Genomic DNA, 72,089 nt, shown 5'->3' on the forward strand with positions numbered 1-72,089 from the left:
CCTTGCCAGACAGAGTGGAAAAGCTTTCTGCTAGGATGTAGACCACAAAAGACGCTAAAGACGAAGGGACGATGCTCTCCGGAGCTAAGCACCGCTCCCGGGCTTCTTTCGGCAGAAGCCGCGCTAAGAGAGCACTGTGAGCGGTACAATCGTCTTTGCGCGAAGAAGCCGCTTCTTCGGCTCCGGGAGCCGGAGAGAGCGGCAGCATCGGAAAGGTGAAGAAGGAAGCTGTACAACACTGAGATTGTGTGCGCAGCTTGCCAACTGATAGAAAACAGTACCTTACCACTTTCCTGACTTTTCCAATCACATGAACATTCGATAGGAAGTTATTTTGGACAACTTTTCATTTCTTTATGCAAACACTTGGCAGACCTCCGTGCAACGTCCAGAACACGATGGGAGATGTTTTCTGCGCTGGCGCATGTTTTCCTTGCCAGACAGAGTGGAAAAGCTTTCTGCTAGGATGTAGACCACAAAAGACGCTAAAGACGAAGGGACGATGCTCTCCGGAGTTAAGCGTTGCTCCCGGGCTTCTTTCGGCAGAAGCCGCGCTAACAGAGCACTGTGAGCGGTACAATCGTCTTTGCGCGAAGAAGCCGCTTCTTCGGCTCAGGGAGCCGGAGAGAGCGGCAGCATCGGAAAGGTGAAGAAGGAAGCTGTACAACACTGGGATTGTGTGCGCAACTTCCCAACTGATAGAAAACAGTACCTTACCACTTTCCTGACTTTTCCAATCACATGAACATTCGATTGGAAGCTGTTTTGGACAACTTTTCATTTCTTTATGGAAACACTTGGCAGACCTCCGTGCAACGTCCAGAACACGATGGGAGATGTTTTCTGTGCTGGCGCAGGTTTTCCTTGCCAGACAGAGTGGAAAAGCTTTCTGCTAGGATGTAGACCACAAAAGACGCTAAAGACGAAGGGACGATGCTCTCCGGAGTTAAGCACCGCTCCCGGGCTTCTTTCGGCAGAAGCGGCGCTAAGAGAGCACTGTGAGCGGTACAATCGTCTTTGCGCGAAGAAGCCGCTTCTTCGGCTCCGGGAGCCGGAGAGAGCGGCAGCATCGGAAAGGTGAAGAAGGAAGCTGTACAACACTGGGATTGTGTGCGCAGCTTGCCAACTGATAGAAAACAGTACCTTACACTTTCCTGACGTTTCCAATCTCATGAATATTCGATTTGAGCTGTTTTGGACAACTTTTCTTTGTTTCTTTCAAACACTTGGCAGACCTCCGTGCAACGTCCAGAACACGAAGGGAGATGTTTTCTGTGCTGGCGCATGTTTTCCTTGCCAGACAGAGTGGAAAAGCTTTCTGCTAGGATGTAGACCACAAAAGACGCTAAAGACGAAGGGACGATGCTCTCCGGAGCTAAGCGCCGCTCCCGGGCTTCTTTCGGCAGAAGCCGCGCTAAGAGAGCACTGTGAGCGGTACAATCGTCTTTGCGCGAAGAAGCCGCTTCTTCGGCTCCGGGAGCCGGAGAGAGCGGCAGCATCGGAAAGGTGAAGAAGGAAGCTGTACAACACTGGGATTGTGTGCGCAGCTTGCCAACTGATAGAAAACAGTACCTTACCACTTTCCTGACTTTTCCAATCACATGAACATTCGATAGGAAGTTATTTTGGACAACTTTTCATTTCTTTATGCAAACACTTGGCAGACCTCCGTGCAACGTCCAGAACACGATGGGAGATGTTTTTTGCCCTGGCGCATGTTTTCCTTGCCAGACAGAGTGGAAAAGCTTTCTGCTAGGATGTAGACCACAAAAGACGCTAAAGACGAAGGTACGAGGCTCTCCGGAGCTAAGCACCGCTCCCGGGCTTCTTTCGGCAGAAGCGGCGCTAAGAGAGCACTGTGAGCGGTACAATCGTCTTTGCGCGAAGAAGCCGCTTCTTCGGCTCCGGGAGCCGGAGAGAGCGGCAGCATCGGAAAGGTGAAGAAGGAAGCTGTACAACACTGGGATTGTGTGCGCAGCTTGCCAACTGATAGAAAACAGTACCTTACCACTTTCCTGACTTTTCCAATCACATGAATCTTCGATTGGAAGCTGTTTTGGACAGCTTTTCTTCTCTTCTTGTCAAACACTTGGCAGACCTCCGTACAACGTCCAGAACACGATGGGAGATGTTTTCTGCGCTGGCGCATGTTTTCCTTGCCAGACAGAGTGGAAAAGCTTTCTGCTAGGATGTAGACCACAAAAGACGCTAAAGACGAAGGGACGATGCTCTCCGGAGCTAAGCGCCGCTCCCGGGCTTCTTTCGGCAGAAGCCGCGCTAAGAGAGCACTGTGAGCGGTACAATCGTCTTTGCGCGAAGAAGCCGCTTCTTCGGCTCCGGGAGCCGGAGAGAGCGGCAGCATCGGAAAGGTGAAGAAGGAAGCTGTACAACACTGAGATTGTGTGCGCAGCTTGCCAACTGATAGAAAACAGTACCTTACCACTTTCCTGACTTTTCCAATCACATGAACATTCGATTGGAAGCTGTTTTGGACAACTTTTCATTTCTTTATGGAAACACTTGGCAGACCTCCGTGCAACGTCCAGAACACGATGGGAGATGTTTTCTGTGCTGGCGCAGGTTTTCCTTGCCAGACAGAGTGGAAAAGCTTTCTGCTAGGATGTAGACCACAAAAGACGCTAAAGACGAAGGGACGATGCTCTCCGGAGTTAAGCGCCGCTCCCGGGCTTCTTTCGGCAGAAGCGGCGCTAAGAGAGCACTGTGAGCGGTACAATCGTCTTTGCGCGAAGAAGCCGCTTCTTCGGCTCCGGGAGCCGGAGAGAGCGGCAGCATCGGAAAGGTGAAGAAGGAAGCTGTACAACACTGGGATTGTGTGCGCAGCTTGCCAACTGATAGAAAACAGTACCTTACCACTTTCCTGACTTTTCCAATCACATGAACATTCGATAGGAAGTTATTTTGGACAACTTTTCATTTCTTTATGCAAACACTTGGCAGACCTCCGTGCAACGTCCAGAACACGATGGGAGATGTTTTTTGCCCTGGCGCATGTTTTCCTTGCCAGACAGAGTGGAAAAGCTTTCTGCTAGGATGTAGACCACAAAAGACGCTAAAGACGAAGGTACGAGGCTCTCCGGAGCTAAGCACCGCTCCCGGGCTTCTTTCGGCAGAAGCGGCGCTAAGAGAGCACTGTGAGCGGTACAATCGTCTTTGCGCGAAGAAGCCGCTTCTTCGGCTCCGGGAGCCGGAGAGAGCGGCAGCATCGGAAAGGTGAAGAAGGAAGCTGTACAACACTGGGATTGTGTGCGCAGCTTGCCAACTGATAGAAAACAGTACCTTACCACTTTCCTGACTTTTCCAATCACATGAATCTTCGATTGGAAGCTGTTTTGGACAGCTTTTCTTCTCTTCTTGTCAAACACTTGGCAGACCTCCGTACAACGTCCAGAACACGATGGGAGATGTTTTCTGCGCTGGCGCATGTTTTCCTTGCCAGACAGAGTGGAAAAGCTTTCTGCTAGGATGTAGACCACAAAAGACGCTAAAGACGAAGGGACGATGCTCTCCGGAGCTAAGCGCCGCTCCCGGGCTTCTTTCGGCAGAAGCCGCGCTAAGAGAGCACTGTGAGCGGTACAATCGTCTTTGCGCGAAGAAGCCGCTTCTTCGGCTCCGGGAGCCGGAGAGAGCGGCAGCATCGGAAAGGTGAAGAAGGAAGCTGTACAACACTGAGATTGTGTGCGCAGCTTGCCAACTGATAGAAAACAGTACCTTACCACTTTCCTGACTTTTCCAATCACATGAACATTCGATTGGAAGCTGTTTTGGACAACTTTTCATTTCTTTATGGAAACACTTGGCAGACCTCCGTGCAACGTCCAGAACACGATGGGAGATGTTTTCTGTGCTGGCGCAGGTTTTCCTTGCCAGACAGAGTGGAAAAGCTTTCTGCTAGGATGTAGACCACAAAAGACGCTAAAGACGAAGGGACGATGCTCTCCGGAGTTAAGCGCCGCTCCCGGGCTTCTTTCGGCAGAAGCGGCGCTAAGAGAGCACTGTGAGCGGTACAATCGTCTTTGCGCGAAGAAGCCGCTTCTTCGGCTCCGGGAGCCGGAGAGAGCGGCAGCATCGGAAAGGTGAAGAAGGAAGCTGTACAACACTGGGATTGTGTGCGCAGCTTGCCAACTGATAGAAAACAGTACCTTACACTTTCCTGACGTTTCCAATCTCATGAATATTCGATTTGAGCTGTTTTGGACAACTTTTCTTTGTTTCTTTCAAACACTTGGCAGACCTCCGTGCAACGTCCAGAACACGAAGGGAGATGTTTTCTGTGCTGGCGCATGTTTTCCTTGCCAGACAGAGTGGAAAAGCTTTCTGCTAGGATGTAGACCACAAAAGACGCTAAAGACGAAGGGACGATGCTCTCCGGAGGTAAGCGCCGCTCCCGGGCTTCTTTCGGCAGAAGCCGCGCTAAGAGAGCACTGTGAGCGGTACAATCGTCTTTGCGCGAAGAAGCCGCTTCTTCGGCTCCGGGAGCCGGAGAGAGCGGCAGCATCGGAAAGGTGAAGAAGGAAGCTGTACAACACTGGGATTGTGTGCGCAGCTTGCCAACTGATAGAAAACAGTACCTTACCACTTTCCTGACTTTTCCAATCACATGAACATTCGATAGGAAGTTATTTTGGACAACTTTTCATTTCTTTATGCAAACACTTGGCAGACCTCCGTGCAACGTCCAGAACACGATGGGAGATGTTTTTTGCCCTGGCGCATGTTTTCCTTGCCAGACAGAGTGGAAAAGCTTTCTGCTAGGATGTAGACCACAAAAGACGCTAAAGACGAAGGTACGAGGCTCTCCGGAGCTAAGCACCGCTCCCGGGCTTCTTTCGGCAGAAGCGGCGCTAAGAGAGCACTGTGAGCGGTACAATCGTCTTTGCGCGAAGAAGCCGCTTCTTCGGCTCCGGGAGCCGGAGAGAGCGGCAGCATCGGAAAGGTGAAGAAGGAAGCTGTACAACACTGGGATTGTGTGCGCAGCTTGCCAACTGATAGAAAACAGTACCTTACACTTTCCTGACTTTTCCAATCACATGGACATTCGATAGGAAGTTATTTTGGACAACTTTTCTTTTCATTATGCAAACACTTGGCAGACCTCCGTGCAACGTCCAGAACACGAAGGGAGATGTTTTCTGCGCTGGCGCATGTTTTCCTTGCCAGACAGAGTGGAAAAGCTTTCTGCTAGGATGTAGACCACAAAAGACGCTAAAGACGAAGGTACGATGCTCTCCGGAGCTAAGCGCCGCTCCCGGGCGTCTTTCGGCAGAAGCCGCGCTAAGAGAGCACTGTGAGCGGTACAATCGTCTTTGCGCGAAGAAGCCGCTTCTTCGGCTCCGGGAGCCGGAGAGAGCGGCAGCATCGGAAAGGTGAAGAAGGAAGCTGTACAACACTGGGATTGTGTGCGCAGCTTGCCAACTGATAGAAAACAGTACCTTACCACTTTCCTGACTTTTCCAATCACATGAACATGTAGTGGGAAAGCTTTTTGCTAAGATGTAGACGACAAGAGAGGCTAAAGACTGGATGAGAGCAAATGACACCCATCTCTAAAAAAGGCAATTAGGAGGACTCGGAATAGTACAAACCAGGCAGCCTCCTTTTTATCCCCAGGAAGTTGATGAAGCAGCTCTTCCTGGAAAACCTTGCCCGGCACATGCAAGACGACAAAATCATGTAGTTAGCATGATTTTTCAGGGGAATTTCATGCTGGAACATCACTTTAAACTCCTCTGATGAATCAACTTGACTGGTAGATGAAGGGAATATTATCTGCCTGGGCTTCAGGGAGGTTTTTGACATATCTCTACATGGCAGCACGCATCCATATGGAAGCAATAGTGCAAAGGGGAGGGAACCAGTGTCTTTTCAGTGATGCTGAGTGAAAAAACAAGAGGCAGTGGGCACTCTCTGAAATACAGGAGATTGCCATTGACCATCAGCAAATGATTCTTTACTGTGAGGGTGACTGAACCACGGCACAGACTGCCCAGAAAGATTGTGGAGCCTGGATCTTTGAAGACATTCAAAGTACACCCAGATAGACTCCTGGGCAAGAGGCTCTAGGTATCCTGGTTTAGGCAGGGGGATTGGGCCTGGTTAGCCCCACCAAGCCCTTCCACTCTCATTCATTCTGTGCTAGTGAATTCTCTTCAAGATGCATTTCAAGCACTTGCATGACAAAGTTCTGTGAAGACAGAGATCCAAATGGACACGGCATCTAAGTTCCTTAAGCAGTGTTCAAGAAGAATGCAAAACTCTGGGACGAGTGTCTCTTCCCTAACTGAATCCCTTTCATGGGAAAATTCCCAGCTCTAGAAAGATCTTCTGATACGCATGCTTAAGACTGACACTGGCTGAGCAAATTTCTCCCTATGTGTATCCAAGACCAGTTAGGATCTTCACCCAAAGTGCTGTCAACATAGTCACAGAATGTCTATTGTTAAGAAGTGACAACTTCCATCAGCATGGCAACTATTGGTCCACCAAATGGATGAATGGATGGGAATTATCTACTTGGGTTAAAAACAAAAAGAAAGAGTTGGTCTTTATTTATCAATTTCATTGCAATATTATAAGGGAAGAAAAAGACCTAAGTCCTTTTCTTTCTTAACTCGAGGAAAGATTTTAAAAATTCCTTGTAAAAATGTATGCTCACAATCAGACTATTGAAACCATTTGAGTTGGGAAAAGAGTTCACAAATTGTCTAGAGAGTGGCAAAGAAGCCAAGAAAAATAGGAAAGAAGCAAAAAGAGAGCAGAAGCGTCAGCTTCATTGTACAAGCTCGTTCTAGAAGTGGTCTGCTGGGAAAAGGAAGCCCCAGTTGAATTTCCAATGTATTCCTGCGCTTGATTCAGTAACCGGTCAATGTAAAAACCAATCCTTTTGTACAACTTCTTCCAGCAACAAAAACTCCAACAGGTTGACACTACCATCATGCCTGTTCCAGACATATTTCCAAGAGAAATGATGATTTTCTTGAAAACCTACTTGCATAAAAGTTGCAAGATGGTGGAGGGATTCCCACATCCTCCTTCCTCCATCTGGCTTGAAAGTAGATTTGATAAAATATGCAACAAAGCACATGATTTATAAGGTAGAGTCAAATGGATGATTTGGGAATTGATCTCTTGTTGATAGTAAACTTCATATCCACTCTGTGTGACCTTTCTAAAACAAAATGTGGAGCTGAGGCATGAATCTGCCACAACAATTGTAAAGCAAACATACACACTCCCCTTCACATGCCCCCCCTTCCACACACACCTAGGCACACACAGAGATCAGCATAGCAGATCATGAGCACCTTGGAAAAGACGGAAATGCTCAATGCCTCTCTTGATGGGCAAAAGAGCTGGTGCAGTAATTCAAATGCCTGGTACAGAAATTCTGTTTCATATTTAGCTCCTATTTAAAACACAGCTTTTCATTTCATTCTATTTACAGAATATTTTCATGTCATTTGCTTCTTTAAAATTACTTAGTTCTCACCTGTTGTATGTCTAGGAATATTTTCTTCCAAAAATAGAAAAAAATAGATGATATCTTTTCAGCAGAAAACATTGGTTGATACAATTTTAAACCATCATGATATGGAAGAATTGTTCTGTCCCTCTCGAAGGTGGAAGAAGCATTTGGATCACAGATCATCTACAATGAAATACTTGACATGTTTAAGATGCTTTCAATCAATTTTGATCGTCAATTGCTTCTTCGTTGTAAACAGTAATTTTTCAGTGAAGGGAAAGTGTGTGTGGTATATCTACACGATGTGGTCAAACCCAGTTCCTACTAATGGCCAGGCTGAACTCCAGTAAATAATGTCCCGAATGATATTTTGCCGCCTTCTTTGGCACTTTGTGAAATCTTACCATGATGAAGTGCTGAAACACAGAGATTTTCTCTTAGAGAGTGTCTCATGTTGTAACCCGTCCCATGGATTTTATGCTGTAATTCTTATCTCTTTTAAAATTTGCTATCTTCTGTACAGTTTTCATGAACCTTTCTGTTACAGTAGTGAAAATCACAGATAAATGTCATTTTGTACAACTTTGAATTTAGCCCAAGAGCTGAGAGAAAACTTGCTCCTATACTTCAATCTCAGTTTCTTCTATAGTCCAACTTTGTTTCTCTACCATCAAGCTTCTCCTTTGTTGCTGCTCCAAGCCCCGTCCAATACTTTCAGGGATGGGACACCCACAACTTCTCTGGGCAACCTGTTCCAGTGTTCCAGCACTCCCACAGTAAAGAAGGCCTTCCTTTCATCTAATATGTGTAGGAAATCATAAATCTAGGCATAGAGACTTGGAGTGCAAATTTGAAATTCTTTTGATTTCAAGCACATTTTATATGAATACTGACTTACAGATGACTAAAAGAGGTTGATGGGCATTTGAGCTGACAAGTTGTGAAAAAGTGCACGGAAATTAAAATTGAAACCAGTAAAATTAAAAACTTCTTGCCGTTTTCTTTTTCCTCTCCTATTCAAAATTGCATATGTCAGATATCAGTGCTTCATGCAAACCTCTCAGATGCTCTCAGAGAAAAAGCTTTTCTTTCAGACTAAGTTGCGGTTGACGTAGAACACTAGCAGGAGTGAAAGTTTTTCTGGGCATCGGGGCAGCACCTTCTCCTTGGATTTGTGTGCAGAAAGCATTTTATCCAAACTGCAAAATAGACCCAACTCTGTTCTATTCATCATTCTTACTGCATCAGGCCTGAAGACGCTGTGAAAAGTAGCCTGTGGACCTTGAAGATAGCGCATGTGAAACAGATGAGAGGTGATGGAGAAGTTGAGAGAAGAAAGAGCATATGGCCCAGTACGGACGCCAGAAAGTATTTCTTCATGTGATCATGGCAGATTGCAGGAGCCACTTGCTACTATCAAACCAGCCCGACGTGGCACTGGTGCCACCTTGGGTCTGGGAACCATCCTGCGTATCGTGGATTTTCAGGAGCCAGCCGGCCACTCCCAGCCACAGGCCCTTAAACACAGACCTCGGCCCTCTTACCTGGCCAAAAAAACTCACCTGCCCCGCTTCTGCATGGCAGATTGCAGGAGCCACTTGGTAATATCAAACCAGCCCGACTTGGCACTGGTGCCACCTTGGGTCTGGGAACCATCCTGCGTATCATGGATTTTCAGGAGCCAGCAAGACACTCTTGGCCACAGGCCCCCAAACACAAACCTCGGCCCTTTTCCCTGGCAAAGAAAAGTCACCTGCCCTGCTTCTGCATGGCAGATTGCAGGAGCAACTTGGTACTATCAAACCAGCCCGGCTTGGCAATGTTGCTACCTTGGGTCTGAGAAACATCCTGCGTATCGTGGATTTTCAGGAGCCAGCCGGCCTCTCCCAGCCACAGGCCCCCAAACACAATCCACGGCCCTTTTCCCTGGCAAACAACACTCACCTGCCCCGCTTCTCGATGGCAGATTGCAGGAGTCCCTGGGTAATTTCAATCCAGCCCGACTTGGCATCGTTTCCACCTTGCGTCTGGGAATCATCCTGCATATCAAAGAATTTCAGGAGCCAGCCGGCACTCTCAGTCACAGGCCCCCAAACACAAACCATGGCCCTTTTCCCTTGCAAACAAAACTCACCTGCCCCGCTTCTGGATGGCAGATTGCAGCAGCCACTTAGTCCTATCAAACCAGCCCGAATTGGCACTGTGTTGAAAGCGAAGGGAAGCCAACCCACCTTGTCGTTTATCAGCATTGACTCCAATTTATTGATTAAATCAGCCACTTTATATAACAGTGTTAATTAACTTCATGCATATTGCAAAATCCAAGCTCACTATAGGTTAACAGAGAAAACTCTAAGCCCTCCTTTTGTTTTACCATACCCATGATTGTTTCTTGCAAACAGGACCAGCGTTCCCACTGTGATATGAAAGTCAAGTATTGGAGAGTGCTTTTGTTACTCTTTAGAAGGTTAGAATATGCCGAAAAGATGCTAGCTGGGGACTTGCAATTAATGAATTATTTGCTGTAAGTAGGTCAAATGACATGAGCTTTCAAAAAGGAAAAGTAGTCTTATTCCACCTGCCAATTCTAAAGTAGATTAATAAGCCTTAAGCAGAAGATGGATGTGAAGAGGGATATGACATGAAAGGTTAAGCAACACTGCTGACAGCAAAAGGCTTACCTGCTGCAGATACGGGAGACAAAATACTATTTGGACACAAACATTGCTATTCAGACGACAGTAAAATTCTGAGTGACAGCAAAATTTACTCAGTCATCATGACAGTAAAATTTGCTCCCATCAAAATGTGCTCATCAATTCTTAGTGTAAGCTAAGCACCTTAAGCAAAGGGTAGTTCAAGCCTAACTGGTATTTGATGGCAAAAAAGGCAACTTGGCCTGCGTTTCTCACTTCTACTCCATTCAAAAGCTTACTCTGTCTCAGATTCCTTTGGTGGGATACCAACGCAAGCCGCCAAACTGCACGAAAATGATGATTTAAAGAAAGACAGATGAGAAAAATGGAATAATGGTTCATGTTCTTTTCCTTCCAACTGCTTTGTTTGCCCTTTGAATTTTTTGAAGTCCTTTCTGGTGTCACCATGGTTGCACTGCAGCAAGTGTTGGGCTGTAAGCTGTCCATATTGCCAGCTTCTGGACTGCCTTCAGAAAACTTCCCACTGGTTTTGTCTAGAAATCACAAGCAGTAGAGACGACAAAGACTGCAGAAACCTTCTCATCTCCTTCTAGAGCAAGACCATGTCTTTCACCCACTCTTAACTAGACAACTTTCATCAGTCACGAGGGAGTCTCATGTTCAAGAGCTAAGCAGTGACAGCTGTAAATGACAAAAAGCAGACTGAAATTCTCTTGGGACTCCAGCAGAGAGCAATGAAGGAGGTTGAATTCACCTTCTTGGGAAGTTCTAAAATGCACGTTCACTTGAGCACAGGAGCTAAGCCATCGTAACCTTTGTTGAGTATGTCTGCGTAGACAGACATATTTAGACCATGTTATTTAAGCCACGTTATCATCTCTAGCTGCTAAGCTGCACTTCTTGCAAAGTATCTGCAACGTATTTTACAGGGTGGGCTTTGATGTGTAATCCCTGAGTAATATTGCAAAGAGAAGTACTTGGGCTGTGGGGTGGGGGGGAGCCGCAACTCTTAGGTTTTTCAAATCATGGTTCCATTTGAAAGTCAAAAAAGATGTCAAACCTTTCTTTCCTAGACCTATTACCAGTACAAACTGTACCAGAATTTATGACCTGTAACTGTACCGTGGACGCTCTTTCTCTGGACTATTCCTTAAGAAACAAAGTCCTCACTAGAAAGAAAACAAAATTAGCCAAGTATTGGCCTGGATTAGTTCCAAGGCTCTGTACTAAAGGCCAAACACGTGTAATAATAGTAACCAGTGGACTAAAAGTTAAATCAATAGAGCATTACTCAGTTCAAAGACATCTTGTGTCCTAATGTTCTCACAGAAGACTGTCAAAACCTGTCTATTTTTGTGGGTTTCTTTTATCCATTTAGCTGTACCTTCTACTTCTCTCCACTGTCTGAGAACATTGATGATAAGGTTGGATGACCTCATGTCAACTTGTAGAAGTAAAGAAAGAGAAGCCAGGAAAGAAAGGCAAATTTGTTAATTGCAGGTGGAAAGAGGGAGGCCAACAAAAGAAAACAAAAGAACAGTACTAATGAAATGCTCCCCTGTCTTCTGTGAAAAGTAAAGGCACAGACAAGAAAGAACAAGTGCAAAATTCTCACTAGAGAAACGCACTTGATCTGACTCAAGTATTTTGCGGTACATTTCTTGCTGTTTTCTCATGCCAAACATATTAACCATTGAAGGTGTCCCTTTCCTCTCTCTGGAATACAGCTAGGAAGATGGCTGTGTCATTGCTGACAAGCTGCTATTCTCAGAGGTGCCCACCTGAAAGTCCTAGATCAATTGATTTGCTCTGTCACTTTGATATGGCATGACTTACAGTTTCAGCACCTGAACTTGCCAGCCCTACAATTCTTTGCCCCTTGAATGCTTAGATAGGCTCCTTGGCAACTGGCATTTGTAAGGACTTGAAACTATGCAGAATTTGCACCGTGAGATGATGCCAAATGAGTCACAGCAGTAGATTAACTGGGGCATGCAAGGCAGAGAGAGGGAAATGAGAGCACAAGAAGAGAGTGCACAAGAAGAGAGTACAATCTCCTTTTTTCTGAAACACTGAAGAGATCAAAGTGAACACAAATCCTCCTAGGGGTAGTTCTTGCAAAAGACTAAGAGTTCTTTTTGTGTTCACAGGCCTGGAATATTTAGCTTTGGATGACGGCAAAATGCAGATGACAAAACGAGGCCTTGAAGTCACATCCAGTATGAAGCAGTAGGAAAGAGGAAAGCGGCTGAGAGCGTCAACCCTGCTAAGTAGTCTCAGTATTCTTCTTGACATGAGCAGAAATTTGAAATGAGTCTCTGAAAATGACAAAGGAGGCAGAAGAAAAGGGAGCGATGACTCCTCTGGCATAGTGCTTCCTAACAGGGATCTTCAAAATGTCAAGGTTGTATCATCCTTTCAACTGAAGGAAGGTATGAAAACAACAGGAAGGAAAAGGCATCCAATACTCTGGGCAGTGTACTTCTAGACAGAAAGGCCACTGATGGAAAACCAACTAAACTGGCACCAATGCAGCAGCATTGTACTAAAGCCAGAAACGTCCAGCGCTTCGTTCTCTGCCATTCCATTCAGATGCACACAGCAGCTCTGCAACATTCCTACTGATCGTCTCCTTGGCAAAGTGGCAGTGAGGGTCCGTGGTGATGCAGAGTCCCCAGGCAGATGCAAAGGAGAGCTGCTTTCTTGCAAAAACCAGGCTTTTGAAACACACAGGCCTTTCTCATTTCCATAGCTTTAAGCCATAACAAACACAATTCAACCAACCACCATGCACCACGCTGTGAACACACGACGCTTCTAGAACTTGTTGATCTACCTCGAAGTCAGCTGCCTCACCTTGCCACAGTCCTTTTCTACTTAGCCAAAGTAATGGGCCTCAGCCCAAGGCCTTCCTTTTGTAAGCTTCTAGCTCTATGCAGCAGCAAACCACTACTTTCTTCTGTGCCAAGACTTTAGGTAGACTATTTGCATCTGCCCTCCTTCCAGTGAAACCTAATGGCGAGAGAAAAGCCTCTCAGAGATGTTCAGTCATTCCATTTTCTAGACAGGCCAAATCCAAAGAGAAGCAAGCTATGGCATTGTGTACTTGCTCTTACAAAACACCTGCTGCCCTCTGACAATCAACTAGCAGAAAACCAGCCAAACTGAGACTTGAGGAAAACAACCCTTGGAAGGGAATAATGATGTGATCAATCAAGACAACACTTTTCCAGGCTACCGAGATACTGGAAATGTCAGCAAAGGCTTGAGAGCAAAGGCTGAACTAATGGGAAAAGGGTAAAAGAATCCCAAGAAAAACATGACCAAAGGTTAAAACAATTCCAAGAAGAACATAGGCAACTAACCTGTTGAAGCCTTCAGAAAAACAGTGGCCGCTGATTTACATAGGCCATTCAAGTTAATTGACCCGTGCACCTTCCACTCCTTTTTCAGCACCATATTGAGTGAATTGAGACCATGGAATCACAATTCCTTGGATTCTGTTCTTAACTTCAGGAGAGAAGTACAGCAGCTGAAGTACCTGTTAGTGATGTGATACCCAGGAACACCGAGTTGACACATTTCTTTCTTGGCCAATCACAACAAGCAAGCCTAAGAGGATAAGGCTGGCTTATTTCCATGACACTTTTCTTGTTTTACAGCCTGCTCTGATTCCGGTGAAACTTTTTCAATAGCTTCTCTCTAAAAGGAGAAAGTCCAGTTCAATGTCCCGCCCTACTGCTGCAAGTATACCATTTGGTTTGTGGAGCCGAAAAAATTGAATTGGAAGGTACGGAGACCACGGAGCTAAGAGGCGCTCGGGGCATCTTTCGGCAGAAGCCGCGCTAAGAGAACACTGTGACCGGTAGAATCGTCTTTGCGCGAAGAAGCCGCTTCTTCGGCTCCGGGAGCCGGAGAGAGCGGCAGCATCGGAAAGGTGAAGAAGGAAGCTGTACAACACTGGGATTGTGTGCGCAGCTTGCCAACTGATAGAAAACAGTACCTTACCACTTTCCTGACTTTTCCAATCACATGAATATTCGATTGGAAGCTGTTTTGGACAACTTCTCTTCTTGTCAAACACTTGGCAGACCTCTGTGCAACGTCCAGAACACGATGGGAGATGTTTTCTGTGTTCCGCATGTTTTCCTTGCCAGACAGAGTGGAAAAGCTTTCTGCTAGGATGTAGACCACAAAAGACGCTAAAGACGAAGGTACGATGCTCTCCGGAGCTAAGCGCCGCTCCCGGGCTTCTTTTGGCAGAAGCGGCGCTAAGAGAGCACTGTGAGCGGTACAATCGTCTTTGCGCGAAGAAGCCGCTTCTTCGGCTCCGGGAGCCGGAGAGAGCGGCAGCATCGGAAAGGTGAAGAAGGAAGCTGTACAACACTGGGATTGTGTGCGCAGCTTGCCAACTGATAGAAAACAGTACCTAACCATTCTCCTGACTTTTCCAATCACATGAATATTGGATTGGAAGCTGTTTTGGACAGCTTTCCTTTTCTTTATGCCAAACACTTGGCAGACCTCCGTGCAACGTCCATAATACTATGCGAGATGTTTCCTGTGCTCCCGCAGGTTTTCCTTGCCAGACAGAGTGGAAAAGCTTTCTGCTAGGATGTAGACCACAAAAGACGCTAAAGACGAAGGTACGATGCTCTCCGGAGTTAAGCACCGCTCCCGGGCTTCTTTCGGCAGAAGCGGCGCTAAGAGAGCACTGTGAGCGGTACAATCGTCTTTGCGCGAAGAAGCCGCTTCTTCGGCTCCGGGAGCCGGAGAGAGCGGCAGCATCGGAAAGGTGAAGAAGGAAGCTGTACAACACTGGGATTGTGTGCGCAGCTTGCCAACTGATAGAAAACAGTACCTAACCATTCTCCTGACTTTTCCAATCACATGAATATTGGATTGGAAGCTGTTTTGGACAGCTTTCCTTTTCTTTATGCCAAACACTTGGCAGACCTCCGTGCAACGTCCATAATACTATGCGAGATGTTTCCTGTGCTCCCGCAGGTTTTCCTTGCCAGACAGAGTGGAAAAGCTTTCTGCTAGGATGTAGACCACAAAAGACGCTAAAGACGAAGGTACGATGCTCTCCGGAGTTAAGCACCGCTCCCGGGCTTCTTTCGGCAGAAGCGGCGCTAAGAGAGCACTGTGAGCGGTACAATCGTCTTTGCGCGAAGAAGCCGCTTCTTCGGCTCCGGGAGCCGGAGAGAGCGGCAGCATCGGAAAGGTGAAGAAGGAAGCTGTACAACACTGGGATTGTGTGCGCAGCTTGCCAACTGATAGAAAACAGTACCTTACCACTTTCCTGACTTTTCCAATCACATGAATCTTCGATTGGAAGCTGTTTTGGACAACTTTTCTTTGTTTCTTTCAAACACTTGGCAGACCTCCGTGCAACGTCCAGAACACGATGGGAGATGTTTTCTGTGCTGGCGCAGGTTTTCCTTGCCAGACAGAGTGGAAAAGCTTTCTGCTAGGATGTAGACCACAAAAGACGCTAAAGACGAAGGTACGATGCTCTCCGGAGTTAAGCACCGCTCCCGGGCTTCTTTCGGCAGAAGCGGCGCTAAGAGAGCACTGTGAGCGGTACAATCGTCTTTGCGCGAAGAAGCCGCTTCTTCGGCTCCGGGAGCCGGAGAGAGCGGCAGCATCGGAAAGGTGAAGAAGGAAGCTGTACAACACTGGGATTGTGTGCGCAGCTTGCCAACTGATAGAAAACAGTACCTTACCACTTTCCTGACTTTTCCAATCACATGAATCTTCGATTGGAAGCTGTTTTGGACAACTTTTCTTTGTTTCTTTCAAACACTTGGCAGACCTCCGTGCAACGTCCAGAACACGATGGGAGATGTTTTCTGTGCTGGCGCAGGTTTTCCTTGCCAGACAGAGTGGAAAAGCTTTCTGCTAGGATGTAGACCACAAAAGACGCTAAAGACGAAGGGACGATGCTCTCCGGAGTTAAGCGCCGCTCCCGGGCTTCTTTCGGCAGAAGCCGCGCTAAGAGAGCACTGTGAGCGGTACAATCGTCTTTGCGCGAAGAAGCCGCTTCTTCGGCTCCGGGAGCCGGAGAGAGCGGCAGCATCGGAAAGGTGAAGAAGGAAGCTGTACAACACTGGGATTGTGTGCGCAGCTTGCCAACTGATAGAAAACAGTACCTTACCACTTTCCTGACTTTTCCAATCACATGAATATTCGATTGGAAGCTGTTTTGGACAGCTTTTCTTCTCTTCTTGTCAAACACTTGGCAGACCTCCGTACAAGGTCCAGAACACGATGGGAGATGTTTTCTGCGCTGGCGCATGTTTTCCTTGCCAGACAGAGTGGAAAAGCTTTCTGCTAGGATGTAGACCACAAAAGACGCTAAAGACGAAGGTACGATGCTCTCCGGAGCTAAGCGCCGCTCCCGGGCTTCTTTCGGCAGAAGCCGCGCTAAGAGAGCACTGTGACCGGTACAATCGTCTTTGCGCGAAGAAGCCGCTTCTTCGGCTCCGGGAGCCGGAGAGAGCGGCAGCATCGGAAAGGTGAAGAAGGAAGCTGTACAACACTGAGATTGTGTGCGCAGCTTGCCAACTGATAGAAAACAGTACCTTACCACTTTCCTGACTTTTCCAATCACATGAACATTCGATAGGAAGTTATTTTGGACAACTTTTCATTTCTTTATGCAAACACTTGGCAGACCTCCGTGCAACGTCCAGAACACGATGGGAGATGTTTTCTGTGCTGGCGCAGGTTTTCCTTGCCAGACAGAGTGGAAAAGCTTTCTGCTATGTTGTAGACCACAAAAGATGCTAAAGACGAAGGGACGATGCTCTCCGGAGTTAAGCGCCGCTCCCGGGCTTCTTTCGGCAGAAGCCGCGCTAAGAGAGCACTGTGAGCGGTACAATCGTCTTTGCGCGAAGAAGCGGCTTCTTCGGCTCCGGGAGCCGGAGAGAGCGGCAGCATCGGAAAGGTGAAGAAGGAAGCTGTACAACACTGGGATTGTGTGCGCAGCTTGCCAACTGATAGAAAACAGTACCTTACACTTTCCTGACGTTTCCAATCTCATGAATATTCGATTGGAAGCTGTTTTGGACAACTTTTCTTTGTTTCTTTCAAACACTTGGCAGACCTCCGTGCAACGTCCAGAACATGATGGGAGATGTTTTCTGTGCTGGCGCATGTTTTCCTTGCCAGACAGAGTGGAAAAGCTTTCTGCTAGGATGTAGACCACAAAAGACGCTAAAGACGAAGGGACGATGCTCTCCGGAGCTAAGCGCCGCTCCCGGGCTTCTTTCGGCAGAAGCGGCGCTAAGAGAGCACTGTGAGCGGTACAATCGTCTTTGCGCGAAGAAGCCGCTTCTTCGGCTCCGGGAGCCGGAGAGAGCGGCAGCATCGGAAAGGTGAAGAAGGAAGCTGTACAACACTGGGATTGTGTGCGCAGCTTGCCAACTGATAGAAAACAGTACCTTACCACTTTCCTGACTTTTCCAATCACATGGACATTCGATAGGAAGTTATTTTGGACAACTTTTCTTTTCATTATGCAAACACTTGGCAGACCTCCGTGCAACGTCCAGAACACGAAGGGAGATGTTTTCTGCGCTGGCGCATGTTTTCCTTGCCAGACAGAGTGGAAAAGCTTTCTGCTAGGATGTAGACCACAAAAGACGCTAAAGACGAAGGGACGAGGCTCTCCGGAGCTAAGCACCGCTCCCGGGCTTCTTTCGGCAGAAGCGGCGCTAAGAGAGCACTGTGAGCGGTACAATCGTCTTTGCGCGAAGAAGCCGCTTCTTCGGCTCCGGGAGCCGGAGAGAGCGGCAGCATCGGAAAGGTGAAGAAGGAAGCTGTACAACACTGGGATTGTGTGCGCAGCTTGCCAACTGATAGAAAACAGTACCTTACACTTTCCTGACATTTCCAATCACATGAATATTCGATTGGAAGCTGCTTTGGACAACTTTTTTTTTCTTCTTGTCAAACACTTGGCTGACCTCCGTACAACGTCCAGAACACGAAGGGAGATGTTTTCTGTGCTGGCGCAGGTTTTCCTTGCCAGACAGAGTGGAAAAGCTTTCTGCTAGGATGTAGACCACAAAAGACGCTAAAGACGAAGGTACGATGCTCTCCGGAGCTAAGCGCCGCTCCCGGGCTTCTTTCGGCAGAAGCCGCGCTAAGAGAGCACTGTGAGCGGTACAATCGTCTTTGCGCGAAGAAGCCGCTTCTTCGGCTCCGGGAGCCGGAGAGAGCGGCAGCATCGGAAAGGTGAAGAAGGAAGCTGTACAACACTGGGATTGTGTGCGCAGCTTGCCAACTGATAGAAAACAGTACCTTACCACTTTCCTGACTTTTCCAATCACATGAACATTCGATAGGAAGTTATTTTGGACAACTTTTCATTTCTTTATGCAAACACTTGGCAGACCTCCGTACAACGTCCAGAACACGAAGGGAGATGTTTTCTGTGCTGGCGCAGGTTTTCCTTGCCAGACAGAGTGGAAAAGCTTTCTGCTAGGATGTAGACCACAAAAGACGCTAAAGACGAAGGTACGATGCTCTCCGGAGCTAAGCGCCGCTCCCGGGCTTCTTTCGGCAGAAGCGGCGCTAAGAGAGCACTGTGAGCGGTACAATCGTCTTTGCGCGAAGAAGCCGCTTCTTCGGCTCCGGGAGCCGGAGAGAGCGGCAGCATCGGAAAGGTGAAGAAGGAAGCTGTACAACACTGGGATTGTGTGCGCAGCTTGCCAACTGATAGAAAACAGTACCTTACCACTTTCCTGACGTGTCCAATCACATGAATATTCGATTGGAAGCTGTTTTGGACAACTTTTCATTGTTTCTTTCAAACACTTGGCAGACCTCCGTACAACGTCCAGAACACGATGGGAGATGTTTTCTGTGCTGGCGCAGGTTTTCCTTGCCAGACAGAGTGGAAAAGCTTTCTGCTAGGATGTAGACCACAAAAGACGCTAAAGACGAAGGGACGATGCTCTCCGGAGTTAAGCGCCGCTCCCGGGCTTCTTTCGGCAGAAGCCGCGCTAAGAGAGCACTGTGAGCGGTACAATCGTCTTTGCGCGAAGAAGCCGCTTCTTCGGCTCCGGGAGCCGGAGAGAGCGGCAGCATCGGAAAGGTGAAGAAGGAAGCTGTACAACACTGGGATTGTGTGCGCAGCTTGCCAACTGATAGAAAACAGTACCTTACCACTTTCCTGACTTTTCCAATCACATGAATATTCGATTGGAAGCTGTTTTGGACAGCTTTTCTTCTCTTCTTGTCAAACACTTGGCAGACCTCCGTACAAGGTCCAGAACACGATGGGAGATGTTTTCTGCGCTGGCGCATGTTTTCCTTGCCAGACAGAGTGGAAAAGCTTTCTGCTAGGATGTAGACCACAAAAGACGCTAAAGACGAAGGTACGATGCTCTCCGGAGCTAAGCGCCGCTCCCGGGCTTCTTTCGGCAGAAGCCGCGCTAAGAGAGCACTGTGAGCGGTACAATCGTCTTTGCGCGAAGAAGCCGCTTCTTCGGCTCCGGGAGCCGGAGAGAGCGGCAGCATCGGAAAGGTGAAGAAGGAAGCTGTACAACACTGAGATTGTGTGCGCAGCTTGCCAACTGATAGAAAACAGTACCTTACCACTTTCCTGACTTTTCCAATCACATGAATATTCGATAGGAAGTTATTTTGGACAACTTTTCATTTCTTTATGCAAACACTTGGCAGACCTCCGTGCAACGTCCAGAACACGATGGGAGATGTTTTCTGTGCTGGCGCAGGTTTTCCTTGCCAGACAGAGTGGAAAAGCTTTCTGCTATGTTGTAGACCACAAAAGATGCTAAAGACGAAGGGACGATGCTCTCCGGAGTTAAGCGCCGCTCCCGGGCTTCTTTCGGCAGAAGCCGCGCTAAGAGAGCACTGTGAGCGGTACAATCGTCTTTGCGCGAAGAAGCCGCTTCTTCGGCTCCGGGAGCCGGAGAGAGCGGCAGCATCGGAAAGGTGAAGAAGGAAGCTGTACAACACTGGGATTGTGTGCGCAGCTTGCCAACTGATAGAAAACAGTACCTTACACTTTCCTGACGTTTCCAATCTCATGAATATTCGATTGGAAGCTGTTTTGGACAACTTTTCTTTGTTTCTTTCAAACACTTGGCAGACCTCCGTGCAACGTCCAGAACATGATGGGAGATGTTTTCTGTGCTGGCGCATGTTTTCCTTGCCAGACAGAGTGGAAAAGCTTTCTGCTAGGATGTAGACCACAAAAGACGCTAAAGACGAAGGGACGATGCTCTCCGGAGCTAAGCGCCGCTCCCGGGCTTCTTTCGGCAGAAGCGGCGCTAAGAGAGCACTGTGAGCGGTACAATCGTCTTTGCGCGAAGAAGCCGCTTCTTCGGCTCCGGGAGCCGGAGAGAGCGGCAGCATCGGAAAGGTGAAGAAGGAAGCTGTACAACACTGGGATTGTGTGCGCAGCTTGCCAACTGATAGAAAACAGTACCTTACACTTTCCTGACTTTTCCAATCACATGGACATTCGATAGGAAGTTATTTTGGACAACTTTTCTTTTCATTATGCAAACACTTGGCAGACCTCCGTGCAACGTCCAGAACACGAAGGGAGATGTTTTCTGCGCTGGCGCATGTTTTCCTTGCCAGACAGAGTGGAAAAGCTTTCTGCTAGGATGTAGACCACAAAAGACGCTAAAGACGAAGGGACGAGGCTCTCCGGAGCTAAGCACCGCTCCCGGGCTTCTTTCGGCAGAAGCGGCGCTAAGAGAGCACTGTGAGCGGTACAATCGTCTTTGCGCGAAGAAGCCGCTTCTTCGGCTCCGGGAGCCGGAGAGAGCGGCAGCATCGGAAAGGTGAAGAAGGAAGCTGTACAACACTGGGATTGTGTGCGCAGCTTGCCAACTGATAGAAAACAGTACCTTACACTTTCCTGACATTTCCAATCACATGAATATTCGATTGGAAGCTGCTTTGGACAACTTTTTTTTTCTTCTTGTCAAACACTTGGCTGACCTCCGTACAACGTCCAGAACACGAAGGGAGGTGTTTTCTGTGCTGGCGCAGGTTTTCCTTGCCAGACAGAGTGGAAAAGCTTTCTGCTAGGATGTAGACCACAAAAGACGCTGCAGACGAAGGTACGATGCTCTCCGGAGCTAAGCGCCGCTCCCGGGCTTCTTTCGGCAGAAGCCGCGCTAAGAGAGCACTGTGAGCGGTACAATCGTCTTTGCGCGAAGAAGCCGCTTCTTCGGCTCCGGGAGCCGGAGAGAGCGGCAGCATCGGAAAGGTGAAGAAGGAAGCTGTACAACACTGGGATTGTGTGCGCAGCTTGCCAACTGATAGAAAACAGTACCTTACCACTTTCCTGACTTTTCCAATCACATGAACATTCGATAGGAAGTTATTTTGGACAACTTTTCATTTCTTTATGCAAACACTTGGCAGACCTCCGTACAACGTCCAGAACACGAAGGGAGATGTTTTCTGTGCTGGCGCAGGTTTTCCTTGCCAGACAGAGTGGAAAAGCTTTCTGCTAGGATGTAGACCACAAAAGACGCTAAAGACGAAGGTACGATGCTCTCCGGAGCTAAGCGCCGCTCCCGGGCTTCTTTCGGCAGAAGCGGCGCTAAGAGAGCACTGTGAGCGGTACAATCGTCTTTGCGCGAAGAAGCCGCTTCTTCGGCTCCGGGAGCCGGAGAGAGCGGCAGCATCGGAAAGGTGAAGAAGGAAGCTGTACAACACTGGGATTGTGTGCGCAGCTTGCCAACTGATAGAAAACAGTACCTTACCACTTTCCTGACTTTTCCAATCACATGAACATTCGATAGGAAGTTATTTTGGACAACTTTTCATTTCTTTATGCAAACACTTGGCAGACCTCCGTGCAACGTCCAGAACACGATGGGAGATGTTTTCTGCGCTGGCGCATGTTTTCCTTGCCAGACAGAGTGGAAAAGCTTTCTGCTAGGATGTAGACCACAAAAGACGCTAAAGACGAAGGTACGATGCTCTCCGGAGCTAAGCGCCGCTCCCGGGCGTCTTTCGGCAGAAGCCGCGCTAAGAGAGCACTGTGAGCGGTACAATCGTCTTTGTGCGAAGAAGCCGCTTCTTCGGCTCCGGGAGCCGGAGAGAGCGGCAGCATCGGAAAGGTGAAGAAGGAAGCTGTACAACACTGGGATTGTGTGCGCAGCTTGCCAACTGATAGAAAACAGTACCTTACCACTTTCCTGACTTTTCCAATCACATGAACATGTAGTGGGAAAGCTTTTTGCTAAGATGTAGACGACAAGAGAGGCTAAAGACTGGATGAGAGCAAATGACACCCATCTCTAAAAAAGGCAATTAGGAGGACTCGGAATAGTACAAACCAGGCAGCCTCCTTTTTATCCCCAGGAAGTTGATGAAGCAGCTCTTCCTGGAAAACCTTGCCCGGCACATGCAAGACGACAAAATCATGTAGTTAGCATGATTTTTCAGGGGAATTTCATGCTGGAACATCACTTTAAACTCCTCTGATGAATCAACTTGACTGGTAGATGAAGGGAATATTATCTGCCTGGGCTTCAGGGAGGTTTTTGACATATCTCTACATGGCAGCACGCATCCATATGGAAGCAATAGTGCAAAGGGGAGGGAACCAGTGTCTTTTCAGTGATGCTGAGTGAAAAAACAAGAGGCAGTGGGCACTCTCTGAAATACAGGAGATTGCCATTGACCATCAGCAAATGATTCTTTACTGTGAGGGTGACTGAACCACGGCACAGACTGCCCAGAAAGATTGTGGAGCCTGGATCTTTGAAGACATTCAAAGTACACCCAGATAGACTCCTGGGCAAGAGGCTCTAGGTATCCTGGTTTAGGCAGGGGGATTGGGCCTGGTTAGCCCCACCAAGCCCTTCCACTCTCATTCATTCTGTGCTAGTGAATTCTCTTCAAGATGCATTTCAAGCACTTGCATGACAAAGTTCTGTGAAGACAGAGATCCAAATGGACACGGCATCTAAGTTCCTTAAGCAGTGTTCAAGAAGAATGCAAAACTCTGGGACGAGTGTCTCTTCCCTAACTGAATCCCTTTCATGGGAAAATTCCCAGCTCTAGAAAGATCTTCTGATACGCATGCTTAAGACTGACACTGGCTGAGCAAATTTCTCCCTATGTGTATCCAAGACCAGTTAGGATCTTCACCCAAAGTGCTGTCAACATAGTCACAGAATGTCTATTGTTAAGAAGTGACAACTTCCATCAGCATGGCAACTATTGGTCCACCAAATGGATGAATGGATGGGAATTATCTACTTGGGTTAAAAACAAAAAGAAAGAGTTGGTCTTTATTTATCAATTTCATTGCAATATTATAAGGGAAGAAAAAGACCTAAGTCCTTGACTTTCTTAACTCGAGGAAAGATTTTAAAAATTCCTTGTAAAAATGTGTGATCACAATCAGACTATTGAAACCATCTGAGTTGGGAAAAGAGTTCACAAATTGTCTAGAGAGTGGCAAAGAAGCCAAGAAAAATAGGAAAGAAACAAAAAGAGAGCAGAAGCGTCAGCTTCATTGTACAAGCTCGTTCTAGAAGTGGTCTGCTGGGAAAAGGAAGCCCCAGTTGAATTTCCAATGTATTCCTGCACTTGATTCAGTAACCGGTCAATGTAAAAACCAATCCTTTTGTACAACTTCTTCCAGCAACAAAAACTCCAACAGGTTGACACTACCATCATGCCTGTTCCAGACATATTTCCAAGAGAAATGATGATTTTCTTGAAAACCTACTTGCATAAAAGTTGCAAGATGGTGGAGGGATTCCCACATCCTCCTTCCTCCATCTGGCTTGAAAGTAGATTTGATAAAATATGCAACAAAGCACATGATTTATAAGGTAGAGTCAAATGGATGATTTGGGAATTGATCTCTTGTTGATAGTAAACTTCATATCCACTCTGTGTGACCTTTCTAAAACAAAATGTGGAGCTGAGGCATGAATCTGCCACAACAATTGTAAAGCAAACATACACACTCCCCTTCACATGCCCCCCCTTCCACACACACCTAGGCACACACAGAGATCAGCATAGCAGATCATGAGCACCTTGGAAAAGATGGAAATGCTCAATGCCTCTCTTGATGGGCAAAAGAGCTGGTGCAGTAATTCAAATGCCTGGTACAGAAATTCTGTTTCATATTTAGCTCCTATTTAAAACACAGCTTTTCATTTCATTCTATTTACAGAATATTTTCATGTCATTTGCTTCTTTAAAATTACTTAGTTCTCACCTGTTGTATGTCTAGGAATATTTTCTTCCAAAAATAGAAAAAAATAGATGATATCTTTTCAGCAGAAAACATTGGTTGATACAATTTTAAACCATCATGATATGGAAGAATTGTTCTGTCCCTCTCGAAGGTGGAAGAAGCATTTGGATCACAGATCATCTACAATGAAATACTTGACATGTTTAAGATGCTTTCAATCAATTTTGATCGTCAACTGCTTCTTCGTTGTAAACAGTAATTTTTCAGTGAAGGGAAAGTGTGTGTGGTATATCTACACGATGTGGTCAAACCCAGTTCCTACTAATGGCCAGGCTGAACTCCAGTAAATAAGGTCCCGAATGATATTTTGCCGCCTTCTTTGGCACTTCATGAAATCTTACCATGATGAAGTGCTGAAACACAGAGATTTTCTCTTAGAGAGTGTCTCCTGTTGTAACCCGTCCCATGGATTTTATGCTGTAATTCTTATCTCTTTTAAAATTTGCTATCTTCTGTACAGTTTTCATGAACCTTTCTGTTACAGTAGTGAAAATCACAGATAAATGTCATTTTGTACAACTTTGAATTTAGCCCAAGAGCTGAGAGAAAACTTGCTCCTATACTTCAATCTCAGTTTCTTCTATAGTCCAACTTTGTTTCTCTACCATCAAGCTTCTCCTTTGTTGCTGCTCCAAGCCCCGTCCAAGCTGACCTTGAATACTTTCAGGGATGGGACACCCACAACTTCTCTGGGCAACCCGTTCCAGTGTTCCAGCACTCCCACAGTAAAGAAGGCCTTCCTTTCATCTAATATGTGTAGGAAATCATAAATCTAGGCATAGAGACTTGGAGTGCAAATTTGAAATTCTTTTGATTTCAAGCACATTTTATATGAATACTGACTTACAGATGACTAAAAGATGTGGATGGGCATTTGAGCTGACAAGTTGTGAAAAAGTGCACGGAAATTAAAATTGAAACCAGTAAAATTAAAAACTTCTTGCCATTTTCTTTTTCCTCTCCTATTCAAAATTGCATATGTCAGATATCAGTGCTTCATGCAAACCTCTCAGATGCTCTCAGAGAGAAAGCTTTTCTTTCAGACTAAGTTGCGGTTGACGTAGAACACTAGCAGGAGTGAAAGTTTTTCTGGGCATCGGGGCAGCACCTTCTCCTTGGATTTGTGTGCAGAAAGCATTTTATCCAAACTGCAAAATAGACCCAACTCTGTTCTATTCATCATTCTTACTGCATCAGGCCTGAAGACGCTGTGAAAAGTAGCCTGTGGACCTTGAAGATAGCGCATGTGAAACAGATGAGAGGTGATGGAGAAGTTGAGAGAAGAAAGAGCATATGGCCCAGTACGGACGCCAGAAAGTATTTCTTCATGTGATCATGGCAGATTGCAGGAGCCACTTGCTACTATCAAACCAGCCCCACTTGGCACTGGTGCCACCTTGGGTCTGGGAACCATCCTGCGTATCATGGATTTTCAGGAGCCAGCAAGACACTCTTGGCCACAGGCCCCCAAACACAAACCTCGGCCCTTTTCCCTGGCAAAGAAAAGTCACCTGCCCCGCTTCTGCATGGCAGATTGCAGGAGCAACTTGGTACTATCAAACCAGCCCGACTTGGCAATGTTGCTACCTTGGGTCTGAGAAACATCCTGCGTATCGTGGATTTTCAGGAGCCAGCCGGCCTCTCCCAGCCACAGGCCCCCAAACACAATCCACGGCCATTTTCCCTGGCAAACAACACTCACCTGCCCCGCTTCTCGATGGCAGATTGCAGGAGTCCCTGGGTAATTTCAATCCAGCCCGACTTGGCAGCGTTTCCACCTTGCGTCTGGGAATCATCCTGCATACCAAAGAATTTCAGGAGCCAGCCGGCATTCTCAGTCACAGGCCCCCAAACACAAACCATGGCCCTTTTCCCTTGCAAACAAAACTCACCTGCCCCGCTTCTGGATGGCAGATTGCAGCAGCCACTTAGTCCTATCAAAGCAGCCCGAATTGGCACTGTGTTGAAAGCGAAGGGAAGCCAACCCACCTTGTCGTTTATCAGCATTGACTCCAATTTATTGATTAAATCAGCCACTTTATATAACAGTGTTAATTAACTTCATGCATATTGCAAAATCCAAGCTCACTATAGGTTAACAGAGAAAACTCTAAGCCCTCCTTTTGTTTTACCATACCCATGATTGTTTCTTGCAAACAGGACCAGCGTTCCCACTGTGATATGAAAGTCAAGTATTGGAGAGTGCTTTTGTTACTCTTTAGAAGGTTAGAATATGCCGAAAAGATGCTAGCTGGGGACTTGCAATTAATGAATTATTTGCTGTAAGTAGGTCAAATGACATGAGCTTTCAAAAAGGAAAAGTAGTCTTATTCCACCTGCCAATTCTAAAGTAGATTAATAAGCCTTAAGCAGAAGATGGATGTGAAGAGGGATATGACATGAAAGGTTAAGCAACACTGCTGACAGCAAAAGGCTTACCTGCTGCAGATACGGGAGACAAAATACTATTTGGACACAAACATTGCTATTCAGACGACAGTAAAATTCTGAGTGACAGCAAAATTTACTCAGTCATCATGACAGTAAAATTTGCTCCCATCAAAATGTGCTCATCAATTCTTAGTGTAAGCTAAGCACCTTAAGCAAAGGGTAGTTCAAGCCTAACTGGTATTTGATGGCAAAAAAGGCAACTTGGCCTGCGTTTCTCACTTCTACTCCATTCAAAAGCTTACTCTGTCTCAGATTCCTTTGGTGGGATACCAACGCAAGCCGCCAAACTGCACGAAAATGATGATTTAAAGAAAGATAGATGAGAAAAATGGAATAATGGTTCATGTTCTTTTCCTTCCAACTGCTTTGTTTGCCCTTTGAATTTTTTGAAGTCCTTTCTGGTGTCACCATGGTTGCACTGCAGCAAGTGTTGGGCTGTAAGCTGTCCATATTGCCAGCTTCTGGACTGCCTTCAGAAAACTTCCCACTGGTTTTGTCTAGAAATCACAAGCAGTAGAGACGACAAAGACTGCAGAAACCTTCTCATCTCCTTCTAGAGCAAGACCATGTCTTTCACCCACTCTTAACTAGACAACTTTCATCAGTCACGAGGGAGTCTCATGTTCAAGAGCTAAGCAGTGACAGCTGTAAATGACAAAAAGCAGACTGAAATTCTCTTGGGACTCCAGCAGAGAGCAATGAAGGAGGTTGAATTCACCTTCTTGGGAAGTTCTAAAATGCACGTTCACTTGAGCACAGGAGCTAAGCCATCGTAACCTTTGTTGAGTATGTCTGCGTAGACAGACATATTTAGACCATGTTATTTAAGCCACGTTATCATCTCTAGCTGCTAAGCTGCACTTCTTGCAAAGTATCTGCAACGTATTTTACAGGGTGGGCTTTGATGTGTAATCCCTGAGTAATATTGCAAAGAGAAGTACTTGGGCTGTGGGGTGGGGGGGAGCCGCAACTCTTAGGATTTTCAAATCATGGTTCCATTTGAAAGTCAAAAAAGATGTCAAACCTTTCTTTCCTAGACCTATTACCAGCACAAACTGTACCAGAATTTATGACCTGTAACTGTACCGTGGACGCTCTTTCTCTGGACTATTCCTTAAGAAACAAAGTCCTCACTAGAAAGAAAACAAAATTAGCCAAGTATTGGCCTGGATTAGTTCCAAGGCTCTGTACTAAAGGCCAAACACGTGTAATAATAGTAACCAGTGGACTAAAAGTTAAATCAATAGAGCATTACTCAGTTCAAAGACATCTTGTGTCCTAATGTTCTCACAGAAGACTGTCAAAACCTGTCTATTTTTGTGGGTTTCTTTTATCCATTTAGCTGTACCTTCTACTTCTCTCCACTGTCTGAGAACATTGATGATAAGGTTGGATGACCTCATGTCAACTTGTAGAAGTAAAGAAAGAGAAGCCAGGAAAGAAAGGCAAATTTGTTAATTGCAGGTGGAAAGAGGGAGGCCAACAAAAGAAAACAAAAGAACAGTACTAATGAAATGCTCCCCTGTCTTCTGTGAAAAGTAAAGGCACAGACAAGAAAGAACAAGTGCAAAATTCTCACTAGAGAAACGCACTTGATCTGACTCAAGTATTTTGCGGTACATTTCTTGCTGTTTTCTCATGCCAAACATATTAACCATTGAAGGTGTCCCTTTCCTCTCTCTGGAATACAGCTAGGAAGATGGCTGTGTCATTGCTGACAAGCTGCTATTCTCAGAGGTGCCCACCTGAAAGTCCTAGATCAATTGATTTGCTCTGTCACTTTGATATGGCATGACTTACAGTTTCAGCACCTGAACTTGCCAGCCCTACAATTCTTTGCCCCTTGAATGGTTAGATAGGCTCCTTGGCAACTGGCATTTGTAAGGACTTGAAACTATGCAGAATTTGCACCGTGAGATGATGCCAAATGAGTCACAGCAGTAGATTAACTGGGGCATGCAAGGCAGAGAGAGGGAAATGAGAGCACAAGAAGAGAGTGCACAAGAAGAGAGTACAATCTCCTTTTTTCTGAAACACTGAAGAGATCAAAGTGAACACAAATCCTCCTAGGGGTAGTTCTTGCAAAAGACTAAGAGTTCTTTTTGTGTTCACAGGCCTGGAATATTTAGCTTTGGATGACGGCAAAATGCAGATGACAAAACGAGGCCTTGAAGTCACATCCAGTATGAAGCAGTAGGAAAGAGGAAAGCGGCTGAGAGCGTCAACCCTGCTAAGTAGTCTCAGTATTCTTCTTGACATGAGCAGAAATTTGAAATGAGTCTCTGAAAATGACAAAGGAGGCAGAAGAAAAGGGAGCGATGACTCCTCTGGCATAGTGCTTCCTAACAGGGATCTTCAAAATGTCAAGGTTGTATCATCCTTTCAACTGAAGGAAGGTATGAAAACAACAGGAAGGAAAAGGCATCCAATACTCTGGGCAGTGTACTTCTAGACAGAAAGGCCACTGATGGAAAACCAACTAAACTGGCACCAATGCAGCAGCATTGTACTAAAGCCAGAAACGTCCAGCGCTTCGTTCTCTGCCATTCCATTCAGATGCACACAGCAGCTCTGCAACATTCCTACTGATCGTCTCCTTGGCAAAGTGGCAGTGAGGGTCCGTGGTGATGCAGAGTCCCCAGGCAGATGCAAAGGAGAGCTGCTTTCTTGCAAAAACCAGGCTTTTGAAACACTCAGGCCTTTCTCATTTCCATAGCTTTAAGCCATAACAAACACAATTCAACCAACCACCATGCACCACGCTGTGAACACACAACGCTTCTAGAACTTGTTGATCTACCTCGAAGTCAGCTGCCTCACCTTGCCACAGTCCTTTTCTACTTAGCCAAAGTAATGGGCCTCAGCCCAAGGCCTTCCTTTTGTAAGCTTCTAGCTCTATGCAGCAGCAAACCACTACTTTCTTCTGTGCCAAGACTTTAGGTAGACGATTTGCATCTGCCCTCCTTCCAGTGAAACCTAATGGCGAGAGAAAAGCCTCTCAGAGATGTTCAGTCATTCCATTTTCTAGACAGGCCAAATCCAAAGAGAAGCAAGCTATGGCATTGTGTACTTGCTCTTACAAAACACCTGCTGCCCTCTGACAATCAACTAGCAGAAAACCAGCCAAACTGAGACTTGAGGAAAACAACCCTTGGAAGGGAATAATGATGTGATCAATCAAGACAACACTTTTCCAGGCTACCGAGATACTGGAAATGTCAGCAAAGGCTTGAGAGCAAAGGCTGAACTAATGGGAAAAGGGTAAAAGAATCCCAAGAAAAACATGACCAAAGGTTAAAACAATTCCAAGAAGAACATAGGCAACTAACCTGTTGAAGCCTTCAGAAAAACAGTGGCCGCTGATTTACATAGGCCATTCAAGTTAATTGACCCGTGCACCTTCCACTCCTTTTTCGGCACCATATTGAGTGAATTGAGACCATGGAATCACAATTCCTTGGATTCTGTTCTTAACTTCAGGAGAGAAGTACAGCAGCTGAAGTACCTGTTAGTGATGTGATACCCAGGAACACCGAGTTGACACATTTCTTTCTTGGCCAATCACAACAAGCAAGGCTAAGAGGATAAGGCTGGCTTATTTCCATGACACTTTTCTTGTTTTACAGCCTGCTCTGATTCCGGTGAAACTTTTTCAATAGCTTCTCTCTAAAAGGAGAAAGTCCAGTTCAATGTCCTGCCCCACTGCTGCAAGTATACCATTTGGTTTGTGGAGCCGAAAAAATTGAATTGGAAGGTACGGAGACCACGGAGCTAAGAGGCGCTCGGGGCATCTTTCGGCAGAAGCCGCGCTAAGAGAACACTGTGACCGGTACAATCGTCTTTGCGCGAAGAAGCCGCTTCTTCGGCTCCGGGAGCCGGAGAGAGCGGCAGCATCGGAAAGGTGAAGAAGGAAGCTGTACAACACTGGGATTGTGTGCGCAGCTTGCCAACTGATAGAAAACAGTACCTTACCACTTTCCTGACTTTTCCAATCACATGAATATTCGATTGGAAGCTGTTTTGGACAACTTCTCTTCTTGTCAAACACTTGGCAGACCTCTGTGCAACGTCCAGAACACGATGGGAGATGTTTTCTGTGTTCCGCAGGTTTTCCTTGCCAGACTGAGTGGAAAAGCTTTCTGCTAGGATGTAGACCACAAAAGACGCTAAAGACGAAGGTACGATGCTCTCCGGAGCTAAGCGCCGCTCCCGGGCTTCTTTCGGCAGAAGCCGCGCTAAGAGAGCACTGTGAGCGGTACAATCGTCTTTGCGCGAAGAAGCCGCTTCTTCGGCTCCGGGAGCAGGAGAGAGCGGCAGCATCGCAAAGGTGAAGAAGGAAGCTGTACAACACTGGGATTGTGTGCGCAGCTTGCCAACTGATAGAAAACAGTACCTAACCATTCTCCTGACTTTTCCAATCACATGAATATTGGATTGGAAGCTGTTTTGGACAGCTTTCCTTTTCTTTATGCCAAACACTTGGCAGACCTCCGTGCAACGTCCATAATACGATGCGAGATGTTTCCTGTGCTCCCGCAGGTTTTCCTTGCCAGACAGAGTGGAAAAGCTTTCTGCTAGGATGTAGACCACAAAAGACGCTAAAGACGAAGGTACGATGCTCTCCGGAGTTAAGCACCGCTCCCGGGCTTCTTTCGGCAGAAGCGGCGCTAAGAGAGCACTGTGAGCGGTACAATCGTCTTTGCGCGAAGAAGCCGCTTCTTCGGCTCCGGGAGCCGGAGAGAGCGGCAGCATCGGAAAGGTGAAGAAGGAAGCTGTACAACACTGGGATTGTGTGCGCAGCTTGCCAACTGATAGAAAACAGTACCTTACCACTTTCCTGACTTTTCCAATCACATGAATATTCGATTGGAAGCTGTTTTGGACAACTTTTCTTTGTTTCTTTCAAACACTTGGCAGACCTCCGTGCAACGTCCAGAACACGATGGGAGATGTTTTCTGTGCTGGCGCAGGTTTTCCTTGCCAGACAGAGTGGAAAAGCTTTCTGCTAGGATGTAGACCACAAAAGACGCTAAAGACGAAGGGACGATGCTCTCCGGAGTTAAGCGCCGCTCCCGGGCTTCTTTCGGCAGAAGCCGCGCTAAGAGAGCACTGTGAGCGGTACAATCGTCTTTGCGCGAAGAAGCCGCTTCTTCGGCTCCGGGAGCCGGAGAGAGCGGCAGCATCGGAAAGGTGAAGAAGGAAGCTGTACAACACTGGGATTGTGTGCGCAGCTTGCCAACTGATAGAAAACAGTACCTTACCACTTTCCTGACTTTTCCAATCACATGAATATTCGATTGGAAGCTGTTTTGGACAGCTTTTCTTCTCTTCTTGTCAAACACTTGGCAGACCTCCGTGCAACGTCCAGAACACGATGGGAGATGTTTTCTGTGCTGGCGCATGTTTTCCTTGCCAGACAGAGTGGAAAAGCTTTCTGCTAGGATGTAGACCACAAAAGACGCTAAAGACCAAGGTACGATGCTCTCCGGAGCTAAGCGCCGCTCCCGGGCTTCTTTCGGCAGAAGCCACGCTAAGAGAGCACTGTGAGCGGTACAATCGTCTTTGCGCGAAGAAGCCGCTTCTTCGGCTCCGGGAGCCGGAGAGAGCGGCAGCATCGGAAAGGTGAAGAAGGAAGCTGTACAACACTGAGATTGTGTGCGCAGCTTGCCAACTGATAGAAAACAGTACCTTACCACTTTCCTGACTTTTCCAATCACATGAACATTCGATAGGAAGTTATTTTGGACAGCTTTTCTTCTCTTCTTGTCAAACACTTGGCAGACCTCCGTGCAACGTCCAGAACACGATGGGAGATGTTTTCTGTGCTGGCGCAGGTTTTCCTTGCCAGACAGAGTGGAAAAGCTTTCTGCTATGTTGTAGACCACAAAAGACGCTAAAGACGAAGGGACGATGCTCTCCGGAGTTAAGCGCCGCTCCCGGGCTTCTTTCGGCAGAAGCGTCGCTAAGAGAGCACTGTGAGCGGTACAATCGTCTTTGCGCGAAGAAGCCGCTTCTTCGGCTCCGGGAGCCGGAGAGAGCGGCAGCATCGGAAAGGTGAAGAAGGAAGCTGTACAACACTGGGATTGTGTGCGCAGCTTGCCAACTGATAGAAAACAGTACCTTACACTTTCCTGACGTTTCCAATCTCATGAATATTCGATTGGAAGCTGTTTTGGACAACTTTTCTTTGTTTCTTTCAAACACTTGGCAGACCTCCGTGCAACGTCCAGAACATGATGGGAGATGTTTTCTGTGCTGGCGCATGTTTTCCTTGCCAGACAGAGTGGAAAAGCTTTCTGCTAGGATGTAGACCACAAAAGACGCTAAAGACGAAGGGACGATGCTCTCCGGAGCTAAGCGCCGCTCCCGGGCTTCTTTCGGCAGAAGCGGCGCTAAGAGAGCACTGTGAGCGGTACAATCGTCTTTGCGCAAAGAAGCCGCTTCTTCGGCTCCGGGAGCCGGAGAGAGCGGCAGCATCGGAAAGGTGAAGAAGGAAGCTGTACAACACTGGGATTGTGTGCGCAGCTTGCCAACTGATAGAAAACAGTACCTTACACTTTCCTGACTTTTCCAATCACATGAACATTCGATAGGAAGTTATTTTGGACAACTTTTCTTTTCATTATGCAAACACTTGGCAGACCTCCGTGCAACGTCCAGAACACGATGGGAGATGTTTTCTGCGCTGGCGCATGTTTTCCTTGCCAGACAGAGTGGAAAAGCTTTCTGCTAGGATGTAGACCACAAAAGACGCTAAAGACGAAGGTACGAGGCTCTCCGGAGCTAAGCACCGCTCCCGGGCTTCTTTCGGCAGAAGCGGCGCTAAGAGAGCACTGTGAGCGGTACAATCGTCTTTGCGCGAAGAAGCCGCTTCTTCGGCTCCGGGAGCCGGAGAGAGCGGCAGCATCGGAAAGGTGAAGAAGGAAGCTGTACAACACTGGGATTGTGTGCGCAGCTTGCCAACTGATAGAAAACAGTACCTTACACTTTCCTGACTTTTCCAATCACATGAATATTCGATTGGAAGCTGCTTTGGACAACTTTTTTTTTCTTCTTGTCAAACACTTGGCTGACCTCCGTACAACGTCCAGAACACGAAGGGAGATGTTTTCTGTGCTGGCGCAGGTTTTCCTTGCCAGTCAGAGTGGAAAAGCTTTCTGCTAGGATGTAGACCACAAAAGACGCTAAAGACGAAGGTACGATGCTCTCCGGAGCTAAGCGCCGCTCCCGGGCTTCTTTCGGCAGAAGCCGCGCTAAGAGAGCACTGTGAGCGGTACAATCGTCTTTGCGCGAAGAAGCCGCTTCTTCGGCTCCGGGAGCCGGAGAGAGCGGCAGCATCGGAAAGGTGAAGAAGGAAGCTGTACAACACTGGGATTGTGTGCGCAGCTTGCCAACTGATAGAAAACAGTACCTTACCACTTTCCTGACTTTTCCAATCACATGAACATTCGATAGGAAGTTATTTTGGACAACTTTTCATTTCTTTATGCAAACACTTGGCAGACCTCCGTGCAACGTCCAGAACACGATGGGAGATGTTTTCTGCGCTGGCGCATGTTTTCCTTGCCAGACAGAGTGGAAAAGCTTTCTGCTAGGATGTAGACCACAAAAGACGCTAAAGACGAAGGTACGATGCTCTCCGGAGCTAAGCGCCGCTCCCGGGCGTCTTTCGGCAGAAGCCGCGCTAAGAGAGCACTGTGAGCGGTACAATCGTCTTTGCGCGAAGAAGCCGCTTCTTCGGCTCCGGGAGCCGGAGAGAGCGGCAGCATCGGAAAGGTGAAGAAGGAAGCTGTACAACACTGGGATTGTGTGCGCAGCTTGCCAACTGATAGAAAACAGTACCTTACCACTTTCCTGACTTTTCCAATCACATGAACATGTAGTGGGAAAGCTTTTTGCTAAGATGTAGACGACAAGAGAGGCTAAAGACTGGATGAGAGCAAATGACACCCATCTCTAAAAAAGGCAATTAGGAGGACTCGGAATAGTACAAACCAGGCAGCCTCCTTTTTATCCCCAGGAAGTTGATGAAGCAGCTCTTCCTGGAAAACCTTGCCCGGCACATGCAAGACGACAAAATCATGTAGTTAGCATGATTTTTCAGGGGAATTTCATGCTGGAACATCACTTTAAACTCCTCTGATGAATCAACTTGACTGGTAGATGAAGGGAATATTATCTGCCTGGGCTTCAGGGAGGTTTTGGACATATCTCTACATGGCAGCACGCATCCATATGGAAGCAATAGTGCAAAGGGGAGGGAACCAGTGTCTTTTCAGTGATGCTGAGTGAAAAAACAAGAGGCAGTGGGCACTCTCTGAAATACAGGAGATTGCCATTGACCATCAGCAAATGATTCTTTACTGTGAGGGTGACTGAACCACGGCACAGACTGCCCAGAAAGATTGTGGAGCCTGGATCTTTGAAGACATTCAAAGTACACCCAGATAGACTCCTGGGCAAGAGGCTCTAGGTATCCTGGTTTAGGCAGGGGGATTGGGCCTGGTTAGCCCCACCAAGCCCTTCCACTCTCATTCATTCTGTGCTAGTGAATTCTCTTCAAGATGCATTTCAAGCACTTGCATGACAAAGTTCTGTGAAGACAGAGATCCAAATGGACACGGCATCTAAGTTCCTTAAGCAGTGTTCAAGAAGAATGCAAAACTCTGGGATGAGTGTCTCTTCCCTAACTGAATCCCTTTCATGGGAAAATTCCCAGCTCTAGAAAGATCTTCTGATACGCATGCTTAAGACTGACACTGGCTGAGCAAATTTCTCCCTATGTGTATCCAAGACCAGTTAGGATCTTCACCCAAAGTGCTGTCAACATAGTCACAGAATGTCTATTGTTAAGAAGTGACAACTTCCATCAGCATGGCAACTATTGGTCCACCAAATGGATGAATGGATGAGAATTATCTACTTGGGTTAAAAACAAAAAGAAAGAGTTGGTCTTTATTTATCAATTTCATTGCAATATTATAAGGGAAGAAAAAGACCTAAGTCCTTGACTTTCTTAACTCGAGGAAAGATTTTAAAAATTCCTTGTAAAAATGTATGATCACAATCAGACTATTGAAACCATTTGAGTTGGGAAAAGAGTTCACAAATTGTCTAGAGAGTGGCAAAGAAGCCAAGAAAAATAGGAAAGAAACAAAAAGAGAGCAGAAGCGTCAGCTTCATTGTACAAGCTCGTTCTAGAAGTGGTCTGCTGGGAAAAGGAAGCCCCAGTTGAATTTCCAATGTATTCCTGCGCTTGATTCAGTAACCGGTCAATGTAAAAACCAATCCTTTTGTACAACTTCTTCCAGCAACAAAAACTCCAACAGGTTGACACTACCATCATGCCTGTTCCAGACATATTTCCAAGAGAAATGATGATTTTCTTGAAAACCTACTTGCATAAAAGTTGCAAGATGGTGGAGGGATTCCCACATCCTCCTTCCTCCATCTGGCTTGAAAGTAGATTTGATAAAATATGCAACAAAGCACATGATTTATAAGGTAGAGTCAAATGGATGATTTGGGAATTGATCTCTTGTTGATAGTAAACTTCATATCCACTCTGTGTGACCTTTCTAAAACAAAATGTGGAGCTGAGGCATGAATCTGCCACAACAATTGTAAAGCAAACATACACACTCCCCTTCACATGCCCCCCCTTCCACACACACCTAGGCACACACAGAGATCAGCATAGCAGATCATGAGCACCTTGGAAAAGACGGAAATGCTCAATGCCTCTCTTGATGGGCAAAAGAGCTGGTGCAGTAATTCAAATGCCTGGTACAGAAATTCTGTTTCATATTTAGCTCCTATTTAAAACACAGCTTTTCATTTCATTCTATTTACAGAATATTTTCATGTCATTTGCTTCTTTAAAATTACTTAGTTCTCACCTGTTGTATGTCTAGGAATATTTTCTTCCAAAAATAGAAAAAAATAGATGATATCTTTTCAGCAGAAAACATTGGTTGATACAATTTTAAACCATCATGATATGGAAGAATTGTTCTGTCCCTCTCGAAGGTGGAAGAAGCATTTGGATCACAGATCATCTACAATGAAATACTTGACATGTTTAAGATGCTTTCAATCAATTTTGATCGTCAATTGCTTCTTCGTTGTAAACAGTAATTTTTCAGTGAAGGGAAAGTGTGTGTGGTATATCTACACGATGTGGTCAAACCCAGTTCCTACTAATGGCCAGGCTGAACTCCAGTAAATAAGGTCCCGAATGATATTTTGCCGCCTTCTTTGGCACTTTGTGAAATCTTACCATGATGAAGTGCTGAAACACAGAGATTTTCTCTTAGAGAGTGTCTCCTGTTGTAACCCGTCCCATGGATTTTATGCTGTAATTCTTATCTCTTTTAAAATTTGCTATCTTCTGTACAGTTTTCATGAACCTTTCTGTTACAGTAGTGAAAATCACAGATAAATGTCATTTTGTACAACTTTGAATTTAGCCCAAGAGCTGAGAGAAAACTTGCTCCTATACTTCAATCTCAGTTTCTTCTATAGTCCAACTTTGTTTCTCTACCATCAAGCTTCTCCTTTGTTGCTGCTCCAAGCCCCGTCCAAGCTGACCTTGAATACTTTCAGGGATGGGACACCCACAACTTCTCTGGGCAACCCGTTCCAGTGTTCCAGCACTCCCACAGTAAAGAAGGCCTTCCTTTCATCTAATATGTGTAGGAAATCATAAATCTAGGCATAGAGACTTGGAGTGCAAATTTGAAATTCTTTTGATTTGAAGCACATTTTATATGAATACTGACTTACAGATGACTAAAAGATGTGGATGGGCATTTGAGCTGACAAGTTGTGAAAAAGTGCACGGAAATTAAAATTGAAACCAGTAAAATTAAAAACTTCTTGCCGTTTTCTTTTTCCTCTCCTATTCAAAATTGCATATGTCAGATATCAGTGCTTCATGCAAACCTCTCAGATGCTCTCAGAGAGAAAGCTTTTCTTTCAGACTAAGTTGCGGTTGACGTAGAACACTAGCAGGAGTGAAAGTTTTTCTGGGCATCGGGGCAGCACCTTCTCCTTGGATTTGTGTGCAGAAAGCATTTTATCCAAACTGCAAAATAGACCCAACTCTGTTCTATTCATCATTCTTACTGCATCAGGCCTGAAGACGCTGTGAAAAGTAGCCTGTGGACCTTGAAGATAGCGCATGTGAAACAGATGAGAGGTGATGGAGAAGTTGAGAGAAGAAAGAGCATATGGCCCAGTACGGACGCCAGAAAGTATTTCTTCATGTGATCATGGCAGATTGCAGGAGCCACTTGCTACTATCAAACCAGCCCGACTTGGCACTGGTGCCACCTTGGGTCTGGGAACCATCCTGCGTATCATGGATTTTCAGGAGCCAGCAAGACACTCTTGGCCACAGGCCCCCAAACACAAACCTCGGCCCTTTTCCCTGGCAAAGAAAAGTCACCTGCCCCGCTTCTGCATGGCAGATTGCAGGAGCAACTTGGTACTATCAAACCAGCCCGACTTGGCAATGTTGCTACCTTGGGTCTGAGAAACATCCTGCGTATCGTGGATTTTCAGGAGCCAGCCGGCCTCTCCCAGCCACAGGCCCCCAAACACAATCCACGGCCATTTTCCCTGGCAAACAACACTCACCTGCCCCGCTTCTCGATGGCAGATTGCAGGAGTCCCTGGGTAATTTCAATCCAGCCCGACTTGGCAGCGTTTCCACCTTGCGTCTGGGAATCATCCTGCATACCAAAGAATTTCAGGAGCCAGCCGGCATTCTCAGTCACAGGCCCCCAAACACAAACCATGGCCCTTTTCCCTTGCAAACAAAACTCACCTGCCCCGCTTCTGGATGGCAGATTGCAGCAGCCACTTAGTCCTATCAAAGCAGCCCGAATTGGCACTGTGTTGAAAGCGAAGGGAAGCCAACCCACCTTGTCGTTTATCAGCATTGACTCCAATTTATTGATTAAATCAGCCACTTTATATAACAGTGTTAATTAACTTCATGCATATTGCAAAATCCAAGCTCACTATAGGTTAACAGAGAAAACTCTAAGCCCTCCTTTTGTTTTACCATACCCATGATTGTTTCTTGCAAACAGGACCAGCGTTCCCACTGTGATATGAAAGTCAAGTATTGGAGAGTGCTTTTGTTACTCTTTAGAAGGTTAGAATATGCCGAAAAGATGCTAGCTGGGGACTTGCAATTAATGAATTATTTGCTGTAAGTAGGTCAAATGACATGAGCTTTCAAAAAGGAAAAGTAGTCTTATTCCACCTGCCAATTCTAAAGTAGATTAATAAGCCTTAAGCAGAAGATGGATGTGAAGAGGGATATGACATGAAAGGTTAAGCAACACTGCTGACAGCAAAAGGCTTACCTGCTGCAGATACGGGAGACAAAATACTATTTGGACACAAACATTGCTATTCAGACGACAGTAAAATTCTGAGTGACAGCAAAATTTACTCAGTCATCATGACAGTAAAATTTGCTCCCATCAAAATGTGCTCATCAATTCTTAGTGTAAGCTAAGCACCTTAAGCAAAGGGTAGTTCAAGCCTAACTGGTATTTGATGGCAAAAAAGGCAACTTGGCCTGCGTTTCTCACTTCTACTCCATTCAAAAGCTTACTCTGTCTCAGATTCCTTTGGTGGGATACCAACGCAAGCCGCCAAACTGCACGAAAATGATGATTTAAAGAAAGATAGATGAGAAAAATGGAATAATGGTTCATGTTCTTTTCCTTCCAACTGCTTTGTTTGCCCTTTGAATTTTTTGAAGTCCTTTCTGGTGTCACCATGGTTGCACTGCAGCAAGTGTTGGGCTGTAAGCTGTCCATATTGCCAGCTTCTGGACTGCCTTCAGAAAACTTCCCACTGGTTTTGTCTAGAAATCACAAGCAGTAGAGACGACAAAGACTGCAGAAACCTTCTCATCTCCTTCTAGAGCAAGACCATGTCTTTCACCCACTCTTAACTAGACAACTTTCATCAGTCACGAGGGAGTCTCATGTTCAAGAGCTAAGCAGTGACAGCTGTAAATGACAAAAAGCAGACTGAAATTCTCTTGGGACTCCAGCAGAGAGCAATGAAGGAGGTTGAATTCACCTTCTTGGGAAGTTCTAAAATGCACGTTCACTTGAGCACAGGAGCTAAGCCATCGTAACCTTTGTTGAGTATGTCTGCGTAGACAGACATATTTAGACCATGTTATTTAAGCCACGTTATCATCTCTAGCTGCTAAGCTGCACTTCTTGCAAAGTATCTGCAACGTATTTTACAGGGTGGGCTTTGATGTGTAATCCCTGAGTAATATTGCAAAGAGAAGTACTTGGGCTGTGGGGTGGGGGGGAGCCGCAACTCTTAGGTTTTTCAAATCATGGTTCCATTTGAAAGTCAAAAAAGATGTCAAACCTTTCTTTCCTAGACCTATTACCAGCACAAACTGTACCAGAATTTATGACCTGTAACTGTACCGTGGACGCTCTTTCTCTGGACTATTCCTTAAGAAACAAAGTCCTCACTAGAAAGAAAACAAAATTAGCCAAGTATTGGCCTGGATTAGTTCCAAGGCTCTGTACTAAAGGCCAAACACGTGTAATAATAGTAACCAGTGGACTAAAAGTTAAATCAATAGAGCATTACTCAGTTCAAAGACATCTTGTGTCCTAATGTTCTCACAGAAGACTGTCAAAACCTGTCTATTTTTGTGGGTTTCTTTTATCCATTTAGCTGTACCTTCTACTTCTCTCCACTGTCTGAGAACATTGATGATAAGGTTGGATGACCTCATGTCAACTTGTAGAAGTAAAGAAAGAGAAGCCAGGAAAGAAAGGCAAATTTGTTAATTGCAGGTGGAAAGAGGGAGGCCAACAAAAGAAAACAAAAGAACAGTACTAATGAAATGCTCCCCTGTCTTCTGTGAAAAGTAAAGGCACAGACAAGAAAGAACAAGTGCAAAATTCTCACTAGAGAAACGCACTTGATCTGACTCAAGTATTTTGCGGTACATTTCTTGCTGTTTTCTCATGCCAAACATATTAACCATTGAAGGTGTCCCTTTCCTCTCTCTGGAATACAGCTAGGAAGATGGCTGTGTCATTGCTGACAAGCTGCTATTCTCAGAGGTGCCCACCTGAAAGTCCTAGATCAATTGATTTGCTCTGTCACTTTGATATGGCATGACTTACAGTTTCAGCACCTGAACTTGCCAGCCCTACAATTCTTTGCCCCTTGAATGCTTAGATAGGCTCCTTGGCAACTGGCATTTGTAAGGACTTGAAACTATGCAGAATTTGCACCGTGAGATGATGCCAAATGAGTCACAGCAGTAGATTAACTGGGGCATGCAAGGCAGAGAGAGGGAAATGAGAGCACAAGAAGAGAGTGCACAAGAAGAGAGTACAATCTCCTTTTTTCTGAAACACTGAAGAGATCAAAGTGAACACAAATCCTCCTAGGGGTAGTTCTTGCAAAAGACTAAGAGTTCTTTTTGTGTTCACAGGCCTGGAATATTTAGCTTTGGATGACGGCAAAATGCAGATGACAAAACGAGGCCTTGAAGTCACATCCAGTATGAAGCAGTAGGAAAGAGGAAAGCGGCTGAGAGCGTCAACCCTGCTAAGTAGTCTCAGTATTCTTCTTGACATGAGCAGAAATTTGAAATGAGTCTCTGAAAATGACAAAGGAGGCAGAAGAAAAGGGAGCGATGACTCCTCTGGCATAGTGCTTCCTAACAGGGATCTTCAAAATGTCAAGGTTGTATCATCCTTTCAACTGAAGGAAGGTATGAAAACAACAGGAAGGAAAAGGCATCCAATACTCTGGGCAGTGTACTTCTAGACAGAAAGGCCACTGATGGAAAACCAACTAAACTGGCACCAATGCAGCAGCATTGTACTAAAGCCAGAAACGTCCAGCGCTTCGTTCTCTGCCATTCCATTCAGATGCACACAGCAGCTCTGCAACATTCCTACTGATCGTCTCCTTGGCAAAGTGGCAGTGAGGGTCCGTGGTGATGCAGAGTCCCCAGGCAGATGCAAAGGAGAGCTGCTTTCTTGCAAAAACCAGGCTTTTGAAACACTCAGGCCTTTCTCATTTCCATAGCTTTAAGCCATAACAAACACAATTCAACCAACCACCATGCACCACGCTGTGAACACACGACGCTTCTAGAACTTGTTGATCTACCTCGAAGTCAGCTGCCTCACCTTGCCACAGTCCTTTTCTACTTAGCCAAAGTAATGGGCCTCAGCCCAAGGCCTTCCTTTTGTAAGCTTCTAGCTCTATGCAGCAGCAAACCACTACTTTCTTCTGTGCCAAGACTTTAGGTAGACGATTTGCATCTGCCCTCCTTCCAGTGAAACCTAATGGCGAGAGAAAAGCCTCTCAGAGATGTTCAGTCATTCCATTTTCTAGACAGGCCAAATCCAAAGAGAAGCAAGCTATGGCATTGTGTACTTGCTCTTACAAAACACCTGCTGCCCTCTGACAATCAACTAGCAGAAAACCAGCCAAACTGAGACTTGAGGAAAACAACCCTTGGAAGGGAATAATGATGTGATCAATCAAGACAACACTTTTCCAGGCTACCGAGATACTGGAAATGTCAGCAAAGGCTTGAGAGCAAAGGCTGAACTAATGGGAAAAGGGTAAAAGAATCCCAAGAAAAACATGACCAAAGGTTAAAACAATTCCAAGAAGAACATAGGCAACTAACCTGTTGAAGCCTTCAGAAAAACAGTGGCCGCTGATTTACATAGGCCATTCAAGTTAATTGACCCGTGCACCTTCCACTCCTTTTTCGGCACCATATTGAGTGAATTGAGACCATGGAATCACAATTCCTTGGATTCTGTTCTTAACTTCAGGAGAGAAGTACAGCAGCTGAAGTACCTGTTAGTGATGTGATACCCAGGAACACCGAGTTGACACATTTCTTTCTTGGCCAATCACAACAAGCAAGGCTAAGAGGATAAGGCTGGCTTATTTCCATGACACTTTTCTTGTTTTACAGCCTGCTCTGATTCCGGTGAAACTTTTTCAATAGCTTCTCTCTAAAAGGAGAAAGTCCAGTTCAATGTCCCGCCCTACTGCTGCAAGTATACCATTTGGTTTGTGGAGCCGAAAAAATTGAATTGGAAGGTACGGACACCACGGAGCTAAGAGGCGCTCGGGGCATCTTTCGGCAGAAGCCGCGCTAAGAGAACACTGTGACCGGTACAATCGTCTTTGCGCGAAGAAGCCGCTTCTTCGGCTCCGGGAGCCGGAGAGAGCGGCAGCATCGGAAAGGTGAAGAAGGAAGCTGTACAACACTGGGATTGTGTGCGCAGCTTGCCAACTGATAGAAAACAGTACCTTACCACTTTCCTGACTTTTCCAATCACATGAATATTCGATTGGAAGCTGTTTTGGACAACTTCTCTTCTTGTCAAACACTTGGCAGACCTCTGTGCAACGTCCAGAACACGATGGGAGATGTTTTCTGTGTTCCGCAGGTTTTCCTTGCCAGACTGAGTGGAAAAGCTTTCTGCTAGGATGTAGACCACAAAAGACGCTAAAGACGAAGGTACGATGCTCTCCGGAGCTAAGCGCCGCTCCCGGGCTTCTTTCGGCAGAAGCGGCGCTAAGAGAGCACTGTGAGCGGTACAATCGTCTTTGCGCGAAGAAGCCGCTTCTTCGGCTCCGGGAGCCGGAGAGAGCGGCAGCATCGCAAAGGTGAAGAAGGAAGCTGTACAACACTGGGATTGTGTGCGCAGCTTGCCAACTGATAGAAAACAGTACCTAACCATTCTCCTGACTTTTCCAATCACATGAATATTGGATTGGAAGCTGTTTTGGACAGCTTTCCTTTTCTTTATGCCAAACACTTGGCAGACCTCCGTGCAACGTCCATAATACGATGCGAGATGTTTCCTGTGCTCCCGCAGGTTTTCCTTGCCAGACAGAGTGGAAAAGCTTTCTGCTAGGATGTAGACCACAAAAGACGCTAAAGACGAAGGTACGATGCTCTCCGGAGTTAAGCACCGCTCCCGGGCTTCTTTCGGCAGAAGCGGCGCTAAGAGAGCACTGTGAGCGGTACAATCGTCTTTGCGCGAAGAAGCCGCTTCTTCGGCTCCGGGAGCCGGAGAGAGCGGCAGCATCGGAAAGGTGAAGAAGGAAGCTGTACAACACTGGGATTGTGTGCGCAGCTTGCCAACTGATAGAAAACAGTACCTTACCACTTTCCTGACTTTTCCAATCACATGAATATTCGATTGGAAGCTGTTTTGGACAACTTTTCTTTGTTTCTTTCAAACACTTGGCAGACCTCCGTGCAACGTCCAGAACACGATGGGAGATGTTTTCTGTGCTGGCGCAGGTTTTCCTTGCCAGACAGAGTGGAAAAGCTTTCTGCTAGGATGTAGACCACAAAAGACGCTAAAGACGAAGGGACGATGCTCTCCGGAGTTAAGCGCCGCTCCCGGGCTTCTTTCGGCAGAAGCCGCGCTAAGAGAGCACTGTGAGCGGTACAATCGTCTTTGCGCGAAGAAGCCGCTTCTTCGGCTCCGGGAGCCGGAGAGAGCGGCAGCATCGGAAAGGTGAAGAAGGAAGCTGTACAACACTGGGATTGTGTGCGCAGCTTGCCAACTGATAGAAAACAGTACCTTACCACTTTCCTGACTTTTCCAATCACATGAATATTCGATTGGAAGCTGTTTTGGACAGCTTTTCTTCTCTTCTTGTCAAACACTTGGCAGACCTCCGTGCAACGTCCAGAACACGATGGGAGATGTTTTCTGTGCTGGCGCATGTTTTCCTTGCCAGACAGAGTGGAAAAGCTTTCTGCTAGGATGTAGACCACAAAAGACGCTAAAGACGAAGGTACGATGCTCTCCGGAGCTAAGCGCCGCTCCCGGGCTTCTTTCGGCAGAAGCCACGCTAAGAGAGCACTGTGAGCGGTACAATCGTCTTTGCGCGAAGAAGCCGCTTCTTCGGCTCCGGGAGCCGGAGAGAGCGGCAGCATCGGAAAGGTGAAGAAGGAAGCTGTACAACACTGAGATTGTGTGCGCAGCTTGCCAACTGATAGAAAACAGTACCTTACCACTTTCCTGACTTTTCCAATCACATGAACATTCGATAGGAAGTTATTTTGGACAGCTTTTCTTCTCTTCTTGTCAAACACTTGGCAGACCTCCGTGCAACGTCCAGAACACGATGGGAGATGTTTTCTGTGCTGGCGCAGGTTTTCCTTGCCAGACAGAGTGGAAAAGCTTTCTGCTATGTTGTAGACCACAAAAGACGCTAAAGACGAAGGGACGATGCTCTCCGGAGTTAAGCGCCGCTCCCGGGCTTCTTTCGGCAGAAGCGTCGCTAAGAGAGCACTGTGAGCGGTACAATCGTCTTTGCGCGAAGAAGCCGCTTCTTCGGCTCCGGGAGCCGGAGAGAGCGGCAGCATCGGAAAGGTGAAGAAGGAAGCTGTACAACACTGGGATTGTGTGCGCAGCTTGCCAACTGATAGAAAACAGTACCTTACACTTTCCTGACGTTTCCAATCTCATGAATATTCGATTGGAAGCTGTTTTGGACAACTTTTCTTTGTTTCTTTCAAACACTTGGCAGACCTCCGTGCAACGTCCAGAACATGATGGGAGATGTTTTCTGTGCTGGCGCATGTTTTCCTTGCCAGACAGAGTGGAAAAGCTTTCTGCTAGGATGTAGACCACAAAAGACGCTAAAGACGAAGGGACGATGCTCTCCGGAGCTAAGCGCCGCTCCCGGGCTTCTTTCGGCAGAAGCGGCGCTAAGAGAGCACTGTGAGCGGTACAATCGTCTTTGCGCGAAGAAGCCGCTTCTTCGGCTCCGGGAGCCGGAGAGAGCGGCAGCATCGGAAAGGTGAAGAAGGAAGCTGTACAACACTGGGATTGTGTGCGCAGCTTGCCAACTGATAGAAAACAGTACCTTACACTTTCCTGACTTTTCCAATCACATGAACATTCGATAGGAAGTTATTTTGGACAACTTTTCTTTTCATTATGCAAACACTTGGCAGACCTCCGTGCAACGTCCAGAACACGATGGGAGATGTTTTCTGCGCTGGCGCATGTTTTCCTTGCCAGACAGAGTGGAAAAGCTTTCTGCTAGGATGTAGACCACAAAAGACGCTAAAGACGAAGGTACGAGGCTCTCCGGAGCTAAGCACCGCTCCCGGGCTTCTTTCGGCAGAAGCGGCGCTAAGAGAGCACTGTGAGCGGTACAATCGTCTTTGCGCGAAGAAGCCGCTTCTTCGGCTCCGGGAGCCGGAGAGAGCGGCAGCATCGGAAAGGTGAAGAAGGAAGCTGTACAACACTGGGATTGTGTGCGCAGCTTGCCAACTGATAGAAAACAGTACCTTACACTTTCCTGACTTTTCCAATCACATGAATATTCGATTGGAAGCTGCTTTGGACAACTTTTTTTTTCTTCTTGTCAAACACTTGGCTGACCTCCGTACAACGTCCAGAACACGAAGGGAGATGTTTTCTGTGCTGGCGCAGGTTTTCCTTGCCAGTCAGAGTGGAAAAGCTTTCTGCTAGGATGTAGACCACAAAAGACGCTAAAGACGAAGGTACGATGCTCTCCGGAGCTAAGCGCCGCTCCCGGGCTTCTTTCGGCAGAAGCCGCGCTAAGAGAGCACTGTGAGCGGTACAATCGTCTTTGCGCGAAGAAGCCGCTTCTTCGGCTCCGGGAGCCGGAGAGAGCGGCAGCATCGGAAAGGTGAAGAAGGAAGCTGTACAACACTGGGATTGTGTGCGCAGCTTGCCAACTGATAGAAAACAGTACCTTACCACTTTCCTGACTTTTCCAATCACATGAACATTCGATAGGAAGTTATTTTGGACAACTTTTCATTTCTTTATGCAAACACTTGGCAGACCTCCGTGCAACGTCCAGAACACGATGGGAGATGTTTTCTGCGCTGGCGCATGTTTTCCTTGCCAGACAGAGTGGAAAAGCTTTCTGCTAGGATGTAGACCACAAAAGACGCTAAAGACGAAGGTACGATGCTCTCCGGAGCTAAGCGCCGCTCCCGGGCGTCTTTCGGCAGAAGCCGCGCTAAGAGAGCACTGTGAGCGGTACAATCGTCTTTGCGCGAAGAAGCCGCTTCTTCGGCTCCGGGAGCCGGAGAGAGCGGCAGCATCGGAAAGGTGAAGAAGGAAGCTGTACAACACTGGGATTGTGTGCGCAGCTTGCCAACTGATAGAAAACAGTACCTTACCACTTTCCTGACTTTTCCAATCACATGAACATGTAGTGGGAAAGCTTTTTGCTAAGATGTAGACGACAAGAGAGGCTAAAGACTGGATGAGAGCAAATGACACCCATCTCTAAAAAAGGCAATTAGGAGGACTCGGAATAGTACAAACCAGGCAGCCTCCTTTTTATCCCCAGGAAGTTGATGAAGCAGCTCTTCCTGGAAAACCTTGCCAGGCACATGCAAGACGACAAAATCATGTAGTTAGCATGATTTTTCAGGGGAATTTCATGCTGGAACATCACTTTAAACTCCTCTGATGAATCAACTTGACTGGTAGATGAAGGGAATATTATCTGCCTGGGCTTCAGGGAGGTTTTGGACATATCTCTACATGGCAGCACGCATCCATATGGAAGCAATAGTGCAAAGGGGAGGGAACCAGTGTCTTTTCAGTGATGCTGAGTGAAAAAACAAGAGGCAGTGGGCACTCTCTGAAATACAGGAGATTGCCATTGACCATCAGCAAATGATTCTTTACTGTGAGGGTGACTGAACCACGGCACAGACTGCCCAGAAAGATTGTGGAGCCTGGATCTTTGAAGACATTCAAAGTACACCCAGATAGACTCCTGGGCAAGAGGCTCTAGGTATCCTGGTTTAGGCAGGGGGATTGGGCCTGGTTAGCCCCACCAAGCCCTTCCACTCTCATTCATTCTGTGCTAGTGAATTCTCTTCAAGATGCATTTCAAGCACTTGCATGACAAAGTTCTGTGAAGACAGAGATCCAAATGGACACGGCATCTAAGTTCCTTAAGCAGTGTTCAAGAAGAATGCAAAACTCTGGGATGAGTGTCTCTTCCCTAACTGAATCCCTTTCATGGGAAAATTCCCAGCTCTAGAAAGATCTTCTGATACGCATGCTTAAGACTGACACTGGCTGAGCAAATTTCTCCCTATGTGTATCCAAGACCAGTTAGGATCTTCACCCAAAGTGCTGTCAACATAGTCACAGAATGTCTATTGTTAAGAAGTGACAACTTCCATCAGCATGGCAACTATTGGTCCACCAAATGGATGAATGGATGAGAATTATCTACTTGGGTTAAAAACAAAAAGAAAGAGTTGGTCTTTATTTATCAATTTCATTGCAATATTATAAGGGAAGAAAAAGACCTAAGTCCTTGACTTTCTTAACTCGAGGAAAGATTTTAAAAATTCCTTGTAAAAATGTATGATCACAATCAGACTATTGAAACCATTTGAGTTGGGAAAAGAGTTCACAAATTGTCTAGAGAGTGGCAAAGAAGCCAAGAAAAATAGGAAAGAAACAAAAAGAGAGCAGAAGCGTCAGCTTCATTGTACAAGCTCGTTCTAGAAGTGGTCTGCTGGGAAAAGGAAGCCCCAGTTGAATTTCCAATGTATTCCTGCGCTTGATTCAGTAACCGGTCAATGTAAAAACCAATCCTTTTGTACAACTTCTTCCAGCAACAAAAACTCCAACAGGTTGACACTACCATCATGCCTGTTCCAGACATATTTCCAAGAGAAATGATGATTTTCTTGAAAACCTACTTGCATAAAAGTTGCAAGATGGTGGAGGGATTCCCACATCCTCCTTCCTCCATCTGGCTTGAAAGTAGATTTGATAAAATATGCAACAAAGCACATGATTTATAAGGTAGAGTCAAATGGATGATTTGGGAATTGATCTCTTGTTGATAGTAAACTTCATATCCACTCTGTGTGACCTTTCTAAAACAAAATGTGGAGCTGAGGCATGAATCTGCCACAACAATTGTAAAGCAAACATACACACTCCCCTTCACATGCCCCCCCTTCCACACACACCTAGGCACACACAGAGATCAGCATAGCAGATCATGAGCACCTTGGAAAAGACGGAAATGCTCAATGCCTCTCTTGATGGGCAAAAGAGCTGGTGCAGTAATTCAAATGCCTGGTACAGAAATTCTGTTTCATATTTAGCTCCTATTTAAAACACAGCTTTTCATTTCATTCTATTTACAGAATATTTTCATGTCATTTGCTTCTTTAAAATTACTTAGTTCTCACCTGTTGTATGTCTAGGAATATTTTCTTCCAAAAATAGAAAAAAATAGATGATATCTTTTCAGCAGAAAACATTGGTTGATACAATTTTAAACCATCATGATATGGAAGAATTGTTCTGTCCCTCTCGAAGGTGGAAGAAGCATTTGGATCACAGATCATCTACAATGAAATACTTGACATGTTTAAGATGCTTTCAATCAATTTTGATCGTCAATTGCTTCTTCGTTGTAAACAGTAATTTTTCAGTGAAGGGAAAGTGTGTGTGGTATATCTACATGATGTGGTCAAACCCAGTTCCTACTAATGGCCAGGCTGAACTCCAGTAAATAATGTCCCGAATGATATTTTGCCGCCTTCTTTGGCACTTTGTGAAATCTTACCATGATGAAGTGCTGAAACACAGAGATTTTCTCTTAGAGAGTGTCTCATGTTGTAACCCGTCCCATGGATTTTATGCTGTAATTCTTATCTCTTTTAAAATTTGCTATCTTCTGTACAGTTTTCATGAACCTTTCTGTTACAGTAGTGAAAATCACAGATAAATGTCATTTTGTACAACTTTGAATTTAGCCCAAGAGCTGAGAGAAAACTTGCTCCTATACTTCAATCTCAGTTTCTTCTATAGTCCAACTTTGTTTCTCTACCATCAAGCTTCTCCTTTGTTGCTGCTCCAAGCCCCGTCCAAGCTGACCTTGAATACTTTCAGGGATGGGACACCCACAACTTCTCTGGGCAACCCGTTCCAGTGTTCCAGCACTCCCACAGTAAAGAAGGCCTTCCTTTCATCTAATATGTGTAGGAAATCATAAATCTAGGCATAGAGACTTGGAGTGCAAATTTGAAATTCTTTTGATTTCAAGCACATTTTATATGAATACTGACTTACAGATGACTAAAAGATGTGGATGGGCATTTGAGCTGACAAGTTGTGAAAAAGTGCACGGAAATTAAAATTGAAACCAGTAAAATTAAAAACTTCTTGCCATTTTCTTTTTCCTCTCCTATTCAAAATTGCATATGTCAGATATCAGTGCTTCATGCAAACCTCTCAGATGCTCTCAGAGAAAAAGCTTTTCTTTCAGACTAAGTTGCGGTTGACGTAGAACACTAGCAGGAGTGAAAGTTTTTCTGGGCATCGGGGCAGCACCTTCTCCTTGGATTTGTGTGCAGAAAGCATTTTATCCAAACTGCAAAATAGACCCAACTCTGTTCTATTCATCATTCTTACTGCATCAGGCCTGAAGACGCTGTGAAAAGTAGCCTGTGGACCTTGAAGATAGCGCATGTGAAACAGATGAGAGGTGATGGAGAAGTTGAGAGAAGAAAGAGCATATGGCCCAGTACGGACGCCAGAAAGTATTTCTTCATGTGATCATGACAGATTGCAGGAGCCACTTGGTACTATCAAACCAGCCCGACTTGGCACTGGTGCCACCTTGGGTCTGGGAACCATCCTGCGTATCGTGGATTTTCAGGAGCCAGCCGGCCACTCCCAGCCACAGGCCCTTAAACACAGACCTCGGCCCTCTTACCTGGCCAAAAAAACTCACCTGCCCCGCTTCTGCATGGCACATTGCAGGAGCAACTTGGTACTATCAAACCAGCCCGACTTGGCACTGGTGCCACCTTGGGTCTGGGAACCATCCTGCGTATCATGGATTTTCAGGAGCCAGCAAGACACTCTTGGCCACAGGCCCCCAAACACAAACCTCGGCCCTTTTCCCTGGCAAAGAAAAGTCACCTGCCCTGCTTCTGCATGGCAGATTGCCGGAGAATTTGGTACTATCAAACCAGCCCGACTTGGCAATGTTGCTACCTTGGGTCTGAGAAACATCCTGCGTATTGTGGATTTTCAGGAGCCAGCCGGCCTCTCCCAGCCACAGGCCCCCAAACACAATCCACGGCCCTTTTCCCTGGCAAACAACACTCACCTGCCCCGCTTCTCGATGGCAGATTGCAGGAGTCCCTGGGTAATTTCAATCCAGCCCGACTTGGCATCGTTTCCACCTTGCGTCTGGGAATCATCCTGCATATCAAAGAATTTCAGGAGCCAGCCGGCACTCTCAGTCACAGGCCCCCAAACACAAACCATGGCCCTTTTCCCTTGCAAACAAAACTCACCTGCCCCGCTTCTGGATGGCAGATTGCAGCAGCCACTTAGTCCTATCAAACCAGCCCGAATTGGCACTGTGTTGAAAGCGAAGGGAAGCCAACCCACCTTGTCGTTTATCAGCATTGACTCCAATTTATTGATTAAATCCGCCACTTTATATAACAGTGTTAATTAACTTCATGCATATTGCAAAATCCAAGCTCACTATAGGTTAACAGAGAAAACTCTAAGCCCTCCTTTTGTTTTACCATACCCATGATTGTTTCTTGCAAACAGGACCAGCGTTCCCACTGTGATATGAAAGTCAAGTATTGGAGAGTGCTTTTGTTACTTCTTTAGAAGGTTAGAATATGCCGAAAAGATGCTAGCTGGGGACTTGCAATTAATGAATTATTTGCTGTAAGTAGGTCAAATGACATGAGCTTTCAAAAAGGAAAAGTAGTCTTATTCCACCTGCCAATTCTAAAGTAGATTAATAAGCCTTAAGCAGAAGATGGATGTGAAGAGGGATATGACATGAAAGGTTAAGCAACACTGCTGACAGCAAAAGGCTTACCTGCTGCAGATACGGGAGACAAAATACTATTTGGACACAAACATTGCTATTCAGACGACAGTAAAATTCTGAGTGACAGCAAAATTTACTCAGTCATCATGACAGTAAAATTTGCTCCCATCAAAATGTGCTCATCAATTCTTAGTGTAAGCTAAGCACCTTAAGCAAAGGGTAGTTCAAGCCTAACTGGTATTTGATGGCAAAAAAGGCAACTTGGCCTGCGTTTCTCACTTCTACTCCATTCAAAAGCTTACTCTGTCTCAGATTCCTTTGGTGGGATACCAACGCAAGCCGCCAAACTGCACGAAAATGATGATTTAAAGAAAGATAGATGAGAAAAATGGAATAATGGTTCATGTTCTTTTCCTTCCAACTGCTTTGTTTGCCCTTTGAATTTTTTGAAGTCCTTTCTGGTGTCACCATGGTTGCACTGCAGCAAGTGTTGGGCTGTAAGCTGTCCATATTGCCAGCTTCTGGACTGCCTTCAGAAAACTTCCCACTGGTTTTGTCTAGAAATCACAAGCAGTAGAGACGACAAAGACTGCAGAAACCTTCTCATCTCCTTCTAGAGCAAGACCATGTCTTTCACCCACTCTTAACTAGACAACTTTCATCAGTCACGAGGGAGTCTCATGTTCAAGAGCTAAGCAGTGACAGCTGTAAATGACAAAAAGCAGACTGAAATTCTCTTGGGACTCCAGCAGAGAGCAATGAAGGAGGTTGAATTCACCTTCTTGGGAAGTTCTAAAATGCACGTTCACTTGAGCACAGGAGCTAAGCCATCGTAACCTTTGTTGAGTATGTCTGCGTAGACAGACATATTTAGACCATGTTATTTAAGCCACGTTATCATCTCTAGCTGCTAAGCTGCACTTCTTGCAAAGTATCTGCAACGTATTTTACAGGGTGGGCTTTGATGTGTAATCCCTGAGTAATATTGCAAAGAGAAGTACTTGGGCTGTGGGGTGGGGGGGGAGCCGCAACTCTTAGGTTTTTCAAATCATGGTTCCATTTGAAAGTCAAAAAAGATGTCAAACCTTTCTTTCCTAGACCTATTACCAGTACAAACTGTACCAGAATTTATGACCTGTAACTGTACCGTGGACGCTCTTTCTCTGGACTATTCCTTAAGAAACAAAGTCCTCACTAGGAATAAAACAAAATTAGCCAAGTATTGGCCTGGATTAGTTCCAAGGCTCTGTACTAAAGGCCAAACACGTGTAATAATAGTAACCAGTGGACTAAAAGTTAAATCAATAGAGCATTACTCAGTTCAAAGACATCTTGTGTCCTAATGTTCTCACAGAAGACTGTAAAAACCTGTCTATTTTTGTGGGTTTCTTTTATCCATTTAGCTGTACCTTCTACTTCTCTCCACTGTCTGAGAACATTGATGATAAGGTTGGATGACCTCATGTCAACTTGTAGAAGTAAAGAAAGAGAAGCCAGGAAAGAAAGGCAAATTTGTTAATTGCAGGTGGAAAGAGGGAGGCCAACAAAAGAAAACAAAAGAACAGTACTAATGAAATGCTCCCCTGTCTTCTGTGAAAAGTAAAGGCACAGACAAGAAAGAACAAGTGCAAAATTCTCACTAGAGAAACGCACTTGATCTGACTCAAGTATTTTGCGGTACATTTCTTGCTGTTTTCTCATGCCAAACATATTAACCATTGAAGGTGTCCCTTTCCTCTCTCTGGAATACAGCTAGGAAGATGGCTGTGTCATTGCTGACAAGCTGCTATTCTCAGAGGTGCCCACCTGAAAGTCCTAGATCAATTGATTTGCTCTGTCACTTTGATATGGCATGACTTACAGTTTCAGCACCTGAACTTGCCAGCCCTACAATTCTTTGCCCCTTGAATGCTTAGATAGGCGCCTTGGCAACTGGCATTTGTAAGGACTTGAAACTATGCAGAATTTGCACCGTGAGATGATGCCAAATGAGTCACAGCAGTAGATTAACTGGGGCATGCAAGGCAGAGAGAGGGAAATGAGAGCACAAGAAGAGAGTACACAAGAAGAGAGTACAATCTCCTTTTTTCTGAAACACTGAAGAGATCAAAGTGAACACAAATCCTCCTAGGGGTAGTTCTTGCAAAAGACTAAGAGTTCTTTTTGTGTTCACAGGCCTGGAATAGTTAGCTTTGGATGACGGCAAAATGCAGATGACAAAACGAGGCCTTGAAGTCACATCCAGTATGAAGCAGTAGGAAAGAGGAAAGCGGCTGAGAGCGTCAACCCTGCTAAGTTGTTTTCCTCAAGTCTCAGTATTCTTCTTGACATGAGCAGAAATTTGAAATGAGTCTCTGAAAATGACAAAGGAGGCAGAAGAAAAGGGAGCGATGACTCCTCTGGCATAGTGCTTCCTAACAGGGATCTTCAAAATGTCAAGGTTGTATCATCCTTTCAACTGAAGGAAGGTATGAAAACAACAGGAAGGAAATGGCATCCAATACTCTGGGCAGTGTACTTCTAGACAGAAAGGCCACTGATGGAAAACCAACTAAACTGGCACCAATGCAGCAGCATTGTACTAAAGCCAGAAACGTCCAGCGCTTCGTTCTCTGCCATTCCATTCAGATGCACACAGCAGCTCTGCAACATTCCTACTGATCGTCTCCTTGGCAAAGTGGCAGTGAGGGTCCGTGGTGATGCAGAGTCCCCAGGCAGATGCAAAGGAGAGCTGCTTTCTTGCAAAAACCAGGCTTTTGAAACACACAGGCCTTTCTCATTTCCATAGCTTTAAGCCATAACAAACACAATTCAACCAACCACCATGCACCACGCTGTGAACACACGACGCTTCTAGAACTTGTTGATCTACCTCGAAGTCAGCTGCCTCACCTTGCCACAGTCCTTTTCTACTTAGCCAAAGTAATGGGCCTCAGCCCAAGGCCTTCCTTTTGTAAGCTTCTAGCTCTATGCAGCAGCAAACCACTACTTTCTTCTGTGCCAAGACTTTAGGTAGACGATTTGCATCTGCCCTCCTTCCAGTGAAACCTAATGGCGAGAGAAAAGCCTCTCAGAGATGTTCAGTCATTCCATTTTCTAGACAGGCCAAATCCAAAGAGAAGCAAGCTATGGCATTGTGTACTTGCTCTTACAAAACACCTGCTGCCCTCTGACAATCAACTAGCAGAAAACCAGCCAAACTGAGACTTGAGGAAAACAACCCTTGGAAGGGAATAATGATGTGATCAATCAAGACAACACTTTTCCAGGCTACCGAGATACTGGAAATGTCAGCAAAGGCTTGAGAGCAAAGGCTGAACTAATGGGAAAAGGGTAAAAGAATCCCAAGAAAAACATGACCAAAGGTTAAAACAATTCCAAGAAGAACATAGGCAACTAACCTGTTGAAGCCTTCAGAAAAACAGTGGCCGCTGATTTACATAGGCCATTCAAGTTAATTGACCCGTGCACCTTCCACTCCTTTTTCGGCACCATATTGAGTGAATTGAGACCATGGAATCACAATTCCTTGGATTCTGTTCTTAACTTCAGGAGAGAAGTACAGCAGCTGAAGTACCTGTTAGTGATGTGATACCCAGGAACACCGAGTTGACACATTTCTTTCTTGGCCAATCACAACAAGCAAGGCTAAGAGGATAAGGCTGGCTTATTTCCATGACACTTTTCTTGTTTTACAGCCTGCTCTGATTCCGGTGAAACTTTTTCATTAGCTTCTCTCTAAAAGGAGAAAGTCCAGTTCAATGTCCCGCCCTACTGCTGCAAGTATACCATTTGGTTTGTGGAGCCGAAAAAATTGAATTGGAAGGTACGGAGACCCCGGAGCTAAGAGGCGCTCGGGGCATCTTTCGGTAGAAGCCGCGCTAAGAGAGCACTGTGAGCGGTACAATCGTCTTTGCGCGAAGAAGCCGCTTCTTCGGCTCCGGGAGCCGGAGAGAGCGGCAGCATCGGAAAGGTGAAGAAGGAAGCTGTACAACACTGGGATTGTGTGCGCAACTTGCCAACTGATAGAAAACAGCACTTTACCATTCTCCTGACTTTTCCAATCACATGAATATTCGATTGGAAGCTGTTTTGGACAACTTCTCTTCTTGTCAAACACTTGGCAGACCTCCGTACAACGTCCAGAACACGAAGGGAGATGTTTTCTCTTCTGGCGCAGGTTTTCCTTGCCAGACAGAGTGGAAAAGCTTTCTGCTAGGATGTAGACCACAAAAGACGCTAAAGACGAAGGTACGATGCTCTCTGGAGCTAAGCGCCGCTCCCGGTCTTCTTTCGGCAGAAGCCGCGCTAAGAGAGCACTGTGAGCGGTACAATCGTCTTTGCGCGAAGAAGCCGCTTCTTCGGCTCCGGGAGCCGGAGAGAGCGGCAGCATCGGAAAGGTGAAGAAGGAAGCTGTACAACACTGGGATTGTGTGCGCAGCTTGCCAACTGATAGAAAACAGTACCTAACCATTCTCCTGACTTTTCCAATCACATGAATATTCGATTGGAAGCTGTTTTGGACAGCTTTTCTTTTCTTTATGCCAAACACTTGGCAGACCTCCGTGCAACGTCCATAATACGATGCGAGATGTTTCCTGTGCTCCCGCAGGTTTTCCTTGCCAGACAGAGTGGAAAAGCTTTCTACTAGTATGTAGACCACAAAAGACGCTAAAGACGAAGGTACGATGCTCTCCGGAGCTCAGCACCGCTCCCGGGCTTGTTTCGGCAGAAGCCGCGATAAGAGAGCACTGTGACCGGTACAATCGTCTTTGCGCGAAGAAGCCGCTTCTTCGGCTCCGGGAGCCGGAGAGAACGGCAGCATCGGAAAGGAGAAGAAGGAAGCTGTACAACACTGGGATTGTGTGCGCAGCTTGCCAACTGATAGAAAACAGTACCTTACACTTTCCTGACTTTTCCAATCACATGAATATTCGATTGGAAGCTGTTTTGGACAACTTTTCTTTTTTTCTTTCAAACACTTAGCAGATCTCCGTACAACGTCCAGAACACGATGGGAGATGTTTTCTGTGCTGGCGCATGTTTTCCTTGCCAGACAGAGTGGAAAAGCTTTCTGCTAGGATGTAGACCACAAAAGACGCTAAAGACGAAGGTACGATGCTCTCCGGAGTTAAGCACCGCTCCCGGGCTTCTTTCGGCAGAAGCCGCGCTAAGAGAGCACTGTGAGCGGTACAATCGTCTTTGCGCGAAGAAGCCGCTTCTTCGGCTCCGGGAGCCGGAGAGAGCGGCAGCATCGGAAAGGTGAAGAAGGAAGCTGTACAACACTGGGATTGTGTGCGCAACTTGCCAACTGATAGAAAACAGCACTTTACCATTCTCCTGACTTTTCCAATCACATGAATATTCGATTGGAAGCTGTTTTGGACAACTTCTCTTCTTGTCAAACACTTGGCAGACCTCTGTGCAACGTCCAGAACACGATGGGAGATGTTTCCTGTGTTCCGCAGGTTTTCCTTGCCAGACAGAGTTGAAAAGCTTTCTGCTAGGATGTAGACCACAAAAGACGCTAAAGACGAAGGTACGATGCTCTCCGGAGCTAAGCGCCGCTCCCAGGCTTCTTTCGGCAGAAGCCGCGCTAAGAGAACACTGTGAGCGGTACAATCGTCTTTGCGCGAAGAAGCCGCTTCTTCGGCTCCGGGAGCCGGAGAGAGCGGCAGCATTGGAAAGGTGAAGAAGGAAGCTGTACAACACTGGGATTGTGTGCGCAGCTTGCCAACTGATAGAAAACAGTACCTTACCACTTTCCTGACTTTTCCAATCACATGAATCTTCGATTGGAAGCTGTTATGGACAACTTTTTTTTTCTTCTTGTCAAACACTTGGCCGACCTCCGTACAACGTCCAGAACACGAAGGGAGATGTTTTCTCTTCTGGCGCATGTTTTCCTAGCCAGTCAGAGTGGAAAAGCTTTCTGCTAGGATGTAGACCACAAAAGACGCTAAAGACGAAGGTACGATGCTCTCAAGAGTTAAGCGCCGCTCCCGGGCTTCTTTCGGCAGAAGCCGCTCTAAGAGAGCACTGTGACCGGTACAATCATCTTTGCGAGAAGAAGCCGCTTCTTCGGCTCCGGGAGCCGGAGAGAGCGGCAGCATCGGAAAGGTGAAGAAGGAGGCTGTACAACACTGGGATTGTGTGCGCAGCTTGCCAACTGATAGAAAACAGTACCTTACACTTTCCTGACTTTTCCAATCACATGAATATTCGATAGGAAGTTATTTTGGACAACTTTTCTTTTCTTTATGCAAACACTTGGAAGACCTCCGTGCAACGTCCACAACACGATGGGAGATGTTCCCTGTGCTGGCGCAGGTTTTCCTTGCCAGACAGAGTGGAAAAGCTTTCTGCTAGGATGTAGACCACAAAAGACGCTACAGACGAAGGGACGATGCTCTCCGGATCAAAGCGCCCCTCCGGGCTTCTTTCGGCAGAAGCCGCGCTAAGAGAGCACTGTGACCGGTACAATAGTCTTTGCGCGAAGAAGCCGCTTCTTCGGCTCCGGGAGCCGGAGAGAGCGGCAGCATCGGAAAGGTGAAGAAGGAAGCTGTACAACACTGGGATTGTGTGCGCAACTTGCCAGCTGATGGAAAACAGTACCTTACCATTCTCCTGACTTTTCCAATCACATGAATATTCGATTGGAAGCTGTTTTGGACAGCTTTTCTTTCTTTATGCCAAACACTTGGCAGACCTCCGTGCAACGTCCAGAACACGATGGGAGATGTTTCCTTTGTTCCGCAGGTTTTCCTTGCCAGACAGAGTGGAAAATCTTTCTGCTAGGATGTAGACCACAAAAGACGCTAAAGACGAGGGGACGATGCTCTCCGGATCAAAGCGCCCCTCCGGGCTTCTTTCGGCAGAAGCCGCGCTAAGAGAGCACTGTGAGCGGTACAATCGTCTTTGCGCGAAGAAGCCGCTTCTTCGGCTCCGGGAGCCGGAGAGAGCGGCAGCATCGGAAAGGTGAAGAAGGAAGCTGTACAACACTGGGATTGTGTGCGCAGCTTGCCAACTGATAGAAAACAGTACCTTACCACTTTCCTGACTTTTCCAATCACATGAATATTCGATTGGAAGCTGTTTTGGACAACTTTTTTTTACTTCTTGTCAAACACTTGGCTGACCTCCGTACAACGTCCAGAACACGATGGGAGATGTTTTCTGTGCTGGCGCAGGTTTTCCTTGCCAGACAGAGTGGAAAAGCTTTCTGCTAGGATGTAGACCACAAAAGACGCTGCAGACGAAGGTACGATGCTCTCCGGAGCTAAGCGCCGCTCCCGGGCTTCTTTCGGCAGAAGCCGCGCTAAGAGAGCACTGTGAGCGGTACAATCGTCTTTGCGCGAAGAAGCCGCTTCTTCGGCTCCGGGAGCCGGAGAGAGCGGCAGCATCGGAAAGGTGAAGAAGGAAGCTGTACAACACTGGGACTGTGTGCGCAGCTTGCCAACTGATAGAAAACAGTACCTTACACTTTCCTGACGTTTCCAATCACATGAACATGTAGTGGAAAAGCTTTTTTCTAAGATGTAGACGACAAACGAGGCTAAAGACTGGATGAGAGCAAATGACACCCATCTCTAAAAAAGGCAATTAGGAGGACTCGGAATAGTACAAACCAGGCAGCCTCCTTTTTATCCCCAGGAAGTTGATGAAGCAGCTCTTCCTGGAAAACCTTGCCAGGCACATGCAAGACGACAAAATCATGTAGTTAGCATGATTTTTCAGGGGAATTTCATGCTGGAACATCACTTTAAACTCCTCTGATGAATCAACTTGACTGGTAGATGAAGGGAATATTATCTGCCTGGGCTTCAGGGAGGTTTTGGACATATCTCTACATGGCAGCACGCATCCATATGGAAGCAATAGTGCAAAGGGGAGGGAACCAGTGTCTTTTCAGTGATGCTGAGTGAAAAAACAAGAGGCAGTGGGCACTCTCTGAAATACAGGAGATTGCCATTGACCATCAGCAAATGATTCTTTACTGTGAGGGTGACTGAACCACGGCACAGACTGCCCAGAAAGATTGTGGAGCCTGGATCTTTGAAGACATTCAAAGTACACCCAGATAGACTCCTGGGCAAGAGGCTCTAGGTATCCTGGTTTAGGCAGGGGGATTGGGCCTGGTTAGCCCCACCAAGCCCTTCCACTCTCATTCATTCTGTGCTAGTGAATTCTCTTCAAGATGCATTTCAAGCACTTGCATGACAAAGTTCTGTGAAGACAGAGATCCAAATGGACACGGCATCTAAGTTCCTTAAGCAGTGTTCAAGAAGAATGCAAAACTCTGGGACGAGTGTCTCTTCCCTAACTGAATCCCTTTCATGGGAAAATTCCCAGCTCTAGAAAGATCTTCTGATACGCATGCTTAAGACTGACACTGGCTGAGCAAATTTCTCCCTATGTGTATCCAAGACCAGTTAGGATCTTCACCCAAAGTGCTGTCAACATAGTCACAGAATGTCTATTGTTAAGAAGTGACAACTTCCATCAGCATGGCAACATTCATCCATCAGCCAAATGGATGAATGGATGGGAATTATCTACTTGGGTTAAAAACAAAAAGAAAGAGTTGGTCTTTAGTTATCAATTTCATTGCAATATTATAAGGGAAGAAAAAGACCTAAGTCCTTTTCTTTCTTAACTCGAGGGAAGATTTTAAAAATTCCTTGTAAAAATGTATGATCACAATCAGACTATTGAAACCATTTGAGTTGGGAAAAGAGTTCACAAATTGTCTAGAGAGTGGCAAAGAAGCCAAGAAAAATAGGAAAGAAACAAAAAGAGAGCAGAAGCGTCAGCTTCATTGTACAAGCTCGTTCTAGAAGTGGTCTGCTGGGAAAAGGAAGCCCCAGTTGAATTTCCAATGTATTCCTGCGCTTGATTCAGTAACCGGTCAATGTAAAAACCAATCCTTTTGTACAACTTCTTCCAGCAACAAAAACTCCAACAGGTTGACACTACCATCATGCCTGTTCCAGACATATTTCCAAGAGAAATGATGATTTTCTTGAAAACCTACTTGCATAAAAGTTGCAAGATGGTGGAGGGATTCCCACATCCTCCTTCCTCCATCTGGCTTGAAAGTAGATTTGATAAAATATGCAACAAAGCACATGATTTATAAGGTAGAGTCAAATGGATGATTTGGGAATTGATCTCTTGTTGATAGTAAACTTCATATCCACTCTGTGTGACCTTTCTAAAACAAAATGTGGAGCTGAGGCATGAATCTGCCACAACAATTGTAAAGCAAACATACACACTCCCCTTCACATGCCCCCCCTTCCACACACACCTAGGCACACACAGAGATCAGCATAGCAGATCATGAGCACCTTGGAAAAGACGGAAATGCTCAATGCCTCTCTTGATGGGCAAAAGAGCTGGTGCAGTAATTCAAATGCCTGGTACAGAAATTCTGTTTCATATTTAGCTCCTATTTAAAACACAGCTTTTCATTTCATTCTATTTACAGAATATTTTCATGTCATTTGCTTCTTTAAAATTACTTAGTTCTCACCTGTTTTATGTCTAGGAATATTTTCTTCCAAAAATAGAAAAAAATAGATGATATCTTTTCAGCAGAAAACATTGGTTGATACAATTTTAAACCATCATGATATGGAAGAATTGTTCTGTCCCTCTCGAAGGTGGAAGAAGCATTTGGATCACAGATCATCTACAATGAAATACTTGACATGTTTAAGATGCTTTCAATCAATTTTGATCGTCAATTGCTTCTTCGTTGTAAACAGTAATTTTTCAGTGAAGGGAAAGTGTGTGTGGTATATCTACACGATGTGGTCAAACCCAGTTCCTACTAATGGCCAGGCTGAACTCCAGTAAATAATGTCCCGAATGATATTTTGCCGCCTTCTTTGGCACTTTGTGAAATCTTACCATGATGAAGTGCTGAAACACAGAGATTTTCTCTTAGAGAGTGTCTCATGTTGTAACCCGTCCCATGGATTTTATGCTGTAATTCTTATCTCTTTTAAAATTTGCTATCTTCTGTACAGTTTTCATGAACCTTTCTGTTACAGTAGTGAAAATCACAGATAAATGTCATTTTGTACAACTTTGAATTTAGCCCAAGAGCTGAGAGAAAACTTGCTCCTATACTTCAATCTCAGTTTCTTCTATAGTCCAACTTTGTTTCTCTACCATCAAGCTTCTCCTTTGTTGCTGCTCCAAGCCCCGTCCAAGCTGACCTTGAATACTTTCAGGGATGGGACACCCACAACTTCTCTGGGCAACCTGTTCCAGTGTTCCAGCACTCCCACAGTAAAGAAGGCCTTCCTTTCATCTAATATGTGTAGGAAATCATAAATCTAGGCATAGAGACTTGGAGTGCAAATTTGAAATTCTTTTGATTTCAAGCACATTTTATATGAATACTGACTTACAGATGACTAAAAGATGTGGATGGGCATTTGAGCTGACAAGTTGTGAAAAAGTGCACGGAAATTAAAATTGAAACCAGTAAAATTAAAAACTTCTTGCCATTTTCTTTTTCCTCTCCTATTCAAAATTGCATATGTCAGATATCAGTGCTTCATGCAAACCTCTCAGATGCTCTCAGAGAAAAAGCTTTTCTTTCAGACTAAGTTGCGGTTGACGTAGAACACTAGCAGGAGTGAAAGTTTTTCTGGGCATCGGGGCAGCACCTTCTCCTTGGATTTGTGTGCAGAAAGCATTTTATCCAAACTGCAAAATAGACCCAACTCTGTTCTATTCATCATTCTTACTGCATCAGGCCTGAAGACGCTGTGAAAAGTAGCCTGTGGACCTTGAAGATAGCACATGTGAAACAGATGAGAGGTGATGGAGAAGTTGAGAGAAGAAAGAGCATATGGCCCAGTACGGATGCCAGAAAGTATTTCTTCATGTGATCATGGCAGATTGCAGGAGCCACTTGGTAATATCAAACCAGCCCGACTTGGCACTGGTGCCACCTTGGGTCTGGGAACCATCCTGCGTATCATGGATTTTCAGGAGCCAGCAAGACACTCTTGGCCACAGGCCCCCAAACACAAACCTCGGCCCTTTTCCCTGGCAAAGAAAAGTCACCTGCCCTGCTTCTGCATGGCAGATTGCAGGAGCAACTTGGTACTATCAAACCAGCCCGGCTTGGCAATGTTGCTACCTTGGGTCTGAGAAACATCCTGCGTATCGTGGATTTTCAGGAGCCAGCCGGCCTCTCCCAGCCACAGGCCCCCAAACACAATCCACGGCCCTTTTCCCTGGCAAACAACACTCACCTGCCCCGCTTCTCGATGGCAGATTGCAGGAGTCCCTGGGTAATTTCAATCCAGCCCGACTTGGCAGCGTTTCCACCTTGCGTCTGGGAATCATCCTGCATATCAAAGAATTTCAGGAGCCAGCCGGCACTCTCAGTCACAGGCCCCCAAACACAAACCATGGCCCTTTTCCCTTGCAAACAAAACTCACCTGCCCCGCTTCTGGATGGCAGATTGCAGCAGCCACTTAGTCCTATCAAACCAGCCCGAATTGGCACTGTGTTGAAAGCGAAGGGAAGCCAACCCACCTTGTCGTTTATCAGCATTGACTCCAATTTATTGATTAAATCAGCCACTTTATATAACAGTGTTAATTAACTTCATGCATATTGCAAAATCCAAGCTCACTATAGGTTAACAGAGAAAACTCTAAGCCCTCCTTTTGTTTTACCATACCCATGATTGTTTCTTGCAAACAGGACCAGCGTTCCCACTGTGATATGAAAGTCAAGTATTGGAGAGTGCTTTTGTTACTCTTTAGAAGGTTAGAATATGCCGAAAAGATGCTAGCTGGGGACTTGCAATTAATGAATTATTTGCTGTAAGTAGGTCAAATGACATGAGCTTTCAAAAAGGAAAAGTAGTCTTATTCCACCTGCCAATTCTAAAGTAGATTAATAAGCCTTAAGCAGAAGATGGATGTGAAGAGGGATATGACATGAAAGGTTAAGCAACACTGCTGACAGCAAAAGGCTTACCTGCTGCAGATACGGGAGACAAAATACTATTTGGACACAAACATTGCTATTCAGACGACAGTAAAATTCTGAGTGACAGCAAAATTTACTCAGTCATCATGACAGTAAAATTTGCTCCCATCAAAATGTGCTCATCAATTCTTAGTGTAAGCTAAGCACCTTAAGCAAAGGGTAGTTCAAGCCTAACTGGTATTTGATGGCAAAAAAGGCAACTTGGCCTGCGTTTCTCACTTCTACTCCATTCAAAAGCTTACTCTGTCTCAGATTCCTTTGGTGGGATACCAACGCAAGCCGCCAAACTGCACGAAAATGATGATTTAAAGAAAGATAGATGAGAAAAATGGAATAATGGTTCATGTTCTTTTCCTTCCAACTGCTTTGTTTGCCCTTTGAATTTTTTGAAGTCCTTTCTGGTGTCACCATGGTTGCACTGCAGCAAGTGTTGGGCTGTAAGCTGTCCATATTGCCAGCTTCTGGACTGCCTTCAGAAAACTTCCCACTGGTTTTGTCTAGAAATCACAAGCAGTAGAGATGACAAAGACTGCAGAAACCTTCTCATCTCCTTCTAGAGCAAGACCATGTCTTTCACCCACTCTTAACTAGACAACTTTCATCAGTCACGAGGGAGTCTCATGTTCAAGAGCTAAGCAGTGACAGCTGTAAATGACAAAAAGCAGACTGAAATTCTCTTGGGACTCCAGCAGAGAGCAATGAAGGAGGTTGAATTCACCTTCTTGGGAAGTTCTAAAATGCACGTTCACTTGAGCACAGGAGCTAAGCCATCGTAACCTTTGTTGAGTATGTCTGCGTAGACAGACATATTTAGACCATGTTATTTAAGCCACGTTATCATCTCTAGCTGCTAAGCTGCACTTCTTGCAAAGTATCTGCAACGTATTTTACAGGGTGGGCTTTGATGTGTAATCCCTGAGTAATATTGCAAAGAGAAGTACTTGGGCTGTGGGGTGGGGGGGGAGCCGCAACTCTTAGGTTTTTCAAATCATGGTTCCATTTGAAAGTCAAAAAAGATGTCAAACCTTTCTTTCCTAGACCTATTACCAGTACAAACTGTACCAGAATTTATGACCTGTAACTGTACCGTGGACGCTCTTTCTCTGGACTATTCCTTAAGAAACAAAGTCCTCACTAGGAATAAAACAAAATTAGCCAAGTATTGGCCTGGATTAGTTCCAAGGCTCTGTACTAAAGGCCAAACACGTGTAATAATAGTAACCAGTGGACTAAAAGTTAAATCAATAGAGCATTACTCAGTTCAAAGACATCTTGTGTCCTAATGTTCTCACAGAAGACTGTCAAAACCTGTCTATTTTTGTGGGTTTCTTTTATCCATTTAGCTGTACCTTCTACTTCTCTCCACTGTCTGAGAACATTGATGATAAGGTTGGATGACCTCATGTCAACTTGTAGAAGTAAAGAAAGAGAAGCCAGGAAAGAAAGGCAAATTTGTTAATTGCAGGTGGAAAGAGGGAGGCCAACAAAAGAAAACAAAAGAACAGTACTAATGAAATGCTCCCCTGTCTTCTGTGAAAAGTAAAGGCACAGACAAGAAAGAACAAGTGCAAAATTCTCACTAGAGAAACGCACTTGATCTGACTCAAGTATTTTGCGGTACATTTCTTGCTGTTTTCTCATGCCAAACATATTAACCATTGAAGGTGTCCCTTTCCTCTCTCTGGAATACAGCTAGGAAGATGGCTGTGTCATTGCTGACAAGCTGCTATTCTCAGAGGTGCCCACCTGAAAGTCCTAGATCAATTGATTTGCTCTGTCACTTTGATATGGCATGACTTACAGTTTCAGCACCTGAACTTGCCAGCCCTACAATTCTTTGCCCCTTGAATGCTTAGATAGGCGCCTTGGCAACTGGCATTTGTAAGGACTTGAAACTATGCAGAATTTGCACCGTGAGATGATGCCAAATGAGTCACAGCAGTAGATTAACTGGGGCATGCAAGGCAGAGAGAGGGAAATGAGAGCACAAGAAGAGAGTACACAAGAAGAGAGTACAATCTCCTTTTTTCTGAAACACTGAAGAGATCAAAGTGAACACAAATCCTCCTAGGGGTAGTTCTTGCAAAAGACTAAGAGTTCTTTTTGTGTTCACAGGCCTGGAATATTTAGCTTTGGATGACGGCAAAATGCAGATGACAAAACGAGGCCTTGAAGTCACATCCAGTATGAAGCAGTAGGAAAGAGGAAAGCGGCTGAGAGCGTCAACCCTGCTAAGTAGTCTCAGTATTCTTCTTCTATACATGAGCAGAAATTTGAAATGAGTCTCTGAAAATGACAAAGGAGGCAGAAGAAAAGGGAGCGATGACTCCTCTGGCATAGTGCTTCCTAACAGGGATCTTCAAAATGTCAAGGTTGTATCATCCTTTCAACTGAAGGAAGGTATGAAAACAACAGGAAGGAAAAGGCATCCAATACTCTGGGCAGTGTACTTCTAGACAGAAAGGCCACTGATGGAAAACCAACTAAACTGGCACCAATGCAGCAGCATTGTACTAAAGCCAGAAACGTCCAGCGCTTCGTTCTCTGCCATTCCATTCAGATGCACACAGCAGCTCTGCAACATTCCTACTGATCGTCTCCTTGGCAAAGTGGCAGTGAGGGTCCGTGGTGATGCAGAGTCCCCAGGCAGATGCAAAGGAGAGCTGCTTTCTTGCAAAAACCAGGCTTTTGAAACACTCAGGCCTTTCTCATTTCCATAGCTTTAAGCCATAACAAACACAATTCAACCAACCACCATGCACCACGCTGTGAACACACGACGCTTCTAGAACTTGTTGATCTACCTCAAAGTCAGCTGCCTCACCTTGCCACAGTCCTTTTCTACTTAGCCAAAGTAATGGGCCTCAGCCCAAGGCCTTCCTTTTGTAAGCTTCTAGCTCTATGCAGCAGCAAACCACTACTTTCTTCTGTGCCAAGACTTTAGGTAGACGATTTGCATCTGCCCTCCTTCCAGTGAAACCTAATGGCGAGAGAAAAGCCTCTCAGAGATGTTCAGTCATTCCATTTTCTAGACAGGCCAAATCCAAAGAGAAGCAAGCTATGGCATTGTGTACTTGCTCTTACAAAACACCTGCTGCCCTCTGACAATCAACTAGCAGAAAACCAGCCAAACTGAGACTTGAGGAAAACAACCCTTGGAAGGGAATAATGATGTGATCAATCAAGACAACACTTTTCCAGGCTACCGAGATACTGGAAATGTCAGCAAAGGCTTGAGAGCAAAGGCTGAACTAATGGGAAAAGGGTAAAAGAATCCCAAGAAAAACATGACCAAAGGTTAAAACAATTCCAAGAAGAACATAGGCAACTAACCTGTTGAAGCCTTCAGAAAAACAGTGGCCGCTGATTTACATAGGCCATTCAAGTTAATTGACCCGTGCACCTTCCACTCCTTTTTCGGCACCATATTGAGTGAATTGAGACCATGGAATCACAATTCCTTGGATTCTGTTCTTAACTTCAGGAGAGAAGTACAGCAGCTGAAGTACCTGTTAGTGATGTGATACCCAGGAACACCGAGTTGACACATTTCTTTCTTGGCCAATCACAACAAGCAAGGCTAAGAGGATAAGGCTGGCTTATTTCCATGACACTTTTCTTGTTTTACAGCCTGCTCTGATTCCGGTGAAACTTTTTCATTAGCTTCTCTCTATAAGGAGAAAGTCCAGTTCAATGTCCCGCCCTACTGCTGCAAGTATACCATTTGGTTTGTGGAGCCGAAAAAATTGAATTGGAAGGTACGGACACCCCGGAGCTAAGAGCCGCTCGGGGCGTCTTTCGGCAGAAGCTGCGCTAAGAGAGCACTGTGACCAGTACAATCGTCTTTGCGCGAAGAAGCCGCTTCTTCGTCTCAGGGAGCCGGAGAGAGCGGCAGCATCGGAAAGGTGAAGAAGGAAGCTGTACAACACTGGGATTGTGTGCGCAGCTTGCCAACTGATAGAAAACAGTACCTTACCACTTTCCTGACGTGTCCAATCACATGAATATTCGATTGGAAGCTGTTTTGGACAACTTTACTTTGTTTCTTTCAAACACTTGGCAGACCTCCGTGCAACGTCCAGAACACGATGGGAGATGTTTTGTGTGCTGGCGCATGTTTTCCTTGCCAGACAGAGTGGAAAAGCTTTCTGCTAGGATGTAGACCACAAAAGACGCTAAAGACGAAGGGACGATGCTCTCCGGAGTTAAGCGCCGCTCCCGGGCTTCTTTCGGCAGAAGCCGCGCTAAGAGAGCACTGTGAGCGGTACAATCGTCTTTGCGCGAAGAAGCCGCTTCTTCGGCTCCGGGAGCCGGAGAGAGCGGCAGCATCGCAAAGGTGAAGAAGGAAGCTGTACAACACTGGGATTGTGTGCGCAGCTTGCCAACTGATAGAAAACAGTACCTTATCATTCTCCTGACTTTTCCAATCACATGAACATTCGATAGGAAGTTATTTTGGACAACTTTTCTTTTCTTTATGCAAACACTTGGCAAACCTCCGTGCAACGTCCAGAACACGATGGGAGATGTTTTCTGTCCTCCCGCAGGTTTTCCTTGCCAGACAGAGTGGAAAAGCTTTCTGCTAGGATGTAGACCACAAAAGACGCTAAAGACGAAGGTACGAGGCTCTCCGGAGCTAAGCGCCGCTCCCGGGCTTCTTTCGGCAGAAGCCGCGCTAAGAGAGCACTGTGAGCGGTACAATCGTCTTTGCGCGAAGAAGCCGCTTCTTCGGCTCCGGGAGCCGGAGAGAGCGGCAGCATCGGAAAGGTGAAGAAGGAAGCTGTACAACACTGGGATTGTGTGCGCAGCTTGCCAACTGATAGAAAACAGTACCTTATCATTCTCCTAACTTTTCCAATCACATGAATATTCGATTGGAAGCTGTTTTGGACAACATTTCTTCTCTTCTTTGTCAAACACTTGGCAGACCTCCGTACAACGTCCAGAAGACGATGGGAGATGATTACTCTGTTCCGCATGTTTTCCTTGCCAGACAGAGTGGAAAAGCTTTCTGCTAGGATGTAGACCACAAAAGACGCTAAAGACGAAGGTACGATGCTCTCCGGAGCTAAGCGCCGCTCCCGGGCTTCTTTCGGCAGAAGCGGCGCTAAGAGAGCACTGTGAGCGGTACAATCGTCTTTGCGCGAAGAAGCCGCTTCTTCGGCTCCGGGAGCCGGAGAGAGCGGCAGCATCGCAAAGGTGAAGAAGGAAGCTGTACAACACTGGGATTGTGTGCGCAGCTTGCCAACTGATAGAAAACAGTACCTTACCACTTTCCTGACTTTTCCAATCACATGAACATTCGATAGGAAGTTATTTGGACAACTTTTCATTTCTTTATGCAAACACTTGGCAGACCTCCGTACAACGTCCAGAACACGATGGGAGATGTTTTCTGTGCTGGCGCATGTTTTCCTTGCCAGACAGAGTGGAAAAGCTTTCTGCTAGGATGTAGACCACAAAAGACGCTAAAGACGAAGGTACGAGGCTCTCCGGAGCTAAGCACCGCTCCCGGGCTTCTTTCGGCAGAAGCGGCGCTAAGAGAGCACTGTGAGCGGTACAATCGTCTTTGCGCGAAGAAGCCGCTTCTTCGGCTCCGGGAGCCGGAGAGAGCGGCAGCATCGGAAAGGTGAAGAAGGAAGCTGTACAACACTGGGATTGTGTGCGCAGCTTGCCAACTGATAGAAAACAGTACCTTACACTTTCCTGACTTTTCCAATCACATGAATATTCGATTGGAAGCTGTTTTGGACAACTTTTCTTTGTTTCTTTCAAACACTTGGCAGACCTCCGTACAACGTCCAGAACACGATGGGAGATGTTTTCTGTGCTGGCGCAGGTTTTCCTTGCCAGACAGAGTGGAAAAGCTTTCTGCTAGGATGTAGACCACAAAAGACGCTATAGACGAAGGGACGATGCTCTCCGGAGTTAAGCGCCGCTCCCGGGCTTCTTTCGGCAGAAGCGGCGCTAAGAGAGCACTGTGAGCGGTACAATCGTCTTTGCGCGAAGAAGCCGCTTCTTCGGCTCCGGGAGCCGGAGAGAGCGGCAGCATCGGAAAGGTGAAGAAGGAAGCTGTACAACACTGGGATTGTGTGCGCAGCTTGCCAACTGATAGAAAACAGTACCTTACCACTTTCCTGACTTTTCCAATCACATGAATATTCGATTGGAAGCTGTTTTGGACAACATTTCTTCTCTTCCTGTCAAACACTTGGCAGACCTCCGTACAACGTCCAGAACACGATGGGAGATGTTTTCTGCGCTGGCGCATGTTTTCCTTGCCAGACAGAGTGGAAAAGCTTTCTGCTAGGATGTAGACCACAAAAGACGCTAAAGACGAAGGGACGATGCTCTCCGGAGCTAAGCGCCGCTCCCGGGCTTCTTTCGGCAGAAGCGGCGCTAAGAGAGCACTGTGAGCGGTACAATCGTCTTTGCGCGAAGAAGCCGCTTCTTCGGCTCCGGGAGCCGGAGAGAGCGGCAGCATCGGAAAGGTGAAGAAGGAAGCTGTACAACACTGGGATTGTGTGCGCAGCTTGCCAACTGATAGAAAACAGTACCTTACACTTTCCTGACGTTTCCAATCACATGAATATTCGATTGGAAGCTGTTTTGGACAACTTTTCTTTGTTTCTTTCAAACACTTGGCAGACCTCCGTGCAACGTCCAGAACACGATGGGAGATGTTTTCTGTGCTGGCGCAGGTTTTCCTTGCCAGACAGAGTGGAAAAGCTTTCTGCTAGGATGTAGACCACAAAAGACGCTAAAGACGAAGGTACGATGCTCTCCGGAGCTAAGCGCCGCTCCCGGGCTTCTTTCGGCAGAAGCGGCGCTAAGAGAGCACTGTGAGCGGTACAATCGTCTTTGCGCGAAGAAGCCGCTTCTTCGGCTCCGGGAGCCGGAGAGAGCGGCAGCATCGGAAAGGTGAAGAAGGAAGCTGTACAACACTGGGATTGTGTGCGCAGCTTGCCAACTGATAGAAAACAGTACCTTACCACTTTCCTGACTTTTCCAATCACATGAACATTCGATAGGAAGTTATTTTGGACAACTTTTCATTTCTTTATGCAAACACTTGGCAGACCTCCGTACAACGTCCAGAACACGATGGGAGATGTTTTCTGCGCTGGCGCAGGTTTTCCTTGCCAGACAGAGTGGAAAAGCTTTCTGCTAGGATGTAGACCACAAAAGACGCTAAAGACGAAGGTACGATGCTCTCCGGAGCTAAGCGCCGCTCCCGGGCTTCTTTCGGCAGAAGCCGCGCTAAGAGAGCACTGTGACCGGTACAATCGTCTTTGCGCGAAGAAGCCGCTTCTTCGGCTCCGGGAGCCGGAGAGAGCGGCAGCATCGGAAAGGTGAAGAAGGAAGCTGTACAACACTGGGATTGTGTGCGCAGCTTGCCAACTGATAGAAAACAGTACCTTACCACTTTCCTGACTTTTCCAATCACATGAACATTCGATAGGAAGTTATTTTGGACAACTTTTCATTTCTTTATGCAAACACTTGGCAGACCTCCGTACAACGTCCAGAACACGATGGGAGATGTTTTCTGTGCTGGCGCAGGTTTTCCTTGCCAGACAGAGTGGAAAAGCTTTCTGCTAGGATGTAGACCACAAAAGACGCTACAGACGAAGGTACGAGGCTCTCCGGAGCTAAGCGCCGCTCCCGGGCTTCTTTCGGCAGAAGCCGCGCTAAGAGAGCACTGTGAGCGGTACAATCGTCTTTGCGCGAAGAAGCCGCTTCTTCGGCTCCGGGAGCCGGAGAGAGCGGCAGCATCGGAAAGGTGAAGAAGGAAGCTGTACAACACTGGGATTGTGTGCGCAGCTTGCCAACTGATAGAAAACAGTACCTTACACTTTCCTGACGTTTCCAATCACATGAATATTCGATTGGAAGCTGTTTTGGACAACTTTTCTTTGTTTCTTTCAAACACTTGGCAGACCTCCGTACAACGTCCAGAACACGATGGGAGATGTTTTCTGTGCTGGCGCAGGTTTTCCTTGCCAGACAGAGTGGAAAAGCTTTCTGCTAGGATGTAGACCACAAAAGACGCTAAAGACGAAGGTACGATGCTCTCCGGAGCTAAGCGCCGCTCCCGGGCTTCTTTCGGCAGAAGCGGCGCTAAGAGAGCACTGTGAGCGGTACAATCGTCTTTGCGCGAAGAAGCCGCTTCTTCGGCTCCGGGAGCCGGAGAGAGCGGCAGCATCGGAAAGGTGAAGAAGGAAGCTGTACAACACTGGGATTGTGTGCGCAGCTTGCCAACGGATAGAAAACAGTACC

Source organism: Ammospiza nelsoni, chromosome 12 (genome assembly GCF_027579445.1).
Source record: "Ammospiza nelsoni isolate bAmmNel1 chromosome 12, bAmmNel1.pri, whole genome shotgun sequence".
Classification (NCBI taxonomy): domain Eukaryota; kingdom Metazoa; phylum Chordata; class Aves; order Passeriformes; family Passerellidae; genus Ammospiza; species Ammospiza nelsoni.